This window comes from Tachypleus tridentatus, unplaced genomic scaffold (genome assembly GCF_004210375.1).
Source record: "Tachypleus tridentatus isolate NWPU-2018 unplaced genomic scaffold, ASM421037v1 Hic_cluster_2, whole genome shotgun sequence".
NCBI classification, from domain to species: domain Eukaryota; kingdom Metazoa; phylum Arthropoda; class Merostomata; order Xiphosura; family Limulidae; genus Tachypleus; species Tachypleus tridentatus.
The window spans coordinates 2865597-2937685 of record NW_027467782.1 but is presented as its reverse complement, the minus strand read 5'-3'; the positions used below and the strand labels follow the sequence as shown (position 1 = coordinate 2937685).

General features: G+C 34.4%; 1 long non-coding RNA gene across 1 annotated transcript; it reads left to right on the top strand.

The window, feature by feature from the left end:
* Nucleotides 1-41733: 41733 nt before the first annotated feature.
* Nucleotides 41734-44356, top strand: LOC143242689 (uncharacterized). Its single transcript, XR_013023143.1, has 3 exons — nucleotides 41734-41848; nucleotides 42469-42538; nucleotides 43907-44356. It is a non-coding gene; the product is annotated as an uncharacterized LOC143242689 (long non-coding RNA).
* The last annotated feature ends 27733 nt before the right edge of the window (nucleotides 44357-72089 follow it).

Here is a 72089-nt window from a genome sequence, read left to right as displayed (position 1 = left end):
TACACTAATTTGTTATAAATTAATTACATTATCATTCACAATTTATATGCAAAAAACGGCTCGTTTGGGCTGAGAAAACACTTTACATAGAAGAGCGAACAACGTTTCGACCTTCTTGGGTCATCGTCAGGTTCACAAAAAAAAGTCATCACTGATTATTATCATTCACATATCAACATGTGACGTAACGGTATGTTATTGTTGAGTGGTTCTCAGCAGAACACTTCCTATACAAACATAGTAAACTAAAACCCTTTGACACACTTATTCTAGAGTGTCAAAAAATCTCACAATTTGTTTTTTATCACTGGTAGTAAGTTGTGTATCCTTTAAACTTTATATATTTGTTTCTTAGTAGTACATATTTGTGTATTTTAATCTAATCATAAGACATTTGGGGTTCTTTCTATTTTTATATGTGTATAAAAGGTTAAAATCATATGTACCTAAAAGATCTACAGACGACAAACAAAACTTGTTGCTCTGAAATCTACACCAGCAAAACGTTATAAAAGTGATCGCGAGGAACAATCTTTTATTTATAATCTAAGTACAATTTGTTTACTATCTTTAAAGGAGAAGTTGTTTTTTTTTATAACCCAACTTTGAACACTTCTGTCTTTTCCCACTGCTATCCTTCACTTATCTGTTTTACATTTCTGTCTTCATTTTCCTTTTCTTTCGGTCCCCCGCTGGTACAGAGTTAAGTTTACGGATTTACAACGCTAAAATTAGTCGTTCGATTCTCCTCTGTGGACTCAGCAGACAGTTTGGTGCGGCTTTGCTATAAAGAAAACACACACGTTCTCTTTCGGTTACGTCACATATTTACAACAATTGATTGACGACTATTGTTACGCTTTTCACCAATACAAAGTGTTAAAGACAACAATAAAATGTAGGTATAATGTTATTGAATATTTGCATATAGAAAAAAGCGAGTCTGTTCGAGTGTTTGGACATAAAGCTACAAGAGCAAGGTAGTAGATTACGTAGAACTTAGATTATATGATGATCCAAGATACACTAAAGTCTGAGTATGAGCGAAGGTCGCTTAGCGATAGAGCTCGGAGTGATGTTAATGAATCCAATACCCAACGAGCAACCTTATTAGATTTAATCGAGGAAACAAGAGAGCAACAGATATACAGGCACAAGCAGTCTGTAATAAGTATGACAAGTAAGAGTAAATATGAAACAGTAAACTGGCGAAACGGACAAAATAAGTGCGAGGACTTGCAGTGTTTTAAGTGTGGTAAGGTTGACCACATAGCAAAAAAATGTTTTATAAAACAAAATAAAAATGAGCCTGTAAGGTGTTTTAACTGTTGTATTTTATGTTCAGTGAGGATTTTACAGCAAGGGTTAATTCAGAAGTATAAGATCTTAGTTAGACGATACCTTGTTGAGATAGAAGATTTGTTATTAGGATTTAAAGGATATTAAAGATAACGTTTAGATTTCAGATTTGACTCAACAGAAACGTGGTTTAATACAGGCAGGTGGAAATGTTCTGAAAGTTTTGTTCTGAACCACAACCACAGATGATTTACGTTAATTAAACAAGAAAGTAGAACATCAGAGACAAGTATCCAGAGAAATGATTCATTTAATAGGTGGACAGATGACTATAATGAATTAATTAAACCAGACACTTGAATTACATGAACAGGAAATTAAAAGCGTGTCTAGATAGAGCAGTAGTAAACATTACTAACAGTTTGATACATACTAGAATAAGACAGACTGAGCTTCATAAGGCAGGTATTGTAATGTTAGTTTTGAATTCTAGAATTCATAATTTCAGTTGAAAATAGTGGGACTGAGTTAGCTAAGTCAGTACAAGCATTGTGTGTAACTGCATACAGAAAGTTGAGTTCATACTTTGTAGCTCCAAGTAGATTATAAAAAGTATTAGACGATATTGAAAGTGAGTTACCTCCGTACTTACAATCTGTAATTCCTACACATAATAAAGAGATTTACATGTATTATAGATAGGACTGATGTAAAACAGCCGCAGTAAAGTATACGTAAAGAATGTTCACAGAGATACCTTTAAAAGCAAACGATAGAATGTTTAAATTATATAAAATTATACCCTAACCATTAGCATTAAGCCATTCATTAGCTCTAACTGTAGAAAATAACAACCAATATCTTGCAGTGTCAAGTGATCAACGTACTTATATAAAAATAACAGAAGAAGATATGCTAAACTGTGTAGAAGGACCCATAAGAATATGTGACCCAACTTCAGTAATTTTTCAGTACCCATTATGACTTGAAGTTATACAATATTAACAAGACTTTCCAAGGGTGGAGGTCCATTTTGGGCTGTGCTTTAGCCAGTTTACCTGAACTGAGTCATTGTGTGCGGCTCTTAACATTTTATAATATATCCATTTTTCATCTCCAGTCACTAACCTGTCCAAAAAATGTGAGTTACGTTCACAAGAATGCAGAGAAGTGCAAATGTCCATTCATGTTCTAAGGTTGGCTTCAAGTTGTTGCAGATGACAGTGAACTGTTGAAATAATCTTCTGTGCTAGTTCTTCAAATGCTACAGCACAGTCTTTATCAAGTGCAGCCAGCAGCAAGTCATCATTAAACTTAAACTGTAGTCACCTGATATAAACTTCTGAAACTACGTTCAATGTTTACTTTCATTGAGAGACTCCGCACCATAAACACTTTGAATGTTTTTTGTGGTTTCTGCTGCACTATTGCCTTTTTTTTTAAACTCATAAAGCATTATATGCCTGATGTGCTCCTCAGACACATCCATCTTCATAAGGATTTATTTGATTAATTATCTGAAAAAGTGGAATTGTGATAGTTTCTTTTATTTGTCTCAACATTTTTATACACGTCCAACGACGTGTTTTAGTGATTAAAACCTTCTACAAAGACAGAAATGATGATGCATTTTGTGTATTGAAATTTCGGACATCACTTATGAGATGACCTGATAAATTATGAAAAATTTTATTTAGTTCATAATGAATAATATAAAATATTTAAATCATGTAGGATTACTTTAAAACAAACATTAAGCTGACTGTGTACAAGATAAAGAATTCTTCCGTTAGATAAAAAGAGTCCACTGTGAACAAAATCAAACAAATAATTATTAAAACGATACAAAACACTGTTGTTCTGTATAGTGAAACAATCATTAAGAAACTCTTACTTTACTTGACTTAACATATATAAATATATGGACACATAACTTGTCAGTTGATTTGTTATCACGAAATACTGATATATATATGGATTTGGTATTTAGTTGAAACTTCAAAGTATGAACAAGTGTGATGTAGTGTGTGGTTCAGTTCTTTGTTTATTCAATAAAATGTATTCCTGAAGTTCATATGTATATCATTATATATAATTTCATACAAAATTTTTGTTGTTGCTATAAATTTATGTATTAGTGCACAGTTGGTACAATGTGTACAAGGAGGTTGACATAGATATTTGTAATCTTTTCTATAAAATGTGTCTACTCTGAGTGCATGCTTACATAATCTCTGACATTTTGTGTCAGTTCAAACATCTGAGAACCAGTTTGAATCAAGTGACAAAGAAACATAATAAGATTTTTCATCTTATTTGCATCATGGCACATTTCAGGCAAAATTTGTTTCAAAAGTTGTTACATTTTCATCCTTAGACTCTTTTGCTCTGCCAGAGCCTCCATTACTTGGGAAATGTGTAGCTCATAGTAAAGGTTTTCCAAAATTATAATCAAGAGTGGCAATCGCTCTATTGTCCTGATCTGTTTCAGTTTGTTTGCTTGTTTTGTTTGTGTATTTTTTTAATTTCACGTAAAGCTACTCGAGGGCTATCTGCGCTAGCCTTCCCTAATTTAGCAGTGTAAGACTAGAGAAAAGGCAGCTGGTCATCACCACTCACCACCAACTATTGGGCTACTCTTTTACCATCCAATAGCGGAATTGAACGTACCATTATAAAACACTGCGGCTGAAAGAGCGAACATGTTTGGTGCAACGGGGATTCGAACCCTAGACCCTCAGATTGCGAGTCGAACGCCTTATCTCACCTGGTCATACCGGGCCTCCGACCTGTTTCAGATAAAGCGATGTTCCAACAAACTGTCATGACCTGATCTGTGACATCATAATATTCAAGCAAACTGTAAAGGTTAACTGGTTACTCATGACCTTTTGAAGAAAGTATTATTTCGAGAAGTAAATCAACTAGATCTAAGAATGAAGTAGTAACACTGACTACAAACACAAACTATAAGTTTTCTATCCTCTTCCAATTCACTCACTATATTTGTGACAAAGTGAAGGTCAATATTTGACATGTCTTATCTGATGTCTGTAGCTTCAGATTATTAACATGTCTTATCTGATGTCTGTAGCTTCAGATTATCAACATGTCTTATCTGATGACTGTAACTTCAGGTTATTAACATGTCTTATCTGATGTCTGTAGCTTCAGGTTATTAACATGTCTTATCTGATGTCTGTAGCTTCAGGTTATTAACATGTCTTATCTGATGACTGTAGCTTCAGGTTATTAACATGTCTTATCTGATGTCTGTAGCTTCAGATTATTAACATGTCTTATCTGATGTCTGTAGCTTCAGATTATTAACATGTCTTCACTGATGTCTGTAGCTTCAGATTATTAACATGTCTTCACTGATGTCTGTAGCTTCAGATTATTAACATGTCTTATCTGATGTCTGTAGCTTCAGGTTATTAACATGTCTTATCTGATGACTGTAACTTCAGGTTATTAACATGTCTTATCTGATGTCTGTAGCTTCAGATTATTAACATGTCTTATCTGATGACTGTAGCTTCAGATTATCAACATGCCTTATCTGATGCCTGTAGCTTCAGATTATACAATTTTCCATTTCATTCTTCAAACATTTGACCGAGAAAGACTGACATTATTAATGTCACCTCCAATGAATTCCAAGGTAGTAACTATGAGTTCTAAAGAAAGTCGCCCCTCGATTCCAGCCTTAATGGTAATCTGGATAACATGTTCCATGAGCTGATCGATAGAAGTCTCCAAAATAATTTTATCAGTTCTTTTCTCTATGAATATCTAGGTTTGGATTCTCCATTTGTTATATTTTTATGTTGCATATTTATCTTATAATAAAGTTAAAATATAGAAGTTAGCTTGCTCATAATAGAAAATAAAAATATTATCAATAATAATATTTTATATGGTCTAGATAGTACAAGTAAAATCAATAAAATTATTTGTAATATTTTATGAAATACTACACTCACTTATAATCATCATAGAGGGACAAATTTTGACTTTTAACATAATTGTGTGAATATAAATGGCAATCTACACCGCTTCCAAAGTCGGGTTCCATTTGGGACACCCCAGTGGTTATTTTTGTGTGTAAAATAATTAAATTTTGTGTTATCTACAGATAAGATGATAATTTTGAAAACATACCCTCTTAGCAGCATGTTCGTTTATTAATCTGTTTTCGAGAACAACTGGATGGATTTGAGAATTCGTTTGACATCAATCCTCATGTTATGATATAAAAGGCTGTTAAGTGCATATGTTGTTAATTTATTTCGAGAGTCAATATTTTATTATTGTTTAGTTTTGTTCGTAACAAGATATTTACAAGCAATTAATTTAACGGTCAAGCCCACTATTCGTTGTTAAATGAGTAATTCAAGAGGTCGGGGGGTGATAACTAGCTCCCTTCCCTGTAGTCTTACATTGCTAAATTTGGAACGACTGGCGCAGATAATCCTCTTGTATGTTTGTATGAAAAACTAAATAAATCATTTATACCTTCCCAGTGTATGCTAACCTCTCGAAGAATATGCAACATGTGATGATATTCTAAATTTATATATATTATTGTTAAAGTTTCCGATAAAAAGTAGAATTGTTATTAATTAATCGTAATTATGAGTGACAGAAAAACCAAAAGTACTCTATGATTTCTTTATCTCACGTTACCATTTCATCAATTTCGCTGTTTTTTGGTAAGAATATCTGACCTGAGCGCCTCTAATTATGTTCAGGGTTTCTCAAGTTCTGTTATATATGTTGTCGAAACGCTTAGTGTAAAAGACCCTGTATTAGCATTCATATTTTCATTTACTATCTAACTGTCCTTGCGTTAATTTTATTTTTACTGAATATATGTATGAATGTTGTAAATTTATCGAATTTAATGAATTAATTAATCAAATGTTTAATCCGTGAATTCTAAAACATATATTTTAAAGTGTTGTCATGTAGCAACAAAATGATCCACAATAATAAAAGTCCGAGACTTTTGGTTTGTGTGTGACCCCATAACTACAAGAGAAAAAACCTAAACACCGAGAAGTTAGTGAGAAGTTGTGCACCTAGGTATTACTTATCTTCGTGCGTGTGCAAATATCTGACAAAATATTTTTATTATGCAAATTAGCGAAAACCACATAGAAAGAAATGTCAGCGTCATAGTTAATCAACAGTATTATAAAACTGTTTATAGTAAATGGCATCATTTAGTATTGAACTTTGGCTTAACGTTGATCTAAAATTACAAGAATTTGTTTTCAAGACTAAAATATGTTTTATAATAAAAGTCATATATAGAATAATTGTAAGCAAGAGATGGCGCTAACGTAGCAGTTCGGATGAAAATACACAAACTGTTTTAGATCATTCATGATCGAGATTTAAATACGTAAGAGAGTGTAAACCAAAGTCTATAGGTTCAACCTTAAGGACAACTATACACCGATATTCCTTTTGTAACTTTGTGAGAATTTCCAAACAAAGAAACAAAACAATATTTAGAGATAAAACGTCAAACTTTTCCAGCAGTAACAACTGGAGAGAACTTTTTTACACACACAGTTTTGTGTTTCTGGTACAAGTCATGGTTTTGTACTAAAATTAACAAAAAATTAATATATCTTTAGAAAGTTCTCTTGCCTCCTAGTGACACAAAGATATGACTGCGAATTTCCAATGCTAGAATCCGGGTTTAGATACATGTGGTGGGCATAATAGAGATAATCCATAATGTAGATTTGTGCTTAACTACAAATAAGAACTAGAATTGTTTATATATGGAACATAAATATATTTCCCGAAAAACATAATAAAATCGCGTGATCCTTTTCTAGCCTTTCTGTTAGTCAAACACCATCAAATGTTACAAAATATTTGAAAAGAAAGTTGTCAGATGTGGTTGAAGTACCCGCTGTTCACCTACACACAAGTAATTAACATATTTAAAATATGACATCTTGCTTGATGTTTATTTGTTGAATTTCTCAAAAAGCTATATCGGTGCTATTTGCGCTAAATCTGAAAAGACAAACTAGAGTGGAGGCAGGTAGTTCACATTACCACCCTATTACATTTCTTTTCAGACTAAATAGTAGGATTTCACCTTCACTGTTGTAATAAAAACATGTGTCCAGTGTGTGGAGCACAGCTGGTCTGGACGATGACGAAATGAATACCACAAAACATTCGTTCCAGACATCGTCATCATAACCACCATGGGTCACTTTGTTACTTATAGCAAGGTTAATTCATTATTTTGTTCCTTATGGAAGTAAGGTAATATTCAAACGACTGTCATATGAGCTTTAGGCTCTGCAATATATAAATACATACATATACATAAGTATTACTTTAAAGCAAACTGTATGATAAAGTACATTATCAGAATACATAAAAGTAAGAAAGAAATATACGAAGAGAAGAAAGCAACCAATACAACGTTCAATCAGTCAGATCATAATGTTGAAATACAAATTTTTGTTCACATTGGTTCAATAGGTTGCTCTGAGAAGTTTGAGTGTAAATAAACATGAACTTCATCGTTATAAATATATATATATATAGAGATTAGAAACGTACATTAATATACATTTACTGTGTTAAGCCAAAACAACAACAACTCAAAACACCGTAGATATAATTAATTAGGACATATTAAACCTTCATTTGTCAACTGTCGATGTTTTAAGACACGTTATTCAACAGATTTATCCTATCATTTTCAACACTGCCTTATGTTGAACATCATTTTAATCACTTTCTATAAAAAACAAACAAACAAGAAACATCTTTCACTCTAACCACTGGTGGCTCAGGAGTAAGTATTCAGTCTCATGACATTAAAAACCAGATTTCGATGATCATGGGATGTAAAACACAACTAGCCATTCTGTAACTTTAGTAACAATCAAATAAATCCAATTATCACATATATTAGTCATATTATATCTTTTAATAATGCACTTTATTGATGAGCTCTGGACTGAGTGAAACGAGTCGTGTCCAATAGATACGACCGAATTAGTGTGATTTGAATACTGTTATTATGTATCCTTCTAATTGTTGAAACTTTCCACAGGACTGGCTATAAAATATAGTATTATAAGTGTGGTAAATTTAACGTTCATGTCTGATGACAAGTACATTAATTATAATCATGCTTTGCCAACATGATCCATAAATTAATTCACTCGTGATTTATGATTGACCTTTACAATCAACAAGAAATTGAATAAACTGTCACCACACGTAAAACCATCGCTTACATTCAGATTAATACAATTTTAACTCCTTGATATTTTCACTGTAAAGTTTCACCGTGGATTATTTTTATACCAAGCAACGCTTTCTGTTTAAATTTTACAGAGGACAATTTAAAGTTACTCATTCTAGTTTGTATGGTGGATTTAGTATGTGGAAACATTACAGGAGCTCACCTGCTACATAGAGATGGTAATTTCAGAATTGTGGTTGCTATCAGGAGAAACGGTATATGTGTTATAATTAAACTGGCTATATTAATGACAATATCCGGGGAAAATCCAGGTAATATCGCCACACAATACCTCAAGTTCCTGTTCGTCAATGTTTTGTAGTCACATAACTCGTGTTTGTGTTCACTCATTAAATAAATAAAAAGGAATTTAACTGACTAAGTTAGTGATCACCCAGCACTTGTTATTCATGTCATGTTTTCTTTCTGGATAAAAGTGTAAGTGTTGTTGTTAAGGATAAACTGTAACCATTTCAGATATTCTGGTTCTGGAATACACCAGAAAACAGTGAAAGTGTGTGTTAGAAATAGAATTCAGGAAATTGAATATTGTATCTTTGTTGTCACACGTGTAAAGACACACACACTATAACCATAAATTTAGTAAACTAACACGTCACGTGGTTAGTATTGGTTTTAGCTTAGGAAAAAACAACAGATTGGGCTATCTGTGTTGTGCCCACCATCTGTGGGCAAACACAGGCTTTCAGCGTTTTAAGCCTTTAGACTTTCGACTGAACCAGTGGAGGATACATGGTTTATTAATTTTCTGTATGCAAATGATGAAGGGCTTTACAAAACGTGTATGAATAAATAAACACCCATTAACACTCAACGCATGTTTATATATGAATCAAAATTATTATTTTGGGTTTACATACATAATAAGATATAAACTATGTCAATTTTCATTCTATACAATTTTGTATGAAATATACGATATATCTTTTCAATGTGTTACATGTTTGCTTATTCTTGAAATATAAACAAAGGTAAACTTATTTTTTGGGTAAATATTTGAAAATAATGAAGATGTGTTTTTTGTACAATAGCTGATTCTCTGTATATATTTTGTTTTGTATTTTGGTTTTCCGTATTTACAAATCTAGTTTCAGGACGAGAATACTTAATAGAGATATTTAACACTGTTTACTGAAATTTACTTTTCGTTGTTCCTTTTGACGATGTTTGATTCACAGAATATACTTGTTTTATTTATCATTTATAAACGTTGTTGATGTCTGTACTCGTCACGATCATAAGTTAAGTAGAACATCAACACTTCATCTTCTGATGAAACATAATTATACAATCTCATGACGGTTCATGAAGATGTGTTTTTGTTTCTAATTTTATGTAAAGCTGCTCTCGTGAGCTGTCTATGGTATCCGTCCCTAATTTAACAGCTACAGACTGGAGTAAACAAAACTAGTTAACATCACCATCAGGGGGTTACGATGTTCTGTAGAAAGTAGTGTTACTCTCTGTTTGAAGTGCAGTAGTAAATTATACAGTCTTTCTAAATTAGAATAAAGTTTATTTCTTATTCACAGAATCTCTGGAATAAGAAACCTTACAGCTCCATGCCATTGGTTGAATATTATTCATCGTATAAATATTTATCTTCATCTCTTGTCCGATTTGATGTAAATCTTCAGCTTACTCAACACAGTATTCGTTTCTTTATACGTTCAGAAAACTGCAGCCTCAAGTTATGGATCTGGATGTTTCTTTGTACATCTAGTAGAACATCAGATGTTGTCAGTTTAACTTTGTTCAAGAAAAGAAATCCAGTTAGGACTGCGATAAATAATAGATCTTTTTTCTCCGGAACGGATCAATATTATACTTTCAACTTTACTTGTGTCTAATGTTTATCTGGGATGAAGTCTGGCAGCAATACCTTGTCATCCAAAATGCTTTACTCAACGTTCAGGACATCATAGAGTAGACACCACAAAAAAATATCATGTTTACAAAACCAGGTGTTGTCACGGACAACTACTCAATGTCCCTGTATATCTTCGCTTAATATCTCATCTCAATAACAGTAATATGAACAGATTATCACCGGAAGGATAAAAAACAACACAGAAAAATACATTAGTCGATCTAATTCTGATTTTTACCTAAGAACAGCATCGGTAATATACCAAACAACAAAGGGAACTTAAACATTCTCACTGGTTGGAACTAATAAAGATATTCACGAACCTTCTAATAGCAGCACACATCAAAGTTTCAGAATCTAGTCACATTTATAATATCTTAACACGTATAAAACCTGAGCGAGATTCAAGAGCTTTCCAAAGTCTTTTATTTAAAAGCTAGAGTTGTACAACTATAAAAAGTGAAACCAGTTTAACCATGGTGGTTTCTTCTTTGATACTGACCTTTATCTGTAATCACGAGATTTTCAACATAAGTTCATCTCATCAATTTGTCATTAACATGAACATCGAGAGATGAAACAAGGCGCGTCTTCACAAATATTCTGACTGCGTGTTCTACATGAACAAAGTGTATTTTCGATTAACTTCTATGGTCTCAGTATAAATACAAGAACAAACGACGCTTTCAATTACAAGTCGACTGAGCCTCCTCTGTGACACAACGGTATGTTTGTAGACTCACACCGAGAGAAACCGGGTTTCGATACCATAGGTGACCAGAACAAAAATAGCCCATTGTTTAGTTTGTGCACAATTCCGAAAACAAAGCACAAACAAGTCGACTGAAAATGTTTAACAATATGCACTCAAGTAAGCTGTTCGTAAATATCGAAGTACACAGATTGTAACAAGTGTTAAGAACTCTGGGATTATCGAACATTCGATGTCGACCATCAGATCAAAGAATCTCAATTTACCAGGTTCTAACTGATCCTTACCTGTTGTTTATCATGTACTACATATCTCAATCTACCAGGTTCTAACTGATTCTTAGCTGTTGTTCATCCTGTACTACATATCTCAGTCTGTCAGGTTCTAACTGATCCTTACTTGTTGTTCATCATGTACTACATATCTCAATCTACCAGGTTCAAGCTGATTCTTAGCTGTTGTTCATCCTGTACTACATATCTCAATCTACCAGGTTCTAACTAATTCTTAGCTGTTGTTTATTCTGTACTACATATCTCAATCTATCAGATTCTAACTGATCCTTATCTGTTGTTCATCCTGTACTACATATCTCAATCTATCAGGTTCTAACTGATCCTTAGTTGTTGTTCATCCTGTACTACATATCTCAATCTACCTGGTTCTAACTGATCCTTGGTTGTGTTTCATCATGTACTACATATCTCAATCTACCAGGTTCTAACTGATTCTTAGTTGTTGTTCATTCTGTGCTACATATCTCAATCTACCAGGTTCTAACTGATTCTTAGTTGTTGTTCATTCTGTACTACATATCTCAATCTACAAGAATATAGATGATACTTAGCTGTTGATCATTCTGTACGTTATATCTCAATCTACCAGGTTCAAACTGATTTTTAGCTGTTGTTCATCTTGTACTACATATCTCAATCTACCAGGTTCAAGCTGATTCTTAGCTGTTGTTCATCCTGTACTACATATCTCAATCTACCAGGTTCTAACTGATCCTTAGCTGTTGTTCATCCTGTACTACATATCTCAATCAACCAGGTTCTAACTGATTCTTAGTTGTTGTTCATTTTGTGCTACACATCTCAATCTACCAGGTTCAAACAGATCCTTAGTTGTTGTTCATTCTGTGCTACATATCTCAATCTACCAGGTTCTAACTGATTCTTAGTTGTTGTTCATTCTGTGCTACATATCTCAATCTACCAGGTTCTAACTGATCCTTAGTTGTTGTTCACCCTGTACTACATATCTCAATCTACCAGGTTCTAACTGATTCTTACCTGTTGTTCATCCTGTACTACATATCTCAATCTATCAGGTTCTAACTGATTCTTAGCTGTTGTTCATTCTGTACGTTATATCTCAATCTACCAGGTTCTAACTGATCCTTAGCTGTTGTTCATCCTGTACTACATATCTCAATCTACCAGGTTCTAACTGATCCTTAGCTGTTGTTCATCCTGTACTACATATCTCAATCAACCAGGTTCTAACTGATCCTTAGTTGTTGTTCATCCTGTACTACATATCTCAATCTACCAGGTTCTAACTCATCCTTAGCTGTTGTTCAACCTGTACTACATATCTCAATCTACCAGGTTCTAACTGATTCTTACCTGTTGTTTATCATGTACTACATATCTCAATCTACCAAGTTCTAACTGATTCTTAGTTGTTGTTCATTCTGTGCTACATATCTCAATCTACCAGGTTCTAACTGATTCTTAGTTGTTGTTCATTCTGTGCTACATATCTCAATCTACCAGATTCTAACTGATCCTTAGCTGTTGTTCATCCTGTACTACATATCTCAATCTACCAGGTTCTAACTGATCCTTAGTTGTTGTTCATTTTGTACTACATATCTCAATCTACCAGGTTCTAACTGATCCTTAGTTGTTGTTCATCCTGTACTACATATCTCAATCTACCAGGTTCTAACTGATCCTTAGTTGTTGTTCATTCTGTACTACATATCTCAATCTATCAGGTTCTAACTGATCCTTAGTTGTTGTTCATCCTGTACTGCATATCTCAATCTACCAGGTTCTAACTGATCCTTAGCTGTTGTTCATCCTGTACTACATATCTCAATCTATCAGGTCCTAACTGATCCTTAGTTGTTGTTCATCATGTACTACATATCTCAATCTACCAGGTTCTGACTGATTCTTAGCTGTTGTTCATCCTGTACTACATATCTCAATCTACCAGGTTCTAACAGATCATTAGCTGTTGTTCATTCTGTACTACATATTTCAATCTAAGAGGTTCTAACTGATCCTTAGTTGTTTTTCATCCTGTACTACATATCTCATCTATCAGGTTCTAGATGATCCTTAGCTGTTGTTCATTCTGTAAGTTATATCTCAATCTACCAGGTTCAAGCTGATTTTTAGCTGTTGTTCATCCTGTACTACATATCTCAATCTACCAGGTTCTAACTGATTCTTAGGTGTTGTTTATTCTGTACTACATATCTCAATCTATCAGATTCTACCTGATTCTTAGCTGTTGTTCATCCTGTACTACATATCTCAGTCTGTCAGGTTCTAACTGATCCTTACTTGTTGTTCATAATGTACTACATATCTCCATCTACCAGGTTCTGACTGATTCTTAACTGTTGTTCATCCTGTAATACATATCTCAATCTACCAGGTTCTAACAGATCCTTAGCTGTTGTTCATTCTGTACTACATATCTCAATCTAAGAGGTTCTAGATGATCCTTAGCTGTAGTTCATTATATCTCAATCTATCAGGTTCTAACTGATCCTTAGTTGTTGTTCATCCTGTACTACATATCTCAATGTACCTGGTTCTAACTGATCCTTGATTGTGTTTCATCCTGTACTACATATCTGAATCTACCAGGTTCTAACTGATCCTTAGTTGTTGTTCATCCTTTACGTCATATCTCATTCTACCAGGTTCTAACTGATCCTTAGTTTTTCATTCATGACAGCAACACTTTATTTTGTTTACATATTCCACGCAATGCATAACAAAATATCAGTGTTTGTAGTACTGACTCTAATAAGTAAAAACATGTGAATTTATAGATGGCACGTGACTGATCATTTTTATGAATTTAGTTAAAACGTACATGTCCATCCATGTTATTAAATATTTAATGAAACGAAGAGTTTCTAAGTACTTATGTTGGAGAGGTAAAACGATCAACATGTAGTTATGGAAACCAATACTGATTGTGAAGTTAACAGGATTTTATCTGATATGTCATGAAAGTAATGTATGCAGACAGAGGCATCAAATGGGGAGGTGGGGGTAGGTGGGGCCGCGCCTTCTGTATTTCAAATGAAACTCATTTGGTATTAACATTTTTATAAATAGATGAAAACATCCAACTCTATCCAATAAAAATTACCCATTAACAGAAAAGTTCGGTGTAGTAGAAAAACTGCATAATATAATTGATGAATTACCTTTCCCCTCCACTTAGCAGTAAAATTAGATACTAAAATGAACTATATTTTTATAAAACCAAGACTAACACCTCTAATGATAGTCAAGGGCCTCTATGCGCTATTAGTATGCCCTGACAATCATCAGAAGGACTTCCAAGTTTTTGTTTGATTAATTGTTTGTAGTTAAACACAAAACTGCACAATGAACTATCTGTGCTCTGCCCACAACGAGTATCGTAATCCGGTTTCAAGTTCCGCAGACATAGCACCATGTTACCGAGAGACGGATCTCTGAGTGTCGACAGAAATGCCCCTATACTCTGAAAACAGAATACAAGTAAATAGAAGAAGGAAGCAAATTCTCTGGATTTTACATCGAATTAGATCAAATGTATTTGAGATATTGTGACATTTACAAACCCTTATTGGCTGCTGTAACGCAGCTAAATAATAGGTGTAATTAAATGTTAACACGTGAGGCAGTAAAGTAAAGGTTGATCAAAAGGACTGCAGCACCATACATGATCAGAATATTGGAACAAGCTGTATGTAGATTTTGTCATTCGGAGTAAAGAAGACAACCATCATCTGTTCAGCAACAAACTGTGTGATTAAACCACGTCTCATTAAATTGGTTAATCAATTTTCAAAATTTAAATGGGACGATGATTCAATGTGATATGTTACAAAGAACGTTATCATGTTTATATAAAAATCAAGTCCACATATGAAGTTTGAAAGAAAAATGTTAAAGTACTTTTGTTGTAAGGTTATGTCTTAGTATGTAGTTAATAAGTAAATACATGTGTACTTTTGAGGGGTTAAACATCAATTTATGGTTAAGTTAAGAAGTGGTAATAAAAGTACTTATGTAAGTATTTGGTTTTTCAATCCTGATGACATCTTATGCAATACATGGGTGAAAGAACTGGGACAGATCCCCAAAACTTTAGTCATAGCTATCACTGGCTTGTAAATGATTACTAGATGAAGGACAGCCAGACAGTAGTAACCGCTGTCTGTACAGTTACTCTTAACCGAATATTGGGATTGTATGTTTCTATCAAAACGTATCACAGTTGGAGTTTTCAGCATTCAGTAGTATATCGTGACATGAATCTTGGATCTTCCAATGCACAAGCTAATCTCTAGGTCGCACCCGGCCCGACCTTATGCAGGACTAAGTACGACTGTACGAGTAACATGTGAATATTCAGATATTTAGAGCTAAAAGATTAATAGTGGTCTAAAAGTATCTGTAATTTCGATCTGAACATTATATTAAAAGTTTTATCTAGTTAGACAATTTATCATTTTATAAACAAAAATCAAAGAATTAATTTTCGTGTGTCTGTTTCGATGTGATCATAGTTTCATTTGATATGCAACTTATAATATAAAACAAAAAATGAAATATCATATGCATATAGATGAACAAACTACTGATAATATGAAATACTTTAGGTTTAACATCACACAATACACATGCTGTTTCGAGAAACATATCTTCAACAGAAAGAACAAAGTCACATGTATATTTTGAAACGTATTTTTAAACAAAGTTAATACAGAAACTTTTAATAGTAACATTATAAAATTAGGTTATTATAATTATTTTATACCTTCTGTGCTCCATGATTCAACTTTATTGTCTCTTTCTCGACGCGAACAGAAAGGTCTAAGTCCGACTCAGTCTATAAAATTTCGGCTTTCTAAAAAGATGTGTTGTAAACATCTTAAATGATTCTCACCTGAATTATATAATTTAGCTTAGGTATACTCACAAAAGCACCGACTGCAGAAGGTACAGGAATAAACACACTAGAAATTGTTCTAAATTACTTCAGTACACTTAAAGAACTATGAAATAAATGTATTTAATTTCTGTAGTACATTTCTATCTACAGAAAGCATTAATACTAGAAATAAATGACCTTATAAGACCAAAATATTGTTCATATTTAATTAAACAATCAACGTTTCGCTTCACAACTTCTTCAGAAGCGTTTACCAAAACACAAACCTGAGGTAAAAAAAATAATAATTTATTGTATTGATAAACAAAGTTAACTTATTTTTTAACAATGAATATAAACGGTTATTATTGTTGTGTACAAACTCTCAACATTTATGTAAAAACATCATTGGAGCAACAATCAGCACTGTAAAAACAACTTTTTAAATTAAAATTGTTTTAGAGAAAAAAAATGGGTTAGTAAAAGTGGACAATTTTAATAATGTACAGTTCACAAAAATCTGATTGTGAATTAAGCAATATTATAACTTAATATATGTGTGTATATATATATATTATTTAAGTGCAAGTTAGTTTTCATACAAGTAGAAGAACATGTGATAAACCAAGCAGCCTGTTCATACTTAAAACTTTATTTAGTGTTTACTTTATCTTGTTTTAACTTACTGAGAACAAAACTCTTTACATTACCAATTACTATTATGTGAACTTCGTTTCAAAGCACAATTATAATTAATTACACTTGTTATAAGACGTTAGTATTAGATCTATTGTATTTTGTAACACTACATTTTTTTCGGTCTTTGGGGGTTGAAGAAGGAAAACAGTGTATAACAGTATTTCAACTTTATTAAATCTAAGTAACATTTCTGTGTGTGTGTTCTTATAGCAAAGCCACCTCGGGCTATCTGCTGTGTCTACCGAGGAGAACCGAAACCCTGATTTTAGTTTTGTAAATCCGAAAACCAACGAGGGAAAGTAACATTTCTGATGGATTAAAATACACTAACTATTGAACAACATTGAAGGTAATATTTCTGACAGATTATTATTATAAATCTGTCAAACAGTAACTACCTTTCTTAATGTGTATCATTTAATATGGAAATGATAACTAGTATTCTCACCGAAATATCATGTCGTTTTACTTATTATGTATATAAAATATGTAGTATAAATATCATGTCGTTTTACTTATTATGTATATAAAATATGTAGTATAAATATCATGTCGTTTTACTTATTATGTATATAAAATATGTAGTATAAATATCATGTCGTTTTAATTTATTATGTATATAAAATATGTAGTATAAATATCATGTCGTTTTATTTATTATGTACATAAAATATGTAGTATAAATATCATGTCGTTTTAACTTATTATGTATATAAAATATGTAGTATAAATATTATGTCGTTTTAATTTATTATGTATATAAAATATGTAGTATAAATATCATGTCGTTTTACTTTTATTACTATATAAAATATGTAGTATAAATATCATGTCGTTTTAATTTATTATGTACATAAAATATGTAGTATAAATATCATGTCGTTTTACATAAAATTTATTATGTACATAAAATATGTAGTATAAATATCATGTCGTTTTAATTTATTATGTACATAAAATATGTAGTATAAATATCATGTCGTTTTAATTTATTATGTATATAAAATATGTAGTATAAATATCATGTCGTTTTAATTTATTATGTATATAAAATATGTAGTATAAATATCATGTCGTTTTACTTATTATGTATATAAAATATGTAGTATAAATATCATGTCGTTTTACTTATTATGTATATAAAATATGTAGTATAAATATCATGTCGTTTTACTTATTATGTATATAAAATATGTAGTATAAATGATTTTCTCTATTCACTGTTCCACCTTCTAAGTTAACAAAAGTGTCATAGAACTACCCTGACGTATTTGTCCGAGCATCGGTGTCAAGTATTTGTCACCGAACAGCTGCTTTGACCCCATTCCTGCACAGTTGACCAAAACATCAAATTGCCCAGCTAGCTGTAATTAAAAGTAATTAATTCCGTCAACTTATCCTAACTAGTAAAACATTTTACATCCATAAATGTACAGAGTTTAAAATAGCTAAGAATGATAATACAGTTAATCCTAGGATTAATAAATAACTCATGGAGTTATCATGATGACATTTAGCAGCTGAATATTGAGTAACTTATCAATGGTCGGTTGGTTTAATCCAACATTTGCCACTTAGAAGGTGTCTTAATTGTCTGCTATTTCATCTCTACTCAGAGTAAGTTTCACAGCTCCCTAGGCAGCATGAACAAGAAGGACTTTGTCTGATTTTTCTCTGCGGCTTCAAACTTGGATGAAAAGTTACCGAAACTACAGGGAACATCAATTAGACATTCGACCATAGATCTGTTACTGAACGTACAGTTCAGTGTTGGTTCCAAAGGCTTCGACATGGAGATGAAAGTCTTGAATACCACTAAGGTTGTGGAAGGAAGCCATCCTTAGATAAAACACATTAATGGAAGTAGCTGAGGTCCTGCCTCATCCACCTTATTCCCCTACATAATTTATCTTTCTCAAGACACCTTTTGAACAATAAATGCTTTCAAAACCAAGCAGCTGCAGAAGAAGCTTTCAGGGAATTTATTGACCATAGAAACTCTTAATTGTACAGCAGGGACATAAACAACATCGTTACACGTTGGCATAAGTGTGTTGAGGCAAATAGCTGTTACTTTGATTAAAGCATGTTTTACAACAATGGTTTGGCCTGGCATGGCTAAGCGTGTTAAGGCGTGCGACTCGTAATCTAAGGGTCGCGGGTTCGCATCCCAGTCGCGCCAAACATGCTCGCCCTTTCAGCCGTAGGAGTGTTATAATGTGACGGTCAATCGTTGGTAAAAGAGTAGTTCAAGAGTTGGCGGTGGGTGGTGATGACTAGCTACCTTCCCTCTTGTCTTACACTGCTAAATTAGGGATGGCTAGCACAGATAGCCTTCGAGTAGCTTTGTGCGAAATTCAAAACAAACAAACAACAATGGTTTATACTTTTCCAAACTCCGCAACCCAAAACGACATTTATTTCTGGACAACCTGATATAATAAGTTTATTCGTAGGATATAAAAGTAACTGATAGGATGAAAAATACTAACAGTTATAACACAATTATTCCTTGGCTATAAAATAATTAATAGTTATAATAGGGTTCTCGTAAGATGATAATGACTATAATCATGATGTACTAAAACACGTAGGTCCAAGAAGTCTTGATAAAACTGAAATAGAAACCCTTGTAACCCTAGCCCTTTTGAAAGGTGGACCTTTCTTCTTCTGGGGCAATCTGGAAATGCCCAGTATAATTGATGGAGTGATATATAAAGATTTAGTTTAGTAACATCATAGAAACATATTGGATTACCAAGCTAAACACTGTTCAAGTTTCTGAATTAATGTAGATCCAGGAATCAGTGATCTCCGGTCATTAGTTTCATCTGTCAGAATAATAACTTTATTCTTCACTTACTTTTAATGAAATAATTATTGTTTTAAATTGATTTATATAAACATATCTTTATAAATCACTCTCCAGGTGTTATCTATACTTGATTTGTATAAACATGTCTTTATTAATCACTCTCCAGGTGTTATCTATACTTGATTTATATAAACATATCTTTATTAATCACTCTCCAGGTGTTATTTATACTTGATTTATATAAACATATCTTTATAAATCACTCTCCAGGTGTTATCTATACTTGATTTATATAAACATATCTTTATAAATCACTCTCCAGGTGTTATCTATACTTGATTTGTATAAACATGTCTTTATTAATCACTCTCCAGGTGTTATCTATACTTGATTTATATAAACATATCTTTATTAATCACTCTCTAGGTGTTATTTATACTTGATTTATATAAACATATCTTTATAAATCACTCTCCAGGTGTTATCTATACTTGATTTATATAAACATATCTTTATTAATCACTCTCCAGGTGTTATCTATACTTGATTTATATAAACATATCTTTATAAATCACTCTCCAGGTGTTATCTATACTTGATTTACATAAACATATCTTTATTAATCACTCTCCAGGTGTTATCTATACTTGATTTATATAAACATATCTTTATTAATCACTCTCCAGGTGTTATCTGTACTTGATTTATATAAACATATCTTTATTAATCACTCTCCAGGTGTTATCTGTACTTGATTTATATAAAGATATCTTTGTTAATCGGGCCCGGCATGGCCTAGCGCGTTAAGGCGTGCACTTCGTAATCTGAGGGTCGCGGGTTGGCGCCCGACTCGCGCCAATCATGCTCGCCCTCACAGCCGTGGGAATGTTATAATATTATGGTCAATCCCACTATTCGTTGGTAAAAGAGTAGCCCAAGAGTTGGCGGTGGGTGGTGATGACTAGCTGCCTTCCCTCTAGTCTTACACTACTAAATTAGGGACGGCTAGCACAGATAGCCTTCGAGTAGCTTTGTGCGAAATTCCAAAACAAACAAACAAACAAACTTTATTAATCAATCTTCAGGTGTTATCCATACTTGATTTATATACTGAGATGTCATCGTTATGGTTCAGAATATTTTGAAAACAATTTATGTTTGATACTATAATATAGAGTCAGTACTTTACAACGGATAATTATAATAATTGACAAAAATAATGAAAAATGAGTCTCACACTCACTTATAAACGAAACTAAATCAGAACGAAAGAATGTGAAAATACTTTAAAACACCTAGTGTAATAATGTTGTGGAGCATTTCTATACAGTATACAGAAGACACAATAAGAATGACGTTGAAATCCCACTATTCGGTTAATAAGAGTTGTTCAAGAGGTGGTGGAAGACGATGTTGACTAGTGTGTCATATCAAAACTAGAAACAGTTAATTCTAGTTTAAAATTATGTGTAGTTTTATTTTTATACGAGATAACAAAAGTTACCGAACTTTCTCAACAAGAAACTAAAATGTAAAAGTGTAATTCCTACACTCGTGAACACATGGTGTTCATGTCTCACCTGATGGTTAACTGTAATTATAATTTATTTTGTCAGTACAAATACTCTATCTATCTATCTTTAAAATGTGTCAGCTGTTTGTTTGTTTCCTTCAATACGTTATACAGGAGACATTTTGTTTAGTTCGGAAGATGTTATACAAGACATTTAAACATTCTTACATGTATACTTGTTTACATTTAGTTAAATATTAAATATGAGCATTCTCGTTTGTGTTGCTTCAAGTTGGTTCTAATGATAAAACAATAACTCACTAAACACTCAAGCAGCAATATATTATTATGATACCTGAACGATAATTTAAGTTTCTAGCTACTCTGATGTCAGAAGGGTTGTTGTAAAACAATCACCAATAGTGGCATTATTTCAACAATATCTTCTTGTTCCTGTTCACAATGTCAAACAATTGTATCTTGTTCATATTCTGAACTGTTTGTTTTTTGTAATAATAATGAATTTTAAATGGCAGACTGTGATATTTTTTGACGTAAAGAAACGACATAAATATTTGAAGACCTTTGGCTTCCTTTTTAAAAAATTAGCTAGATCTGTTTAAATCATACTGTAAGGACTCTGAATAGGAACATGAAGAAAGCTAACAACGTAAATCTCCAATTATATAATACCAAGTCCAAGGTCAATAAACAGTTAAATTTATTGGTATTACCTTCACTAGTAGACTCACATGGAATGTTTACTTTCAAGAAATATGTACCTACTCCAAATGTAAACTATCTTCACAAAATCGGCAGTTAACTGAACAGTGCAATAAATTATGTTAATATATGAAATGTGTGTAAGGTTGATATATGAATTTTGTAACCTGCAATATGTCAAACTATCTTTTGAAAATGTTCAAAGTCCTCTTAAATTATATTCAGATTATTCTATATTATCTGGGGCTGAGCGGTTTGTTTCGTTAATGAAACCTAACCACTCTGAACCAACCAATCAAGAAATATTATGTATATAAAAACGGCTGGTATGGGTAGAGAAAGCACTTCATAATTTTCTCTACAAGTTGGTTTTATCGTCATTACAGATAATCAAGAAACATTACAATCATAGTTGTTATCTTTATAACCGTTACAGTTGAAATGTTTGTGATTTCCTTGAACATTTTCCACCTTTCTATATACGTAAATAATCATTGATGACGAAAACCCACTTGTAGAGAAAAATATATATGTAAAACAGCTGGTTTGGGTTGAGAACATTTTTACGTAGAGGAACGAACAACGTTTCGACCTTCTTCGGTCATCGTCATGTTCTCAAAGAAAGAAAGACGTAACTGACCGATAGATGACCACATGTTTGAATGGAGTTGTGTAACTGAGTGTAGTAATATAGAGGGCGTGCTTAGATATTTGATTATATTTATTAATATAGGTGTAAAAATGTTTCATTCTGTTGGTTTATTTTGGGCTTGAGTTCTTGTATAAGTAAGGCTACTTTAATTTTGCGTTTGTTTATGTTGTGTTTATTGGATTTGCAGTATTCGAAAACGTGTGAAGGTGACTTTTTGTGTTATTAGAATCTGGTTTCCATTTTTCTATTTGTTTCTCCAATATAAAAATCTTGACAGTTATCACAGGAATTCTAAAACCATTATAATAACCAAACGACATCTAGTGCATAATTTTTCAACGATACAAATTTCACTTTCTAAATACCGTTTAAAAATAAAATTAATTTTATATTAAGAATTTTCTAATCCTTGATGTTTTCATTCTTAAAGAACTTTACATCTGACAACCAAGACCAATACCCGAGATATCAACCAAAACACACAGAAAGAAAGTTTAACAGTAGATAGAAAAACGTTAGTTACCATGTATGTCCCGAAATATCGACTTGTAAAATGAAAACAAAATATCACTTTCTGACAGCATGATAATAAGAGTTATTCAATCAAGTACTTAAGATATGTACTTAGTATAATATTCATTAAAATTATATTATAAAGAAAAACTTTCTAATAAGATATAAATATTATATTACCCAAGACTGTTTAATTATTAGGTACTTCTGCTACATTTTATTGGAATGTAAACATGAAATGAGATTACTGTACTGAATCTTAACTATTATAGTTTTAATGGGATACACAGTTCTTAGAACATCGCAGCCAATCAGAATGACTCCATTAACAGCTGACGTCAAGAATCAAATTACAGTATTATAGAGACATGCAGAGAGATAAACATTGAGCCAGTAGGAAACTGTGAGTGAATATTTGTTATTTACATGTAAAACATTTCTGTTAACGTGGCTCATGTAGTGGTGGAATAACAATAAAACTGTAAATGGAAGTTGTGTGATTAGGGTGGAATGGATGTAAGTAGTCAAAACTGTTTGAAAACCCTCACACACAGTTTACATATAACGGATATACACATATAGTTTATATACAAATAAATTGTCTGGAACACACCCAGCTATTGTAACATTAGAATAAACGAACCTCAATGAACGCTATTATAGCTACTACTTAGATATTTTAACATAAAAACACTTACCACGTGTCTATATAGATATTTCATTTATTTCACTAAGGTATACAGGCTGCATAGATGATTTTTCTACCCTAAATCATGTAGACGGGCTGTTTGTTACTTTGTTATACTATTAAAATTCTCACAAAGTTACACGAGAATTATCTGCACTAGTCGTCCCTAATTTAGCTTTGTGAGATCAGAAAGAAGGAAGATAATCATCACCATTCGCCGCCAACCGTTGGTTACATCTTAACTTACAAATTGTGGGATTGCCCATCTGGCCATACCGAGATTAACCGTCACTTGTAAAGCCTCTATAGATGAGAGGGCTTGCAAGATTTATTAGAGGAGGATTCGAACTCGCGACCCTTATAATTCGAGCTAAGATCGCTATCCATGTGGCCATAACGGGACGGTATACATACACTTAGTTCAATGTGACCACATACTCCTGTTTGTCACATGACAGGAGTCATTTGTACCGTTTTGCAAAGCTCTACAGTTTCAAACATCTGAAACTCTTACCTGAGTATTTGCTATGATTAACCTATCGTCTTCTTTACATGTACATATTTAGAAAACTTAGAAATTAAGAAATTATCTTCTTCAGAGGTTGTCAGAGAAATTAATTTCTCATTGTTTCGGTCGTGTTTTGTCCAAACAGAAAACAAAAATATTTTACTGTGACTTGTAACATCGTGGTTTATGTGAAGATTTATGAAAACAACCATGAATGCAACGTTCACAGGTTTGTTGGTTTTGAATGGGGAAGCTTCAAGGTAACACAGCTACAGCGGGTGTGGAAAAACACCACGATCCAGTAGATTCTATTTTCACCAGTTCATCAGGGAACCAAACTCTCCGCTCCAGAAAAAGACACTCACGACAAAGACCGATTTATTTAACGTTATACATGAAAATACATAGATTGATAACAATGTAACGTGATATTTAACTTTGACAATAGACATGAAGCGTAATACTTGAATAATAAAAACAATTGACAATAGACATGAAGCGTAATACTTTAACAGTAAATATTATGACTCTCTAACAGAGGGCGTTATTTTTAAGAATAAGATAATGTGTTTTACAACAAAACGTAATTAACACTCTAGTAAACCTACTGGACCCTAATGTGTATTATTTTTTTAATCTTTCATAAAGGTTTTTTTTTTACAATCAAACTCACATCTAAATATTAAGAACAATCTATAATAATTTAAGATAAATAAACAAAACTAGTTTATATGTGACTAACTAAAACTTATTATCAGACTTTTTTACCAGGTAACACATTCAATACAATCAAAAAACATTTTCCATTATTTACCAATAATTTAAGTTCAAGGTCCGGTTTTATTGATAGTTCAACTGTATATGTTTCAAAATAGTCTCCATACGGGAAAGTTTGTTTAAGTTAATAAAGTAGATGTGTTGTATGTGGTTACTATAACCTTGCTATTCATTTTTCATCATCAGATACCTAAAAATAAAATACTAAACGACTTCCTATACATTACAATTTATATTTTGTTCACAGTTCCAACTTTTAGGATTCTGAATATAATTACAATAAAAAAACATATCGTTACATCACAGTGTAAGAATATGTTTCGTATATAATAACTGGTCCGTAATAATTCTGAAGATACTTCTGTATGAGAGACGTTTAATAAAATACCAAATGACTTCCTGTACTTGTTTGTTTGGTTTGTTTTGGAATAAAGCACAAATCTATTCAATGGGCTACAATAGGAAACAAAACCCAGTTTTTAGCGGTACTTTCTGCACTTTAACAGGTTGGTTCTGTTTCAAGTTTCGGAGTTAAGACAATTACATATAACATGCTATATAATCAAACTAAGAAACTAATTAACCGTATAATAATGATACAGTACACAGGCTGCCAGCTATCAGACATAACACTATCTTTGGATCAGTAAATAAAAACTTACTAGTCTTTTAAAATGTACTATTTTACTCTTTTGTATGTGTCATGTAATTTATAAGAGAATTATATACAGGTCTCCAAGTTACTGTAGAAAACAACGGGTAAGTGTCGAATCCACACAAAATTGGAATCGCCTGTTTATGGAAAAAAAAGTTTAATAAGAATGTGCAGATGACCTCGTAACCCCCATAAGTGGAGGTCTCTCTAAATTCTATACGTCCATGTAGTATCATAAGTTTTCTGAAGGTCAAATAATGTTGACACAACATGTTATCAGTTGAGAAAAGTTTCTCAAGTCGAATCAGGTGGCCGAAAATAGAGGATCAGGATCTATACTGTAAGAAGAGGTGTTTGATTCATAGAATCAACATTAACTACATATGTGAACAGGAAGAAAGTAATCAAATATCATTTATTAACCTCAAAATTACAAGAACCGACACACAATTCAAAATAGAAATCCACCGAAAAATCACCCACACTGGACTATACATTCCTTGGGACTCAGCACATGAAACAAAATAAAAACTCAACATACTAAAAAACCAAATAAACACAGCTATAAAACTATGCTCACCAGATAAAATTAACGATGAATTAGATAAAATAAAACAATACTTTATCAATATCAATAAGTTTCCTTCACAAACCGTAGAAAACATTATACGTACACAACTAGTCAGAAAGCAAAATCAACCAACAAAAGTAAATACATCTCACGAATCAAAAAATCACGAACCCATATACTGCTGTATACCATATATTCCCGACATCAGCAGAAAAATAACCAACATTTGGCAAAAACAAGTAACAAAATATGACATTCCAGTTAATACCAAATTTATTCAAAAACCAGACACAAAATTATGTAAAATCTACACTAACAAACACCACACCAATATTATTTATAAAATACAATGTGATAACTGCCACGACTTCTATATTGGAGAAACAAGTAGAAAAATGAAAACCAGATTCAAAGAACATAAAAAGTCACCTTCACACGTTTTCGAACACTGTAAGTCAAATAAACACAACATAACCATAGAAAACACTCAAATACTAAATAAAGAAACAAGCATAAACAAACGCAAAATTAAAGAAGCCTTACTTATACAACAACTTAAACCCAAAATAAACCAATACAAAGGAATACCTTTCTACTTATATTAAAAATAATAAAATAAATAATATAAATTTATATATTCAAACATCTAACACCGCCCTCTAGATTCCGACACTCAGTTACACAACTCCTTTCAAACATGTGGTCAGCTTCCGGTCAGTAACCTCTTTCCTTCTTTGTGAACTTGACGATGACCGAAGAAGGTCGAAACGTTGTTCGCTTCTCCACGTAAAATATTTTCTCAACCCAAACGAACCGTTTTAACATATATATTTCTCTGTATAAATATTATTCATCTGTTTTGTTCAACACATTGTTTTACTTCCTGATACATCATTTAGAACACTCGTAACCCTTGACCTTTCATTTACACTCCTCCATTTTCTTTTCTTGGCAGTTTGCCAGTACTGTTTTCAAACTATCGAAAGTCTTCTATATTATTCATGATACAAATATCATTATATATTAAGTTAGTGCCCGGCTTGTACAGCGGAAAGTCTGCGGGTTTACAACGCTAAAATGAGGTGTTTGATTCCCTCTGTGGATTCAGGAGATAGCCCGATTTGGTTTTGCTATAAGAAAACACACACACATATTTTAAATTATAAATATTTTTTCTGTCATAAATCACAAATTTGAAACTCTTCATATCCAGCACTTTAAATATATAAATTTGTTTTATATTTCTAATAAAATTTCATCAGTCGCTTCACCATTTATCGTAAAAGAAACATCTTGAAATAAATGTTTTTTATATTATTTAAACAGCAAAGAGGACTGGAGAAAGTTCACTTGGTCTGAAAAACATTTTTTAAAAAGCTATAGAATTGTTGTTGTTGTTTTGGAATTTCGTATACAGCTACTCGAGGGCTATCTGTGCTAGCCATCCCTAATTTTGCAGTGTAAGACTAGAGGGAAGGCAGCTAGTCATCACCACCCACCGCCAACTCTTGGGCTACTCTTTTACCAACGAATAGTGGGATTAACCGTCACATTATACACCCTCACGGCTGGGAGGGCGAGCATGTTTAGCGCGACGCGGGCAAAAAGCTATAGAAACTCACCGCTGTTGGAGAACAAATAATAATTGTATATTCTAGTTCCTCGTCTCTATAAATTATTAATGCCATACAAGATGGACAGTCAATCATTTTTACTTAAAGGTGATTGGAAGGCGCTACTGACTGGTTTAATTCCCTGTGGTCAATAACTAAATATTAGGGACGGTGGAAAACAGTTTTATTGTTTCTTCCCTTACACAACACGTCTCAAGTTTATTTTGTCTTCAAAGCCTTATGATTTCTAAGACGTTACGTTTTGCTATTGTCGTTAAGTGCTAAGGTAAGGTTGTAAACGTTTTACCTTCACTATTTTTTAAATTCTTGAAGCTAAATTCTAAAACCTCTGATTCAATGCCTTCACATCGTCCCCTATGACACAGCGGTAAGTTTAAGTTGTTAGAACAATTAAAATGTGTGTATTATTCCCAAGACAGACAGACCAGTGTGGCTTTGTTCTTACAACAAACAAATAAAGTCTTCAGATATTTATACAGTTCCGTCATGTCAGAGAAATAAAACATTCTGTTGTTCATCTTTATTCTTATGAAACTCTTCAGAACCAGTGAATATTAGAAACATCACGACATGATTTAAACATATTGGTTATAATTATAGAAAACTAGATGTCCTTAATTTTATGTAACATATATTGTTATACTTTGGTTTTATTTGTAAAAAAAAAGATTCCAATTAATCAACACTACCTAAATATGCTAGTAAAAAGATTTAATAACTATTTGATAAATGAGAGAGGAAATATTAATAATGACAGCAAATAGAAAAAAATACTTGATAACAAAAAAGAAATAATTTTCTATTTACTAAATTATTACACTAGGTGACGCTCTTTTATCGTTTGTAGCTCGTAATGAAAGTTTTCATTCAACACTAAATACATCTCTAAACTCTATTTTCTAAAATTGGTTGTCAAGTAATTATGGTAACCTATTTGACACAAACGTAAGGTAGGAGTCCAAGGTACGAGAGTAGCATACATCTCATAGTTAGAATAGAGAAAGACAGTTATACATGTCAAAGTCATGTTTCTCCGGAAAACAGATACAATTTATATCACATTCACGAAATAATGTTGTATACTATCTACTATCAGAAGTAAAACATAAATACAGTTGAAGAAATGATGAAGGAGAGACTGCCTGTAGAAGAGACCACAATGAACAGCCACGTATTGAAACAGTACGTAGAGAGAAATGGCTACTTTTGTGTAACATACCTGGTTTGACTGGTCGATATTTGATTCATTATCATAATCTATTGTTATAGTTGACATTGCAACAGGGAATGTGTTTTATGTTTAATTTTAATAAAATAAAGACAAGTATAAATGTTTTCTCCAAACTGTGTGTTATCTGTGGACCTGATTCGACTTGAAACGTCAATCAAAGAAGCCTTTCTCAAATGACAACATCTTGTATCAACATTCTTTGACCTTCAGAATGCTTATGACAGGACATGGAGGAATGGCATTTTGCAAGACCTCCACATACATGGGTTATGTGGTCATTTGCCAATTTTATCAAACATTTTAATAAAGAGACAATTCCACGTTGGTGTAGGTTCGACACTTTCCTGTTTCTTTCTACAGTAACTTGGAGTCCCTCAAAGCTGCGTTTTGAGTGTCTCACTTCTCAGTATCAACATTGAGGCCATCACTGATAAACTCCCTCATACTGTTGCAAGTGAGATCTGTGTCAACGAATTTCATATCTTATGTCTGTCGTCAAGCATTAGCGACACTGAGCGTCAGGTACAGACTGCCCTCAAGCGTTTACTGAAGTGAACCAGATAAAACGGTTTTAACTTCTCTTCTCTAAACTCGTTTACATTCATTTTTGCTGCCAATGAGATATTCTCTCCGATTCTGAACATCTTATCGCTGAATTTGTACTACCCGTGATTGGTGAGACAATGTTCTTTAGTACCCGTGATTTGTGAGACAATGTTCTTTAGTACCCGTGATTTGTGAGATAATGTTCTTTAGTACCCGTGATTTGTGAGACAATGTTGTTTAGTACCCGTGATTTGTGAGATAATGTTCTTTAGTACCCGTGATTTGTGAGACAATGTTCTTTAGTACCCGTGATTTGTGGAAACAATGTTCTTTAGTACCCGTGATTTGTGAGACAATGTTCTTAGTACCCGTGATTTGTGAGACAATGTTCTTTAGTACCCGTGATTTGTGAGACAATGTTCTTTAGGCTTAATTTTACCGTAAGCTGACCTTTATACAACACATCAAGCAGCTACGAAACGAATGTACCAGAGCACCGAACATCATCCTTCATGTCCTCTCTTCCTCCACTTGTGATGCAGGTCGATGTTCTATGCTAAAGATATATCGTGATCTTATTTGATCAAAGCTAGACTATAGGTCACTGGTCTATGGCTCTGCCAAGACCTCGGCCTTGAAGATGATGAACCCTGTTCATCATCAGGGACTTCAGCTCTGCTCCGGACCTTTCCGCACTTCTCCAGTGTAGAGCATGTACCTAGGGTTGTGATTTTCTACCTTGGTGGGCCATGCTTTTTCAGATCTGCAATAGCTCCTTTTGGCCTTTTTATACAAACGCAGTTGTATGAATTGAGTCTATCGTCGGATAACATTGCTGTATGCACTGGTCAACCCATCCCACCATGATTTATTACGGATTTACAACGCTGAAATAATGGGTCCAGTTCCTCTTGGTGAACTCAGCAGATAGCCCGATTTGGCTTTGCTATTAGAAAATCACACACTTTTCCGTAAAGCTTATGCAATTGTACTGCCATCTACGCTTTAAAACAATACTGCTATCCAATAAGTGACAAAATGGTAAAATCAGAAACTGAGTTTTATTAAGTTTTATCGAAAAAAAATTAAATTATGAGGAATAAAATTATTATACACCGAATGATGTATCATTATGTATAAACACAAAGAGCAAGAAACAATCTCTACGTATTGTATAAAGTATTATGTGGATGAAGGAACAGATGTTGGACAGTAAGTAGGAGATTTTAAATGTGTTTACATGTACACATATTTTTTTATTTTATTAAAATTAATCGCAAATTACTATATTATAGTGAATAATATGTCCACAAGAATCTAAACCAGGTATTTTACAGAAATAGCTATTTCTTTCTAGATATTGTTCAATGTGTTCACTAACTTATATTGTTTCATCATCAATGTGTACTCACTATGGTCACTTATTAGCAGTGTCCCAGTATTTACTTCATCTAAACATATAACCTTTACTCACTATGGTAACTTATTAGCAGTCTCCCAGTATTTACTTCATCTAAACATATAACCTTTTCGTCTTATTGGAACAGCTGGTGAACATATCAAGACATGTAAATATTTTTTGTACAAACACGGACAACCTCGACTAAGATAATTAAGAAGTGGGAGGAACATGGTAAATGAAACAGTACTCAATAAACGGTTGAAAGTAAGAGATTTATAGCTGAAAAATTAGGAAGTTTTAATTTACTGTAACAAAGATAGTGTTACGTCTGATAGTTGTTAGCCTGTATTACTAGACGGATAATTAGTTTATTAGTTTGATTATATATCATGTTACATGTAATTGCCTAAACGTCGGAACCTGAAATAGAACCAACGTATTAAAGTTCAGGAAGCACCACTAAAACCGGGTTTCGATACCCATGGGGGCAGAGCGCAGCTAATCCAATGTATAGATTTGTGCTCATTGTGCACAGGTTGGTCCTCTGTCCAACGTCGGCGGAGATCTAGGAGAGGGTTGTTCGCCTTTTCCGGGTCCCGCCACTTTCGGTGGAGATCATACTGCACCATGTACCAGTCTCTGTTCCCGGCCACATGGCCTTTTCCTTCCAGTATGCCTTAACCATCTTTAAGTTCGTCATTTGGCGTCCTCGAAACAAATTGGTTTTTGACCAGACGCCAGTGTCGTACGTTTTGATGCTGGGAAGAGCCAAATTTTGGCTGTTACTTTGCTTGAGGCGGACTATCAGCGACTGGGTTCCGGGACATTTTACCATCTCTGGCGGCTGGACGTCTTGCCTCCTTGTGCGTTGGTCGGGTTTCGGGTGGATATCGGATTCTGAGCCGCCCTGTCTCCACTCCCATTTGTCTTTCTATATTTTAGTATAAAATTCGTATTTATTGTTTTGTATATATTTAATATTTTCATACATTTCATGTTTTGTATATATTTCATGTTTTGTATATATTTCATGTTTGTATATATTTCATGTTTTCATACATTTCATGTTTTGTATATATTTAATGTTTTGTATATATTTAACGTTTGTTTATATTTCGAGTTTTCTATTTCCTTGTATTTTGTAGATCATTACTGTTTTGTTTCCATTTAACTCTTGTTTTGTTTATATTTAGAGTTCTGTTTTGTATCTCTTTACGGTTTTGTTCTGTATGCCTTTAAAGTTTGTTATCCAGTTATGATTTGTATGTCTTTAATGTCTTGTTTTGCATTTCTTTAAAACTTTGTATATATTTAAAGTTTTGTTTTGTATACATTTCTAGTTTTGTTTTGTATTTGATTAGTGTATTTTTACTTATATATATTTCATGACACTTTGTACAGTTTATTGTTGTTATTTCATGACACTTTGTACGGTTTATTGTTGTTATTTCATGACACTTTGTACAGTTTATTGTTGTTATTTCATGACACTTTGTACAGTTTATTGTTGTAAATAAATTCAATATCTCCTCCTCGTCGTATTTCATGTGAAGGCACTTCGGGTCCGACTCGATGATCCAGCAGAGGGCGTGCCAGTGGTTCGTTGTTTTCTTGCCGTCATTCCCTGTGCCCAATACTGGTGTTTGTGTGTTGTTTGTTCACTGTAGTGTTCAATTTGTGTATGTGTGTGCCACAACACTGTAGGTCGGTGTGGCTACGGCCATCCGGCCTTACTTTGCTCGGCCGCGGTCCATCCATTTAGTGTGCCCGCGGCCTCGCTATCCTCGGCGATAATTGACACTTTAAACACTGCCGTGTGGAGTAGCCATGTCTACAACACATATGTCCGGATCCTGCTGGACAAAGACTTTTTCTCTGGGGACCAGTGAGTGTCTGTGGAGCCTGCTGCACAAAACATGAAATGGGTAACTCTCCAGTCGACCTCTTTTGAACTGTCCCACGATGTCATCAAGCACGTATTGTCGGCGTGTGGGTCAGTTCGAAAATCAAACATGAGGCGCACCAGACGCGCCCAAATATGTGTACCTGAGAACTGGCGTGTCTGTCTGGACATGAAGAAGCTGGTTCCCAACTTCATTTCAGTGAACGGCTGTGTCAACGTTGTGGTCTCGAAAGCTACATGTTTCATACTTGTCAGATGCCGCGGTGAGGGATTTGTCTGGCCTTTGGACACGACGGCAGTGCCTGTGATGTTCAGTGTGATGTGTGTTGTGATGGTCACACGCCTTCGCGTTGCCCGAGGCGTGTGGCGACGTATGCTGCAGTGGCTGCAGGGCCGCCGCGCGTAGAGAAGGACAAACTGGTTGGGGCGTCACCTATTCATCCCCGGTCATCGACAGCTGCTGAGGGTGGAGTCTCTGAGGGTGCGCCTGCTCCTGCAGCTGGCGCATTCTGGGAAGGAGGGTCTCGGTCCACTGCAGAGGGCCGGGTTTCACCCGCCGAAGTTGAGGAAGTTTCAGCTCCTGGGGAGGTGGGAGCACTTCTAGAGCTGTTCGGGTGGAGGGGCCTCTGAGAGACTCCAGTCCATCCTACTGGCCCCAGTTTGGATAGGCCCCTGAGGGGATCTGGACAAACCGGGTGATGCTGGGGCGTCCCTTGTCTTCATGGAGGTTCGGGCCTCTGTATCGGGTGGTGAGAGGGTTGAGGGCTGTAATGAGTTTTCACGCCCAAACCACCCCAGTACGTGTTGGATCCTACAAGGATTGTCCTCCCTCCTTTGTTAAGGGTTGGTCGGCTGAGGGAGAGGTGTCCCAGGCTTCCCCTGCCGGCGGGGATGTGGGTCTGTGGGACCCCAGTCAGACCTCGGCCATAGTGGGTATTATGGTCTTCTCCCATGATGCCGTGTTAGCTCCGACCCCGAGTTCCCATCACCTGACTCTTTCGACTGTTTGGTCGGTTTCTCGGGACTGGGAGAGGAGAATCAGGGAGAGCAGGAGCCCTGCAGACCCCGAGTCTTTTCCAGACTTCAGTCTGGATGTTCCTGTTGTGCAGCGGCGGTGGTTGGATGCCAGTGGCTGCAGCTGCAAGAGTGGGTGGGGTCGGGTGGCCTCAAGAGCCACTCGCTCCCCTGCCTCAATCTGTCCAGTAAAAGCAACAACGTCACTGATTCCTTTCCTCTGATTGGTTGATGGGTTTTCCTGCATTACTTTAAACATCCAGAAATATTTGAGATTGTTAAACATCTTTACATATTATCCCTCTTTAACCGCTTTGTGGTTGATACAATATTTTGCAGGAGCTCCTTTTGCTTCTCGGAGGGTCCACTTTTCGTTTTACTCTCGCTATCCTGTCCGTTCCTTCTGGGCGTTTGGCACGACGCTTGCACGGGGTGTGGAGAATCCTCTTTCACCAACATTTTAATGGCACCATTCTTACGTTACATAGTGATGCTGTGGGCGGGTTTTGTGCGTTGATGTTTTCGCTGGGGTCGTAAGATTTGTTTTGCAATGTCTAGGCGCTTGCACAGTCTGGGGAGCGGGAAGTTTTCTTCTCGGGCTTGAAGGTTCATGGTTACACAGGCCGATATCGTCCTTGGTGGCGACTTCAACTGCGTCTTGGATCCTCATCTCGACAAGATTAAGGGTGATCCTCTTTCTGGTGTTCGGTGTACGTGGTCTCTGTGTGCAGTGCTGTCGGATTTCGACTTTCCCAATATCTGGCGTGTGCTGTGTGGGGTCTGCTTTTGTGACAACTTAGATTGGTTAGGGCGTTTCTTGTCGCCTTGACAGGTTATATGTAACACCTGGCCATCGGCAGAGCCTCAGTGGAGCTGCAGTTCACCAGGTTGGGATGTCTCGTTTAACGTGTCCGACCATCGGGCACTTCTCACCTCATTCTGGGATTTTGTCCCCGTTTTACGGGCCCTGATGTGTGGAAGCTCAACGTCTGCCTCCTTGCTGAGGATGAGGTTAGATACGAATTGATTGTCCTTGTTTGGGGCTCTGCATTGTCAAGTCTGTCACTGGGTCCTGGGATCAGGTCTGAAGGAAGCCTGTCCCTCCTTGTTGAGGCAAGCTGGCATGCGCCGTCTGGTCTTGCGAGAAACTCAGGACGTCTTGGCTGCCTTGCTCCGTGGCAGGCCGATGGAACGCTAGGTCCTCTCGGACATCTAGAACCTACGCATGGTTTTTTGTAAGATCTGTACTTATAAATTTTAAAGTATAGAATATTAAAAATAGCGGAATGTCTTGTTATAATGTTATTTTATTCTTGACTGAAACTGTGGGGACTTACCGAAATGTTATCGAATGTACAGAAAATTTTGTTTGTTGTTATGTTCCTCTTACCTATTATTGTTTCACTGGACGTGGAGGAAATGTAGGAAGCTAGTGGTTCAAAATGTTAAATAAAACGATTAACGCTGATGATACTTGAATATTCACTTGTAATGGTATTATCATTAGAAAATATAAACCAAATTTGTATTTTTAATATGTTGGATATGGAGTGTTTCCCATTTGTAAATTATGAAAACAAAGAATTGTAAAACAGTTAATATATAAGGATATTTGTAATACGAAAAGTGTAAAATACGTTCGAAACAATGAAAACAGTTCTGGCAAACTTCCAATGAAACTAAGTACAAGTGTGATAGTGTACAGCCAAGGGCTGAAACACGCGTGTTATAAATATGTATCAGGAAGTACAACAACGTGTTCAGCAAAACAGATATGGGGTAATTATGCTGAATAAGTAACATAAAACAGTTGAATCGTATGAATTATATGAACGTTTATATACATTATTTGGACTAACACGAGAATTCATGAAACTTATTATTGTATTTAAAATTGTATAAAACAAATTAAAATTGAAAAAAAAAGATGGTTAGTTAACACATTGACTGCCAATTCAAGACAACAGTGGATTATGCGATTGTACTGCCCTCTAAGCTTTAACACAATATATTGACCCTGTTGGACAGTGAGAAGGAGATTTTAAAGTGTTTACATTAATACTTACCTTTATTTAATGAATAAAAATTCATTACATTATAGCGAATAATATGTCCACTGGAGTTTACAAACCAGGTATTTTACAGAAGTAGACATGTCTAATTGTTTCATTATCTATTTGTTCACTATGGTCTCTTGCACTTATTATGAGTTTGCCAGTGTTAACTTCACCTGAACATATAACGCTTTTCTCCCCTGGAGCAACTGGTGAACATATTAACTCATGTAAACATGTAAGCATAATTATAACCCTTGGAAAAGGTGAGAATGACCAATGTAAACTTCCTGGACGAATGGTGAAGATATTTTTATTTTTGGTAACAGTCTTTTTTAAATAAGAAAGAGTTTAGAGGTTACAGCCTAAAGTTAAAGACTAATTTTAAATGTTTTTAAAATATTAAGTTGAAGAACAACAACATGATGACAAATGTGTTAAAGACAAGAAAAACAGAGCAGGTCAAAGCACAATAAATGTGAAGCAATGCACGACATATAAGGAATATAAACATTAGATGTTGTTTTATTATATTATGAAGGAATTGAATTTGGAGGAAAGGAACTGATACCAAAAGTGGATTTCAAACCAAAGTTGCTGGTGTTGGAGAAATGTATTCCTTAGATAAAAAATCCCTTTAAATCTCTGAATTTGGGTTGAAGGAAAGAAATGTTTTAAATAAAAACTTTAAAATCAAACATTAAAGAAAAGGAAGGAAGATTATGAGTGAAAACTGTTACACCAGACACTTTAAACTGATGTACAGAAATTAGTGTCTCAACTATTTGTTGTACAAAACGACATCAAATTTTGAGTTTAAATAAGAGAAAAATGTCTGAAGTACTTCTTGTGACTGGTTTAATAATATTAGAATTAGTTAATCTGTTTTCCTGAGACGCCATATTTTCAAAAGGTGTATTCATCTGTGGAGCGCTATACTTTCGCCTTCTTGAAAGCAAGAAAAATGAAACTTGATATCTTTTTTAAATTTATATGTTAAGTTGACACATATAATAATTTATAATTTTATTTTATTCAAAATATGTAATAAAACTCGGATGTAAACGTAAGTTTATTATTGAACCATTAAAATAATCAAATTCCTCAACCTACACGGTACAGTGGTACTGGTAGTTTAGTATAAAATATATCCCAAGATATATCTGATATTCAGTATTCTATTTTTATCTAACAATTAGCTTGGATATATTCTATATTCCATAGTTTTGGCAGATATCAATGTTAGGAATTGATGACGTCATGATATATAGATTGTTGATGTTACTCACAAATATATGAACTATTTGTTCGCTCATGAGCTTAGTTTGCGCATTCGGCTTATAAATAACATTATTTATTCAAATAAAATTAATTACAGACCATTTCCAAGAGCTATTTTTCCAAGAGATTTTTTTGTTTGTGCATGAAAAAGTTTAGCTAAATATAAAAGAAAATGCAAAGCTCAACCCTGTTAAACACCATATAATATAATACCATCAGCTACACACATCTATGTTATCCTATCTGTTAAACACCATATAATATAATACTTTCAGCTACAAACATCTGTGTTATCCTGTCTGTTAAACACCATATAATATAATACCTTCAGCTACAAACATCTGTGTTATCCTGTCTGTTAAACACCATATAATACCTTCAGCTATAAACGTCTGTGTTATCCTGTCTGTTAAACACCATATAATACCTTCAGCTACAAACGTCTGTGTTATCCTGTCTATTAAACACCATATAATATTATCAGCTACAAACGTCTGTGTTATCCTGTCTCTTAAACACCATATAATACCTTAGCTACAAACGTCTGTGTTATCCTGTCTCTTAAACACCATATAATATAAACACCATATAATACCTTCAGCTACAAACGTCTGTGTTATCCTGTCTGTTAAACACCATATTACCTGGCTAGCTACAAACGTCTATGTTATCTGTCTATTAAACCATATAATTACCATCGGCTACAAGGCGTCTGTGTTATCCTGTCTCTTACACCATATAATACCTTCAGCTACAAGGCGTCTGTGTTATCCTGTCTATTAAACACCATATAATACCTTCGGCTACAGGCGTCTGTGTTATCCTGTCTATTAAACACCATATATACCTTCAGCTACAAACGTCTGTGTTATCCTGTCTGTTAAACACCATATAATACCTTCAGCTACAAACGTCTGTGTTATCCTGTCTATTAAACACCATATAATACCTTCAGCTACAAACGTCTGTGTTATCCTGTCTATTAAACACCATATAATACCTTCAGCTACAAACGTCTGTGTTATCCTGTCTGTTAAACACCATATAATACCTTCAGCTACAAACGTCTGTGTTATCCTGTCTGTTAAACACCATATAATACCTTCAGCTACAAACGTCTATGTTGTCCTGTCTGTTAAACACCATATAATACCTTCAGCTACAAACGTCTGTGTTATCCTGTCTGTTAAACACCATATAATACCTTCAGCTACAAACGTCTGTGTTATCCTGTCTGCTATATCGTGATGTAAAAGTTCAAATAGGAATTAATAATATACTCCTCATAGACACTGGATGCAACTTTTCGGACTTCCGTATATTTTGATTTCTCATGATGTCTCTCTGAATTCCTTGTAAACAGACATTAATGGTGTTTGACAAATGTGTAGAGAAACATGAAGGGGGAGGTCTAGAAATTTAACGTACAAAACATTCCTTCAATGGAAATTTCTCCCCGCAGTGTGTGTAGCGCAGATAATATATTGCCCCCTGCTAATATAGCGGTATGTTTACGGATTTACAACGTTAACATCAGGGGTTCGATTCCCCTCGGTGGGCTCAGACGATAGCCCGATCTTAAGAAAACACACACCCACTCACAGACCCCTCAGGTGTAATTTTGTCGGTGGTGGAAGAAAAGTCTACACCCTTGTTCTTGTACCATTACCTCAGGTTATGAATGTTTCACAGTTGGACTAAACCCGGTATATTCCGACAGTTAGGAAGGTAGGTGGATTTTTACAAGCTGTCTAAGATTTCAAAAGTAGAGACAGCTCGCTTCGTACGAAATTAACAAATGAAAAACATATTAGTGCACTAAGACTCTTACAGATGGCGTAATTATCGAAAAAAAACAGTAATTAAAATGTATCGTTTTTTATATTGTTTAAGGTTTTTAAATAATCAAATGACACTTCAATTTTCGTACTGTCCTCTACCTTTAAAAAGAAATTTTTGAAGTTAACCTGAGAATTTTTGACGCTGTTAAGTTTCCAAGATGGTAAATTCTAGAGGCTTATACAATATTTACAACAATTGTTAGATTTCTACAAAACATTTCAAAAGCAATTTGTAGTAAAATATTTTATTCGGAATTTTTATCATTAAGTGTAAACAGAAATAACAAGTGGCATGTGATGTGTGAAGTAAATAATCGCGCTAACAGCTAAGCAAGACAGGATTCAATCAGTTATTAAAACTAAATTATTAGTAGGAAAAAAAGTGTTATGAAAGTTTTATTTTTGGTAAATGTTAAATATAGATGCTCATCATGGTTCATATTATATGTACTATTGTATATTTTTAATATTCACTGCTTGTGAAGATTTTCTTGTTTCATACCAATAAAGATATACGACAAAATGTTTTGTTACTGTGACAGAACAGTATAAATATCTGAACACTTTGTTTGTTATAAGAACAAAGTCACAATGGTGTTTCTGTTGTGTAACTACTTAAACTTATGCTGTACTCTAGGGAGCTGTGTGAAGGTGTTGAGTCAGCCGTTTTAGAATTTAGCTTCATGAATTAAAAAAAGGCCCGGCATGGACAGGTGGTTAAGGCGTTCGGCTCATAATATCAGGGTCGAATCCCCGTCGCACCAAATGTGCTCGCCCTTTTAGCCACAGGGGCGTTATACAGTAACAATCACTCCCACTACTCGTTGTTTAAAGAACAATCTAAGAGTTGGTGGTAGGGGTGATAACTAGCTGTCTTCCCCTTAGTCTTACACTACTAAATTAGGGACGGCTAGCACAGATAACCCTCGTGTAGCTTTGCGCGAAATTCCAAAAGAAACAAGCGACTGCCGACCTATTTTTATTATACACTAGTTTGATCATTACAGAGATATTATGTTCAACAGTTCTATCACGTATTGTTAATGTTAAATATGTTCTTATCACGTTACATTGTTATCAATCTAGGTATTGTTGTGTATAACGTTAAAAAATCAATCTTTGTGATGAGAGTTTTTTTTCTGAAGTGGAGAGTTTGGTTCCCTGATAAGCGCGTGAGAACAGAATGTTCTGGCTCATGGTGTTTTTTCACACGTTCTATACCTGGGTTACTTTGAAATCTTGCCACTTAAAACCAACGTTTCAACGTTACTTTCATAGTTGTTTACAAAATCTTCACCTGAGCCACTAGGTAACTGAAGACATTAAAATATTTTTGTTTTTATTTCCACACAAAAACAACATCAAAATGATGAGAAACTTTGTCCTCTGAGAACCTCAGAAGAAGAAAATTTCGTAATCTCTAAATTTTCTAAATATGTACAAGTAAAGAAGACAACAGATTAACCATAATAAATAATTAGATAAGAGTTTCACATGTTTGGAACTGTAGTGTATCATAAAACTGTACAAATGACTTCTGTCATGTGACAAACAAGAGTATGTCGTCACACTGAACTAAGTGTATGTATACCGTCCTGATACGGCTAGGTGGTGAGTGACTCGAATTCTTTAGGTAACGAGTATGAATCCCCACTCATGAAACTTGTTTGCCCATTCAGCTAAAGAGGCGTTATAAGTAACGGTTGATCCCAGAATTTGTAAATAAAAGTAACTAACAGTTGATGGTGGATGGTGATGGCTATTAGCCTTCCTTCTTATCTCACTCAGGTAACTTAAGGACGGCTAGCGCAGATAATTCTCGTATAAATTTGTGGGAAATTTAAGTCAAACAAAGAAACAAAGAGCGTGTCAACATGATTAGGATATAAAAATCATTTAGTTAGCCTGTATACTTATGGTTAAATAAGAGAAATGTCTCTATAGACACCTGTGTATTCTAAAGTTAAAATAACTACGTTTTACTTATAATATCGCACATCGAGGCTCGTTTGTTCTAATGTTACAATAGCTACGTGTGTTCCACACGATTTATTGATCTATAAACCATTTGTGAATATCCATGAAACACAACTACTTACATGTTACTATCCATTCTACCCTAATCACACAACTTCATTACCACTTACAGTTTTAAAGTCTTTCCACCACTACATGAGCCACTTCAACAGAAATGTATCACATGTAAATAACAAATAATCACTCACAGCTTCCTATTGGTTCAATCTGTCTCTCTACATGTTTCTATAATATTGTAATATATTCTTGACGTCAACTGTTACTGGAATCATTCTGATTGGTTGTGATGTTCTCAGAACTGTGCATCTCATTAAAAATACGACTATATAAGCTGAGTATCAGGACCCTAGTCTAACTGTATATTTACACTCCAATAAAACGTAGTCGAAGTGCCTAATAATTGAACACTCCTTGGTAATATAATTTTTATATCTTGTTTGAGAGTATTTCTTTATAATAGTAATTATAATGAATATTAAACTAAGTACAGATCTTAAGTACTTATTTGAATAATTATTTTTATCATGTTAACACAAACTAATATTTTGTTTTCATTTCATAAATTGATAATTTACCGCAGTCATGGTAACTTCAACGTTTTTCTATTCATTGTTAAACTTTAATTCTGTGTGTTTTCGTTGATCGGTCTGGTATTGTTCTTAGATATAAACTTTTTTTAATAAAGAAGTTTTTACTTTCATGTTTTATTAAGTTCGAGAAACCTCAAAGAAAAGAAAAATTTCAATATAAAATCATTTTTGTTGTTAAACGGTATTTACAAAATGTAATTTTTATCATATAGAAATCTTACATTAGATTTCATTAGTTATTGTAATGGTTTTAGTGTCCCTGTGATAAATCGGGAACTTGTTTCTTCTGTAACTCTCTACTTCCGTTTATAAAACTACCTCTGTTATCATATATCTGAAGCTAGTAAGATATAGAATTCATGGGCTGTACTAAGTGTCGAGCTTTTATTTTAGGCTTTGTTAAAAGTCACATTTCTGTAACTGTATTAATACTGATTTTAACAGATCAGAGAAATGAAGACTACAACAATTATTATACTTTTGATGTTTACAACACTGTTGGAATCAACTCCAGGTGAGAGTATGAATTCTTTGACACCAAATTCATACAAACAGTTTAAATGGTATGATAGAAATATCAATTATAAGTTACGTTTGTCTTTATCGTTTAAGAAACTGCCACAATGTTTATTTCTTCTCATTAACGGAATGTAACATTAATATTATGTAACATAATATTTAATGAAAGTAAATTTATAACAACGACGTGTATCTAAAAATTCGAATATTGTCTATAATGAAAGAATGTAATAAATAATACTTCTCTTGACGACTATATATTTCACAACAATTTAAAGTGGGAAATTAAATTATTTTAAAATGATTACATGTGTGAAACAGCAACACAGGGTGACACAACCATGCATTTTATAAATTTGTTCTTATAACTTTTGAAGTAAACATTTTAATTTAAATTGCATTTATTGCTACAACTGAATATCAAACTGAAAGTAAGTAATATAGACAATAATATAACAGATAATTGTTTCATATACGTTTGTTGTAAATTAACGAGTGTATAAAATACTAATTACATTAATACGACAGCTGTTTATATGATTGGTCTTGTGCTGTGGTCTTTTTTTTTTTTTATGACATACAATCCACAGCCTTGAGAACAATATATCGTATTCTATACAATGTAATACACACATATTTTCTTTAAAAAATCTTAAAATCACCCATGAGTGTCCCAAGATAAGAGTGATGGGTTAAGACAAGAGGTTAACTTGGGATCTACTCAAATTGGCCTCTCATACAGATCGTAATGTCATTACTTACTCATTACAAGTATCTTCAGTAGTATAAAACAATTGAACTAATATTGTCGATATACTGTGGAATATATTATGTCTTTACTCAGTAAATTGAAGAAAATCAAGGATATATTAAAGTGTTAGTTATAAAGTCAATTTTTATTAGAATTCTCTGTCACAAATTAGGGTTCGTCTTCCACGATGTAGCCTCTAACTAATGCGTAAAATACGGTATTTAGTGTGCAAGCTAACCAACGGAGAATCACTTTAATGTGTTTTTATAGAGAAATTTTATGTACTTTTAGTGACGCAACGGAAAGTTGAAATTTGATATAAGATACTGTTCTGGAAACAAGAAAGTAGATTGGTTTATTGATTAATAATAATAGATTTTTACTGACAAACTCGTCAAATTAACGTAACTGTTAAAGATGACTATTTTTTGTGACGTGTTCTGTAACATCAACGGTTGATCTTGGTATTGACGTAATTTTAATAGTTTCATGAATATAATGTTTATTAGCTAGGCTTCACAAGTAGATAAACAGTGACGATTTAAAATCATTATAAAATATTACAGGCGATATATATTCTAATGACGTCACTTTGTTTACTACCTGAACTAGTGGGGAATTTCCGAAATGGCATCGCATGTCCAACAAATTTTGTTCACTGTGATGTTCCTCCTTCATATTGTTGTGATGGAGCTGGAAATGGACTTCTAGGTATGTATGGAGGTGGAGGTGGAGCTATAGGTTTATTTGGAAGTAAAAGTTTTGGAATTTGAATTACAGGAAGCATATGGTTTAAAGTGAAGAAGGAAGCGATATATTCTGAGGATACTTTAGTATCCATATGAAATTTTGTTGTCAATAAAAATATAAAATAAAAATAATTATTGTGTTTGTTTGTTATTAAGTTCAAAACTGACAAATGTGTATTTTAGTTATGACCACACCAAGGATCGAAACTTGAATTTTAACTTTATAAGATTTCGATGTTATCAGTTTCTCAACTGAAGTTAAGTGACTTTTAAGCTTTTAACCAAGTAGTTGCCAATAAAATATTTAAAAACATGTTTCGAAATAAAAATATGTTGTTTTTTTATAAGAACAAAGCCACACTGGTCTATCTGCTTTGTTCACTTGTGAATAATACATCGCATTTGAACGTTGTAACTACATAAACTTACCGCTGTGCCACAGGAGACTATGTGAAGACGATGGGTTAGCTGTTTTAGAATTTACTTTCATGAATTAAACAAATAGTAGAAGTAAAACGTGTGTATTGAACCCATCGTTTATTCTTAACGACAATAGCAACACTTAACGACTTGTGAATGAAAAAGGTTTGAATGAAGACAAAAAATAATTCATATCATGTGAAGAAACACTGAAGCTGATATTGAATTCCTTAACACTGGGAAGAGAGCGATTGAAGAACAATACTTAACGTAACACTGATAACTTTCCACGCTTACATGGTAGATTCTAGAAGTTAATAAAGTATTTACAAAACCAACAGATTTTTAACAAACGTTGTTGTTTGGAGTTTGTCGCTGGAGGACCTAAAGTAGGAACTGAAAATAGTTTACACATGGAAACGTTTCTTCAAACACTGACCATATTTATATAATTCGACATACATAAGTGTGAAATAGTACATTTTAAAGGATTTGTGAGTTTTCATTTACTGAACCAAATACAGTGTAATGTCTTATAATGGGTAGCAAGTTTAATGTGTTATTATTATACGGATAATAAGTTTCTGAGTTTGGTTATACAGCAAGTTACATGTGATTATCTTAATGCCGGAACATGAAATAAAACCAATGTGTTAAAGTACAAAAAGCACCGCTTAAAACCGAGATTCGATACCCATGGTGGGCATAGCACAGATAGCCCATTGTATAACATTGTGCTTATTTCCAAAACAAACCAAAGAAACAAGTACAGGAAGTCATTTGGTATTTAATTAAACATCTCTCATACAGAAGTATCTACAGTATTATTATGCACCAGTTATTACATACAAAACATATTCTTACACTGTGATGTAACGATATGTTTTTCTGGTGTTAGTCTATTTAGAATCCTATACAGTTGAACTGTTGAAAAGTTGATACTATAAACAAAATATAAATTACAAAGAATAGGAAGTCGTTTAGTATCTTATTTTATGTAACTAATGATGAATAATGAATAGCAGTGTTAGTTAGAGTGTAGTGATTAACCACAAACAACATATCTACTTTATTAAGTAACGAGACACTTTAAGGTTAGGAGTCTATTTTAAAACATATATAGTTGAACTGTCAATAAAGATGAACCTTGAACTTCAATTATTGGTAAATAATGGAAAATGTGTTTTTCATTGTATTGAATGTCTTACGCAGTAAAAATGTCTGATACTAAGATGTTTAAAATTAATGTTATTATTTAGTCACATATAAACTAGTGTTGCTTATTTATCTTAAATCATTATAGTTTGTTGTTAATATTCTGATGTATTTTATTGTTAAACTATTAATCAAAAATAAATAATATTTGATACACATTGTAGTGCTGAAGATTTAGTAGATGTTGTTATACACTATCAGTAATTGTCTACACTAGCGCTCTCTGTGAAACACTTATAATATATACCATTAAAATATTACGCTTCATGTGCAAACCAATTTATATTTTACATAATTTTATCAGCAGACACACATTATACTATATGTTCAATAGTTCTATCAAATATTGTCAATGCTAAATATGTTCTTATCACGTTATATTGTTAACAACCTATGTATTGTCGTGTATAACTTCAATTAAATCGATCTTTGTGGTGATCGTCTTTTCTGGGACGGAGAATTCGATTTCCAGGAGAGGGCATTAGAACTAGATCTACTGGCTCGTGGTGTTTTCTCACGTGCGCTGTCGCTGTGTTGTCTGCTAGTTTTACCACTCAGAACCAACAAATCAACAAATATTACAATCTTATTTGTTTTTATAAATCTTCAAATAATCCACACAAACATCGATGTTACTGTACCCATCAAAATATTTTTCTTTTCCATTTTCACAAAACACGAGCAAAACTCGGTTCTCTGACAACCTCAGAACAAGAAAATTTCTTAATATCTAAATAAGTGCATCGGTTCAAACGTCTTCTGCCATGTGAGAAAGAGAAGTATCTTGTTACTGTTGACGAAGTGTATGTCTACCAGCACAGTATGGTCATGAGGTAATCTGAGTGTAATACAGGTCACACCAAGCATTCTGTCATGTAAGAAAGAGAAGTATCTCGTTACTGTTGACGAAGTGTATGTCTACCGGCACAGTATGGTCATGAGGTAATCTGAGTGTAATACAGGTCACACCAAGCATTCTGTCATGTAAGAAAGAGAAGTATCTCGTTACTGTTGACGAAGTGTATGTCTACCGGCACAGTATGGTCATGAGGTAATCTGAGTGTAATACAGGTCACACCAAGCATTCTGCCATGTTAGAAAGAGAAGTATCTCGTTACTGTTGACGAAGTGTATGTCTACCGGCACAGTATGGTCATGAGGTAATCTGAGTGTAATACAGGTCACACCAAGCATTCTGTCATGTAAGAAAGAGAAGTATCTCGTTACTGTTGACGAAGTGTATGTCTACCGGCACAGTATGGTCATGAGGTAATCTGAGTGTAATACAGGTCACACCAAGCATTCTGCCATGTAAGAAAGAGAAGTATCTCGTTACTGTTGACGAAGTGTATGTCTACCGGCACAGTATGGTCATGAGGTAATCTGAGTGTAATACAGGTCACACCAAGCATTCTGCCATGTAAGAAAGAGAAGTATCTCGTTACTGTTGACGAAGTGTATGTCTACCGGCACAGTATGGTCATGAGGTAATCTGAGTGTAATACAGGTCACACCAAGCATTCTGTCATGTAAGAAAGAGAAGTATCTCGTTACTGTTGACGAAGTGTATGTCTACCGGCACAGTATGGTCATGAGGTAATCTGAGTGTAATACAGGTCACACCAAGCATTCTGTCATGTAAGAAAGAGAAGTATCTCGTTACTGTTGACGAAGTGTATGTCTACCGGCACAGTATGGTCATGAGGTAATCTGAGTGTAATACAGGTCACACCAAGCATTCTGCCATGTAAGAAAGAGAAGTATCTCGTTACTGTTGACGAAGTGTATGTCTACCGGCACAGTATGGTCATGAGGTAATCTGAGTGTAATACAGGTCACACCAAGCATTCTGCCATGTAAGAAAGAGAAGTATCTCGTTACTGTTGACGAAGTGTATGTCTACCGGCACAGTATGGTCATGAGGTAATCTGAGTGTAATACAGGTCACACCAAGCATTCTGTCATGTAAGAAAGAGAAGTATCTCGTTACTGTTGACGAAGTGTATGTCTACCGGCACAGTATGGTCATGAGGTAATCTGAGTGTAATACAGGTCACACCAAGCATTCTGCCATGTAAGAAAGAGAAGTATCTTGTTACTGTTGACGAAGTGTATGTCTACCGGTACAGTATGGTCATGAGGTAATCTGAGTGTAATACAGGTCACACCAAGCATTCTGTCATGTAAGAAAGAGAAGTATCTCGTTACTGTTGACGAAGTGTATGTCTACCGGCACAGTATGGTCATGAGGTAATCTGAGTGTAATACAGGTCACACCAAGCATTCTGTCATGTAAGAAAGAGAAGTATCTCGTTACTGTTGACGAAGTGTATGTCTACCGGCACAGTATGGTCATGAGGTAATCTGAGTGTAATACAGGTCACACCAAGCATTCTGCCATGTTAGAAAGAGAAGTATCTCGTTACTGTTGACGAAGTGTATGTCTACCGGTACAGTATAGTCATGAGGTAATCTGAGTGTAATACAGGTCACACCAAGCATTCTGCCATGTAAGAAAGAGAAGTATCTCGTTACTGTTGACGAAGTGTATGTCTACCGGCACAGTATGGTCATGAGGTAATCTGAGTGTAATACAGGTCACACCAAGCATTCTGTCATGTAAGAAAGAGAAGTATCTCGTTACTGTTGACGAAGTGTATGTCTACCGGCACAGTATGGTCATGAGGTAATCTGAGTGTAATACAGGTCACACCAAGCATTCTGCCATGTAAGAAAGAGAAGTATCTCGTTACTGTTGACGAAGTGTATGTCTACCGGTACAGTATGGTCATGAGGTAATCTGAGTGTAATACAGGTCACACCAAGCATTCTGCCATGTGAGAAAGAGAAGTATCTCGTTACTGTTGACGAAGTGTATGTCTACCGGCACAGTATGGTCATGAGGTAATCTGAGTGTAATACAGGTCACACCAAGCATTCTGCCATGTGAGAAAGAGAAGTATCTCGTTACTGTTGACGAAGTGTATGTCTACCGGCACAGTATGGTCATGAGGTAATCTGAGTGTAATACAGGTCACACCAAGCATGCTGCCATGTAAGAAAGAGAAGTATCTCGTTACTGTTGACGAAGTGTATGTCTACCGGCACAGTATGGTCATGAGGTAATCTGAGTGTAATACAGGTCACACCAAGCATTCTGTCATGTAAGAAAGAGAAGTATCTCGTTACTGTTGACGAAGTGTATGTCTACCGGCACAGTATGGTCATGAGGTAATCTGAGTGTAATACAGGTCACACCAAGCATTCTGCCATGTGAGAAAGAGAAGTATCTTGTTACTGTTGACGAAGTGTATGTCTACCGGTACAGTATGGTCATGAGGTAATCTGAGTGTAATACAGGTCACACCAAGCATTCTGTCATGTAAGAAAGAGAAGTATCTCGTTACTGTTGACGAAATGTATGTCTACCGGTACAGTATGGTCATGAGGTAATCTGAGTGTAATACAGGTCACACCAAGCATTCTGCCATGTAAGAAAGAGAAGTATCTCGTTACTGTTGACGAAGTGTATGTCTACCGGCACAGTATGGTCATGAGGTAATCTGAGTGTAATACAGGTCACACCAAGCATTCTGCCATGTGAGAAAGAGAAGTATCTCGTTACTGTTGACGAAGTGTATGTCTACCGGTACAGTATGGTCATGAGGTAATCTGAGTGTAATACAGGTCACACCAAGCATTCTGTCATGTAAGAAAGAGAAGTATCTCGTTACTGTTGACGAAGTGTATGTCTACCGGTACAGTATGGTCATGAGGTAATCTGAGTGTAATACAGGTCACACCAAGCATTCTGCCATGTAAGAAAGAGAAGTATCTCGTTACTGTTGACGAAGTGTATGTCTACCGGCACAGTATGGTCATGAGGTAATCTGAGTGTAATACAGGTCACACCAAGCATTCTGTCATGTAAGAAAGAGAAGTATCTCGTTACTGTTGACGAAGTGTATGTCTACCGGCACAGTATGGTCATGAGGTAATCTGAGTGTAATACAGGTCACACCAAGCATTCTGTCATGTAAGAAAGAGAAGTATCTCGTTACTGTTGACGAAATGTATGTCTACCGGCACAGTATGGTCATGAGGTAATCTGAGTGTAATACAGGTCACACCAAGCATTCTGCCACGTAAGAAAGAGAAGTATCTCGTTACTGTTGACGAAATGTATGTCTACCGGCACAGTATGGTCATGAGGTAATCTGAGTGTAATACAGGTCACACCAAGCATTCTGTCATGTAAGAAAGAGAAGTATCTCGTTACTGTTGACGAAATGTATGTCTACCGGCACAGTATGGTCATGAGGTAATCTGAGTGTAATACAGGTCACACCAAGCATTCTGCCATGTAAGAAAGAGAAGTATCTCGTTACTGTTGACGAAGTGTATGTCTACCGGCACAGTATGGTCATGAGGTAATCTGAGTGTAATACAGGTCACACCAAGCAGGCACGTCGTGGGTACGTTATAATAAGACGGTTAATCCCACTATTCATTTATAAAAGTGTGACCCAAGAATTGGCGCTGGGTAGTGAAGACTACTTGCCTTTCTTCTAGTCTCATACTACTAAATGAGGGAAGGCCAGTGCAGACAGCCCTCTTGTATTTTTCAACGAAATTCAAAAATCAAACAAACAAAATGTCTACCTGCTTCGGGACAGAAAAAAATAAACTATACAGCCTGTACAAAATGTATATTGTAACGAGTTTATGGTTGTTTTGTGTTACATCTATAATAACTGGGGAAAATATTTAGATCAACGTTGTATACTTAAAGTCTGATGTTGTAGGATCGAAACACATCGCCGACTACGTTCACTTTTTTCTCCTCGAGTACATTATGAGGCGACGATCAGCTGAACTGACTGTGGTTAAAAATAAATACAACAAATAAATTCTATTTTAGTTTGTTGTTTGGAGAATGAACACCTTTAACCAAATTCACCTCACATGTCATCACATAAAGACAGTTGAAATATTCATGAATTACTCGATCATGTTTCAAAGTTTCTATACACATACACTGCTGGCCAAAATCTTAAGGCCAATGAAAATAACAAAAATGCATTTTGCGTTGTTAGACTCAACCACTTATATAGGTAGAGTTTCGAAAGATAAAAATAAGAAAAGGGAAAAAAAACCGTTTTAGTATTTAATAGGGAAAATGTGAACACTATGAAATAAGCCTAAATACTAGCTGGACAAAAGTTTAAGACCACACTGAAACGAAGCGTTAAACAGTAAACAGGTAACGAAACTTAAGTCATTTGTGTTCAAGCATTAGCGTTGTCAACATCTCACACTGACATCTCCTGTGTTACATTTGGTAAAACATGGCAAAGCCTAAAAGTTGACAGAGTTTGAACGTGGCAGAATTGTCGAGCTGCAAAAGCAAGTTCTCTCTCAACGTGCCATCGCTGGTGAAATTTGGCGTAGGAAAACTACTGTTGCAAATTTCTTAAAAGACCATGAGGAATACGGAACTATAATTTCAAGTGGTCGGCCCAAGAAAGTTGAGCAAAAGGATTCGACGGGTTGTATGGCAAGACACCAGCCGATCGTTGAATCAGATTAAAGACCTTACGGACGCAGAATGCAGCTCAAAAACAATAAGACGGCATCTACGAGATAAGGGCTTTGAAAACCGTAAACGTATCCAAAGGCCACGCCTCCTTCCACACCATGAAACAGCTCGGTTAAACTTTGCTGAAAAGCACCAAACATGAGACGTAGAAAAGTGGACGAAGGTTTTGTTCTCTGATGATACAAAATTCGTGGCGAATAACGTGATTCTTTTGGACCATCCAACGTGTTCACTCGAACTGAACCCCATTCAAAATGTTTGGGGGTGGATGGCAAAAGAAGTCTTTTGAAATGGACGTCAATTGCAAACAGTGCATGGCCTTCGTGAAGCCATCTTCACTATTTGGAATAACATTCAGCCAGCTTTCTGCAAACGCTTACATCGACCATGCCAAAGCGAATGTTTGCCGTTTTTCGCAATGACAGCCGTGCAACTCACTACTGAGACCTCTTGTTGGGCATTTCCTCTCATGTTTAGGACTTCTTTTTGGTTTGGTCTTAAACATTTGACCAGCTAGTATTAAGACTTATTTCATAGTGTTCACATTTTCCCTAATAAATGCTTAAAATTGTTTTTAGTTTTATTTTCCCTTTACTTATTTTCATCTTTCGAAGCTCTACTCAAATACGTGGTTGAGTCTAACAACGCAAAATGCATATTTTTTCTTTATGTTCATATACTAAACAAGTTCCATATACTAAACACAAATTACCAGCTCATACTAACCCATCAAATTGAATGTGTCTTGTACTCCAGGATTTAAGACACAAACAATCAAACAAGCTGGAATAAAATATTGTGTAATTAGTGAAATTTTCTAATCTAGCCTCTATTGCCAAGTCACAGAAATTGAAATGAGTATCATGATATTCACTCAGTAGACATGTGGTATCTGAAGATGTAATTTCAACACCTTAGTGTTTGTAATTTCCTTTTATAACTACTGTTTTAGTGAATAATATTTAAATTAACACAAGTCACTGATAAGTTAATGTGACAAACCTCATAATATAGTTTAACTTATTATAACTGCCAATTTCCAACTGAGTTAAACATCCAAAGTATAATAATACAATTACAACAATTTTTATTACAAAAATCAGTGTGTCACGTGTAACCACAGTTGATATAAAATATTATAAAACCAGCCTTTCATAAGTGACCTTAAGATTTTGGCCAGCAGTTTAAATAGAAATGTTAGCTTTAATAATCAGTTACAGTTATAATCGTTCAGAAATCAACAATGTTAATATCATGTTATAACACAGTCTTTCTTCTTAATATGCTGTAAATTTAACATTTTCCCCAGGATAACATAAGAATTAAGCTACTTTGTACGTTTAGGTTTGTTTTTTATTAAAATGTGTTGTTGTATAAATACTAGTTAATATAGACATATATAGAGCTCCGTGTAAGTCCAAGATCAGAATACTTTATGTACTGAATCAAATCTCCTGTTTTATATATTTGTATGGTTTAAAATCTCTCTTGGAACTTGAATGTCAAGATACACTTTAATGTGGGTTACGATATTACAGAGTGTCTGTTATATGGGTTTTTATTTCCGTCAAACAAAATGTATACTAAATTATGATATTCCTTAAAATGTGAAGTTTGTTGTACTTTGAACAATAAACCCATCTTCCATTAAAAGGTGTTTCATAAGCTTGTGTTTTGAAAGTGGCCATCTGTTATGGTCAAAGTACCTTGTATAGAAAGTCACCATGATGAAATAACTTAGTTACAAACAAGTAAGAGAAAAGGTTTATCTGATAAAACATTAAGTGGGTAACAATAATCTCAAAATACAACACTTCAAAACTAAATATAGCTACAATAATAATTATCAGATGAACTAATTAAAACCTAGAAACACATGTGGTTTAAAAGGTTAACCAGTTTTCAATAATAAAAAAACATATTCTCTATAACGTGAGTTACATTTTTTGGGACAGTGAGTACTTTCGCGTCTCTTACATCAAATCTAATTAACCGATTAGAGCAGCCCAAGAAACAGCGGTGAATGTTGCTGCCTGTCTCATTTATTTCTAGTCTTGTTTGGGAATTTCGCACAAAGCTACTCGAGGGCTATCTGTGCTAGCCGTCCCTAATTTAATAGTGTAAGACTAGATGGAAGGCAGCTAGTCATCACCACCCACCGCCAACTTTTGGGCTACCCTTTTACCAACGAATAGTGAGATTGACTGTCACATTATAACGCTCCCACGGCTGGGAGGGCGAGCATGTTTGGTGCGACTCGGGCGCGAACCCGCGTTCCTCAGATTACGAAGCGCACGCCTTAACGCGCTAGGCCCTATTTCTAGTCAATCATTGAATTATTAGTAACACTTAAAACATATATAATACTTGAGTAACTTAGTGCAAAATTCAAAAAAACAACAACAAAGAAATAGTTTTGGTAAAACAAGTGAAATATGTATTCTAATGTTAAAATAACTAATCAGTGACTTTAATATCACACATACAGGTTTATTTATGTTAATGTTACAATAGCTACTTGTGTCCCATGCTTTTGATTGATATACTAACTGCTTATCTATTATAATATACATAGTGAGTGCTGACGTTACATTCATGTACATACGTTACACCCTTACCATACAACTTTTGATTGATATACTAACTGCTTATCTATTATAATATACATAGTGAGTAGTGACGTTACATTCATGTACATACGTTACACCCTTACCATACAACTTTTGATTCATATACTAACTACTTATCTATTATAATATACATAGTGTGTGCTGACGTTACATTCATGTACATACGTTACACCCACACCATACAACTTTTGATTGATATACTAACTACTTATCTATTATGATATACATAGTGTGGGCTGACGTTACATTCATGTACATACGTTACACCCTCACTATACAACTTCATTTCCACTAACAGTTTCAAAGTTATTCCACTACTACATCGGACAAGTTGACACATATGTACTACATGCAAATAACGAATAATCTCTCAAGGCTTCCTACTGACTCAGTCCGAATATCACTGCAGGTCTATAGAATACTGTAGTTTAATTCTTGACGTCAACTGTTAGTGGCAGCGCTCTGATTGGTTGTGATGTTGTTAAAACTATAACATCATTTATGTTAACGTTTTACTATATGTTGTTAACCTGTACTTTCCTTGTGTTTTGGTTGATCCGTTGTGCTTTGTTCTTGGTTGTTAGATATAAACCTTCTGAAAGAATAAAGGTTACACTTTATGGATTTATTAAATTAAATCATACTTTGAGTAAAAAAAACAGAAAATCTTGAAGATATAATCAATTTCATTGTTAAACGGTATTTATCAAGATTTTTTATGTTGAAAAATGATAAATGAGATATCTGTGGTTCTTATACTGGTTTTAATGTTCCTGTTATAAACCGTGACTCTGTTTCAACAGTCCTTTTCTATTTCAGTGACTCTCCATCACAAGTACTTCTGTTCTATACCTTGATCTTTTGTCTAGTAAGAAATATCATGTGTTATACTAAGTTTTAACGAGCTCAAACCTTCCGTTACCACAAACATGCTCGCTCTTTCAGCCAAAGGGACGTTATAAAGTGATGGTCAATCGAACTATAAAAGAGTAGTCCAAGATTTGGCGGTGGATGGTGATGACTAGCTGTCTTCTCTCTAGTCTTACACTGCTAAATTAGTGTTGACTAGCGTAGATAGCCCTCATGTATCTTTGCGCAAGATACAAAAACAAACAAACAAACAAACAAACCTATAATGATAAAAAACTTAATTTAATTAAAGTAAGATAATTTATAACAAAATTAAGGAGCTAAAACTTCGGAATTTGTCTGTTTCTAATGAAAATATGAGAAAACAATATACTTTTCTTGACGATTACATATTTCACACCAACTGAAAATGATAATTTTAATTATTTCAACATGATTTCATGTGTGAAAAAACGACTTATGTATTCACAACCATGCTTTTTTATATAGGATCTGGTCTTGTAGTTCTTAAAGAAAGTATTTTTATTTAACTTCCGTTTGTTGCTAAACTTTCTACAACTGAATATAGAAGTGAAAGTAAGCAATATATACAATAAATTAACGTTTCAAATAATTCTGTTGTCAGTGAAGTAATGTATAAATAATGGTTACTTTAATATGACATCTTTTAAAATATTCATCTTGTGTTGTGGTCGTGTATGTTATAACCTACAGTCCACAACTAATAGAACAATATTATTAGTGCGCTAGCTTACTAACAGAGTACTTCTATATCGTTTTTATGTAAATGATTTTGAGGTACTAGCAGCGATGCAGTGGAAAGTAGATTGTTATACATATAATCATAGTTTTATAATTAATCGTGAAGAGAATTGGAGTAAAATATATGGTTTAAATTTCACGCCGGATGCTGTCCTGAAAACAAGAAAGTAGATTTGTTTAGAAATAAACAGTAGGAGGAACATCACAGCAAACAATATATCTTCCAGATACTATGTCATCTCTGTTAGCCATAAACATCACGTTTATAAAATTGTTAACGTTACGTCAACCAATGATGTATCAGAACACATCACAAAATTCAATCATATTTAACAACTTCTTTGATTTGTTTAAAATGTCAATATCGATCACCAAAATAAAATCAAAACCCGAATTTTAGGAAACCGAAGGAAAATGCGTGTCTTTGGTGTGTATACACAATGAATTCAAACCCTCTTATAAACCAAATTGTTGCCTGTATAAAATGGCTTAAACATATTTTTGAAAGATCACATTAAAGTATAATAAGAGATCGGGCATGCAGTTTAAAACAGCACACGAAGCCTAAGATTCTAACAGTAAGTACTAATAAATATAACAGATGGCGCTAAATTTTATGTGTTTTACATTTGTTTTGTTTGTTTTGTAATTTCGCACAAAGCTACTCGAGGGCTATCTGTGCTAGCCGTCCCTAATTTAACAGTGTAAGACAGCTAGTCATCACCACCACCGCCAACTCTTGGGATACTCTTTACCAACGAATAGTGGGATTGACCGTCACATTATACACCCCCACGGATGGGAAGCGAGCATGTTTAGCGCGACGCGGGCACGAACCCGCGACCCTCGGATTAAGTCGCGCCTTACGCGCTAGGCCATGCCGGGCCATGTGTTTTATAAACAAATATCTCCAACAATCTTGTAACTCTTCTTTACATTTTATTACGTTTTTTTATTACTGTTTCTAAACAATAACGATTTAAGCTAAATGATCAATAGTCGTGTATATCTGATAAAATAATACTTGATATGTGCCTTATAAGTAATAAGTAGGAAGTAAAACAATAGATTTCAAACAAAATGGCACATTATATCATAACACTGGGGTATCACCGTTATTGTTCAAAATATCTAGAACATTATTTATGTGTGATATACTAATTTCGAGTCAGTATTTTGGAACAGATAATTATAATAATTGACATTGAATGTTACCCTTATACATAAATTTAAGACTCAGCAGATAGCCCGATGTGAATTTGCTACACGAAAACACACACACACTCATAAACATAATATAAAGCAACGACACCTAGTGTAATAATAAAGTATACAAAATTCAGTTCCTGTTTTTATGATAACAATTCTTTTAATTTCGTTATTTCTTTCTATTGTTATATTTCCTTAGTGAAATAGAAAATAGTTATTAAACTCACTTTTGAAGGTCCATTGGGCAAAAAACAACAAAAAACACACCTTCCTAGGTAATTTTCATTGGTTTCAATGTTTCGTTTTGACCAACGTTAGGGTCTCAGTTGGAACGTAAGAGTCATGAACTGATATAGGCGACATAAAGGTTTGTAACATTATTTCTTTATAATTGAGTAAAATCACTAAAAAGACAAACTATAACAATAAAGGTTACGCACAATCAAGGTTATCTAGGTTTCTAACATTGCAACTAATATGTCTAAATCATGTGGTAATGTTTATATTATCCACTGGTTCTGAAGAGTTTCATAACAATAAAGTTAAACGATAGGGTGTTTTATTTCTCTGATATGACAGAAATAATTTAAATATATTAAGACTATTTGTTTGTTGTGAGAATAAAGCCATATCGGTTTGTCGGCTGTGTTCACTAGGGAAAATACACCGGATTTTAATGTTCTAAGTACTTAAACCTATCTCTGTGCCATATGGGACTATGTGAAAGCGTTGAGTTGGCTGCTTTAGAATTTAGCTCATGAATTAAAAAACAATAGTAAAGATAAAACGTTTGTGTTCTACCTCACCTTAACACTTAACGGCAATAGCAAAACTTAACGACTTGGAAATCAAAAATGTTTGGATGAAGACAAAAATGTTGATATAACGTTTTCTGTTTATCGAAGAAACACTAAAGTTATTTCTCACCCTTCCTAATGTTTAATTACTGACGGGAATAAAGCCAGGCAGAAGCACCTTACATTCACACTGAATGATTGACTGTCATTCTCGTATGGCATTAATAATTTATAGAGACGAGGAATTAGAAATGTACGATCATTATATGTCATCCAACAGTGGAGTGTTTCTTTAATTTAAAAATAAAAGTTTTTAGAGAAAGTCAAACTTTTCCAAGTCTTGGTTGCACTTAAAACTATATAAAAACGTATATTTAAGCATGTTTTTCAGGATGTCTCTCATAAGATAAGTGGTGTAGCAGCTCTTGAAATTTTATTAGAAATGTAAAATAATTTAAATATTTAATGTCCTGGGTATGAATAGTCTCCGATTTGTGATTTATAAAATAAAAGATATGTAAAACTTAAAATCAATGATATTTGTAGTATGAAAAATACAAAAACATTCAATACGTTGAAAACAGTACTGGCAATCTGCCAAGAAACGAAGGGTTGAAACACGCGTGTTGTAAATGATATATGAGAAGGAAAAGCAATGTGTTGAATAAAACAGATGAGGAACAATTGAAAGAATAATTACAATACGTATAAATAAAACAGTCGAATCGTATCAGTTAGATGAGCGTTTACATGTATTATTTTGGCTAACGCAAGAACTGATGAAAGATTTATTTAAAAGTGTGGGTCAAACTGTAGGTTAAAAGTAAAATTAGAAGAACAAGATAGTTAGATTACACGTTGAGTAATACAACAGTGAATCATATAGAGATAGTTAGATTACATGTTGAGTAATACAACAGTGGATCATATAGAGATAGTTAGATTACACGTTGAGTAATACAACAGTAGATCATATAGAGATAGTTAGATTACATGTTGAGTAATACAACAGTGGATCATATAGAGATAGTTAGATTACACATTGAGTTATACAACAGTGGATCATATAGAGATAGTTAGATTACACCTTGAGTAATACAACGGTGGATCATATAGAGATAGTTAGATTACACGTTGAGTAATACAACAGTAGATCATATAGAGATAGTTAGATTACATGTTGAGTAATACAACAGTGGATCATATAGAGATAGTTAGATTACACATTGAGTTATACAACAGTGGATCATATAGAGATAGTTAGATTACACGTTGAGTAATACAACAGTAGATCATATAGAGATAGTTAGATTACACATTGAGTTATACAACAGTGAATCATATAGAGATAGTTAGATTACATGTTGAGTAATACAACAGTGGATCATATAGAGATAGTTAGATTACACGTTGAGTAATACAACAGTAGATCATATAGAGATAGTTAGATTACATGTTGAGTAATACAACAGTGGATCATATAGAGATAGTTAGATTACATGTTGAGTAATACAACAGTGGATCATGTAGAGATAGTTAGATTACCCGTTGAATAATACAACAGTGGATCATATAGACGGTGAACCATCTCCAAGAACGATCATTGATTCCATTTATTAGGACCTGTTTAATACACTCAGAATTAATGAAACCGTAAATGATATGATGAAAAATGTCTGACAACTGTCGCTCTTCCCTAATACATATAACGTTGTGACTGATTGAGAATCTGGTGACAGTCAAGAAGTTTTTTCTGTTCTAAAAAGCTGGATTCAATATCCATAGTTGGTACAGCTACAACAAAAATTAATTTCATAGAGTATGTAATTGTTTGTAATTAATACAGTACAGTTAATTACTTGTATTCTTACTGTATAAGTACAAACTGTACAATTTTAATTTTCGACAACAATAGATTATTATGAGACAATGTTGTGAGAAAATTAATTCTGCTTGAACACTTGCATGAAGCTTTTTGACTGTGCTGCCCTCTACCCCTTAATACAATTTCTACTGTGACCTAAGGGATTTTCAGTAATTCCCAAGACTGTAAAATCTGGAATTGACTATTTATTAATGTGTTACGAACAACTTTTTAAATTATACGATATAAAATATTCTACACGAATTACTATATTATAAAATATAAACACACACGTAATAGGCAAGTAACCATCAGCTCCATGATGATGTCTATCTTCATGTCAGTTCTATGTGGTAGTTCCTTCAGTTGTTTTTGAAGTTGAAACACTTCAGCGACTCCTCGGTGGTGTAGGGACGTCCCAGGGAAAATCCAATTTTCAGTTTACCTCCTCTGGGATCTAAAAAGCCACCCACGTGTTTGCAGCGTGTGTGGTGACACTGAAGTGGAGGAGAGTATCCTGGGGGTTAAGTGGTCCAACATTAACATACCACTTGGTCTTGAATTCCTGTAGCCGGGTGGCCTTGGGTTGCCCTCCCACGGGTCAATCGGTTCATCCACTTGGGCTAGTGTCAAACAACTACCAGTGATGTATGTTCTCAACAGGTGTTGTGGACATTGTACTTGATGCTGATGTTTGGTAGTAGTGCTCACGAAACCTTGGCGTTGCTGCGGTGTCCTTGTTTGGCATTGTACTGCGTCCCCTAGTAGGGCTCCACGGTGGGTGGGGTAAGTGAGCACCGAAAAGTTTTTTTACTATTGATCCTCCAAATAATAATTAAATAAAATAGTGAGAAAACAGTTCAAAGGTAAACGACCATGACTTGTATATTCTGAGAAGTAATCTTCAACATCTTTAACACCTGTACTTCATTTTCTTATATTACATTATATTTCAGATAAATGTTTCGGGCAAATGTCTTCTTTTTTATTTAAAAAGGACTATAGGGACTTGCTGGTCAGTCAAAAAGCGTCGCTATAATGACATATTGGTTGAAACATCCATATGAAAACACAGCAAACTCTTCTTACATTCAAAGGTGATTAGTAATATACCTATTGAGATTACGCCTCATGATACTTTGAATTCGTCATGAGCAGTTATTGTTAAGAGGGTTTGACGAACATTCCCAAGCCGGAGATTCTTGCTGGTTTCTCCCTCCAAGGGGTTTCGTCTCTCCACTCACAAAGACAGAATTATGAATCCAACCAATGTCCTCATTTTAACATTCACATCAAGGCAGGTTATCTTTATTGCAAGGTACGAACATACATTCCAAACCCTCTCAGATGTTTCCAGTGTCAATGGTTCGGTCACTCGAAGACATCATGTCGTGGTTCTTTGATGTGAGTTTGTTGTAGTGACAAGGAAAACGATGCCAATGAGTGTGAAACGGACCCATATTCTGTCATTTGCAATGGCTCTAACTTATCCTACTTCTGCTAAATGGTTGGAAGAAAAAAAAATCTTCCTTCAAAAAAAAAAAAAAAAAAAGAATTGTTCGAAAACAGAAGGACTCTCCAACCAATTTGCCTAAACATAAATAAAAACGGCCACGTTGATACAATGGAACTGTTGAGATTTATGTTCTGATCTGGATGACATCAAGGCATTAATTGCTTCCTACCATTTTGTATGTATTTCCTTACAGAAACAAATTCTGAAACCAGCAGATACATACATTTTTCGGCAGTTTTTCTTGTACAGAAATGACAGTTTGTGTGATGGACGAGTGCATTGAGGGATGGCACAGCTGGTTGATCAGCATGTGCCCACCCTATCTTTGTAATTCGATACACTCTTGAAGACCGTAACCCTCTGTTTTTCCTTTGGTCGTACCATCATTCTCTGTTCTCTTAACCTCTCGCCTGGAGATACCCATGATGAATCAGACCACGATACTTTTATTAAACAGTGGCCATCTCCCTTTTTAATCCTGGGGGAATTCAGTGGATATAGTCCCCTCTGATAAAGTGCTGATATAGATGGAAGGGTTTGCTTTGTAGAGCTTGTGCTCTCATATCACTCCTTTTCTCTTTTCAATTCTGGTTCTTATATTTATTGTCATGCACCTAATCAGTCCTTTAGTGCTACTGATCTTACGATGTTTTCCTTTAACTGTTCCCCCACTTTTCATGGTAGGTTGACAATAATCCACAAGGCAGTAATCATTTTCCAATAATTCTGAGAGAGACTGGTCGTGTTCGATGCCACCCAACCCACGGGCTCCAGTGGAAGCTGGATAAAACCAATTGACTCTCTTTTACTGTTCTAGCAGAATTTGGTCATACCATTGTTTGTACGCCACCAATAGACGACTGTGTGGCAGCAGTGATTGACTGTATCATACAGACAGTTGCTCAATGTAAGCATAAATGGTCGAAACGTTTTTTACGATATCCTAATCAGTGGTGGAATCTTGCCTACCACATGGAATGAAAGCTCAAAAACAGGCCTTGGTTATAACTACATTATATTGATAACTTCTTCATGTATAACATGTAAAGACTACATACTTTATTTTTCTCTAGACTTTCTGCAGATCAAGTAGATGTTTGTTAGGTATGACCTTACCATACATGGATGTAAAGAATAATTTTACAGTTATTGGTTATGAAGAGGTATCATACCAAAACCATGATTTTATTATCCATAGAAAATTATACAAGGCATATTTTTCTTCTTTTTTTATTTTTTGTTGCACTTTACATAATTTATCCTGCTTTTTATATAAACGTTTATTAGCTTATAACTTTTAGATATCTGACCTTTGACCTTATCATATGGTTGTTTCCACTGTTCTAAGGCTTGAATAAAGTTTATCCACAAAATGACAGACCACAGACAGTTTGTTCTTGAGTAAAGAAAGAAATGAAAATGATTCTCAACTGAGTGTCCTACAGACAAACAAGAAAGATAAAATACAAGGACCTACTTACTTTGTATTTCCACACTTATTAAATTCTGAATTAAATTCTTGAATGAGAAACAAAAGTTAGACAAGTTTCTAACTTGAATGTTAGATTCATGTTACTCTACAACCTGAGAGAGGCTTAGCAATTAGGGTTAGCAAATATTGGGCTGTTTTAGATAACGCCGTGCTGGAAAATTTAGAAAAAATGAACATTTTCTACGAAAAAAAAAAGATTATTTTAACGGCAAGTACAGCAAGGGAAAAGTGTTGGGACCGCGTTGATATAAACGGTCATTTTCTATCTATTAAACGTGCTACTGTTTATTGACAAAACGTTTTTTTCCTTTTAAACTCCATTTCTTAAAACTATAAATTTCATCAATAAAGATACAATCAAACCTTTAGGTTCAGTCCTGGTGAAAGCTGGGTTCTTGTTGCAAGAAGAGTACTTAACATTATATATGTAAAAAAAAAGGAATGTTATACGTATCGTATTTATTTTTATAACTGTCTGAATCTAGAATACCAAAAGTGGGAATATTAAAATAGATTTTTGTTTGTGGTGTCATTTGATAGATATGCCCAAATGTATTTATTGTTTCGGTGGATAGATACAGACACAAACGCCATATTATAGTTAGATTAGAAAATATGACGTAATTCTATATATTGGATTTTCCAAAAATATATATCTTCAACAATATATCATGCTACAATCGTTAATATATAGCCTATATTATGTTGTTATATTATTATTTAACTTTGCTTGTAGTTCCTGATTTTAATAAACTTTGATAATTATATAACCCACAATAACTTAATATACTGTGATGGTTCACCTGGTGTTGTATCATCATTACTATTGTTTGTTTTGTTTTTTTCTTATAGCAAAGCAACATCGGGCTATCTGCTCAGCCCACCGAGGGGAATCGAACTTCTGATTTTAGCGTTGTAAATCCGGAGACATACCGCTGTACTAGCGGGGGTTCGTCATTACTCACAACAACTTAATATAGTGATGGTTCACCTGGTGTTGTATCATCATTACTAACAACAACTTAATATACTGTGATGGTTAACCTGGTGTTGTATCATCATTACAAACAACAACTTAATATACTGTGATGGTTCACCTGGTGTCGTATCATCATTACTAACAACAACTTAATATAGTGATGGTTTACCTGGTGTTGTATCATCATTACTAACAACAACTTAATATACTGTGATGGTTCACCTGGTGTTGTATCATCATTACTAACAACAACTTAATATACTGTGATGGTTCACCTGGTGTCGTATCATTGTTGAAACATTCAGTTAAAGTGAAAACCAACACTGCTGAAACATACCATGAAATTGATGACGTACTCTTGAAATAGTCGTTAAAAGTGAACACCAATTGTGTTAAAAGACAGTAAAAGTGAAAACCAACACTCTTCAATCAGACTGTGAAATTGAAGACAGACACTACTGAAACAGTCATTGAAAGTGAAGACCAATACTGCTGAAGCACAGTGAAATTCAACACCAACACTGTTCAAATCGTCAGTGAAACCAAGACCAATAGTTCTGATAATGTCAGTGAAATTGAAGACGTACACACACTATTGAAACATTCAATAAAGTTAAGACATTGAGTGAATGTGAAGACCAACACTGTTGACACAGATCGTAAAATTGAAGACCAATATTGAAACAGTCAATGAAAGTTAAAACCAGTAGTGTTAAAATTTAGAGTGAAAGTGAAGATCAACACTGTTGAAACTGACTGAAAATTAAGACAACAGTGTTGAAACAGTGAAATTGAAGATCATTAGTATTGAAACAAACACTGAAACAGAAAAATAATAATGTTGAGACAGACAGTGAAATTGAAGATCAATAATGTTGAAACAGCGAATGAAAGTGGATACCAACAGTGTGAAAACAATGGCTGAAACTGAGACCAGTAGTATTGAAAGAGAAGTGAAAGAAAATACCAACAACGTGAAAAGAGATTGATACTAAGAACCATTAGTGTTGAAACTCCGTGAAAGTGAAGACAAACACTGTTAAACCAGTCATTAATACTGCAGACCAATAGTTTTAAAACAGTCATTGCAATTGAATATAGAGTGAAACTGAAGACTAATAATGTTGAAACAGAGAGTGAAGTTGAAGAACAACAGTGTCGAAACAGTCAGTGAAAGTGAAGACAAATAGTACTGAAACAGAGAGTAAAATTGAAGACTAACATTTTGGAACAGTCAGTGAAAGTGAAGACCAATAGTGTTAAGGAAGTCTGTGAAACTGAATATAAAGTATTGAACATAGAGTGAAACTGAAGGCCAATAATGTTGAAACAGATGGTGAAATTGAAAATAAACAGTGTTGAAGTAGACAGTGAAAGTGAAGACCAACAGTGTTGGATCAGTCAATGAAAGTGAAGACCAACAGTGTGAAAACAGTGAAGAAAGATGGTGTTGATGCAGACTTTGTTTTGAATTTCGCACAGAGCTACTCGAGGGCTATCTGTGCTAGCCGTCCCTAATTTAGTAGTGTAAGACAAGAGGGAAGGCAGCTAGTCATCACCACCCACCGCCAACTCTTGGGCTACTCTTTTACCAACGAATAGTGGGATTGACCGTCACATATAACGCCCTCACCGCTGAAAGGGAGAGCATGTTTGGCGCGACGGGGATGCGAACCCACGACCATCAGATTACGAGTCGCACGCCTTAACACGCTTAGCCATGCCGGGCCTTGATGCAGACAGTGAAATTGAAGACCTACAGTGTTGAGGCATTCAGTAAAACTGAAGACAAACAGTGTTAAAGAGTCAGTGAACCTGAAGATCAACAGTGTTGAAACAGAAGTAAAAGTGAAGACCACTACTACTGAAACAGTGATATTGAATACAAACTGTTGAAACAGTCAGTGAATGTACAGACCAATAGTGTTGAAAGAGTGAAGTTGTAGACCAAGTGTGTTGAAACAGTCAGTCAGTGTGAAAACCAGAAATGTCGAAACAGTCAGTGATATTGAAAACAAATAGTGTGAAAATAGACAGAGGAAGACAACACCAATAGTATTGAAATGAAACTGAAGGCAAACAGTGTGAAAACAACAGTGGAACTGAAGACCCACAGTCTTGAAACAGTTAGTGAAGGTGAAGATCAACAGTGTTAAAACAGTCAATGAAAATGAAGATCAACAGTGTTTAAACAGTTAGTGAAATTGAATACTAATAGTGTGAAAACAGTTAAAATGAAGGTCAGCACTGAGGAAACAGTCATTGAAACTGAAGACAAGTAGTATTAAATATATTGTGAAAGTGACGGCCAACTCTGTTCATACAGTCAGTAAAATCGAAGACCAATAGCGTTGATACAGATTGCGAAATTGAAGACTTACAATGTTGAAATATTCGTCAAAGTGAAGACCAGCACTGCTGAAACAGACCGAGAAATTTATGACGTATTCTATTGGAACAGTTGTTGAAAGTGAAGACCAGTTGTGTTAAAAGAGGGTAAAAGTAAAGACACTTTATTGAAACAGTCAAATTACAGACCTACACTGTTAAAAAAGAATTGAAACTGAAATCCAACACTGCTGAAATTGACAGTGAAATAAATGATCTCCACTGTTGAAACATTCAGTGAAAGTGAAGACCAACACTGTTGAAACAGACCATGAAATTGACGACTGGCACTAATGAAAGACATTGAAACTGAAGACCACTAGTGTTAAATATGTAGTGAAAGTGAAGACCAACACTGTTGAAACAAAGTGATATTGAATACCAACACTGTTTAAACACTCAGTGTAATCGAAGACCAATATCGTTGATACAGATAGCGAAATTGAAGACTTACAATGTTGAAATATTCGTCAAAGTGAAGACCAGCACTGCTGAAACAGACCGAGAAATTTATGACGTATTCTATTGGAACAGTTGTTGAAAGTGAAGACCAGTTGTGTTAAAAGAGGGTAAAAGTAAAGACACTCACTACTGAAACAGAAGAACACTAATGTTGAAAGAGATAGTGAAATTGAAGATTAACAGTGTTGAAACAGTCAATGAAAGTGAAGACCAGTAGTGTTTAAACAGACAATAATCTTGATGGCCAACAGTGTTGAAACAGCCAATGAAAGTGAAGACAAATAGTGTGAAAAATTCGGTGGAAGTGACGACCAATAGTGTGAAACATTCAGTGGAAGTGAACGCCAATAGTGTTGAAATGGAAGTGAAAGTAAAGACCAATATAGTTAAAACAAAACATACCGTAAAAGCGAAGACGTACAGTGTGAAAACAGTCAGTAAAACTGATGATCAATTGTGTTGAAACAGACAGTGAAATTAAAGACTAATAATATGAAAACAGTTAAAATGAAGGTTAGTTCTGAAGAAACAGTCCTTGAAACTGAAGACAAGTAAAATTAAATATATAGTGAAAGTGAAGGTTAACACTGTTGAAACGTAGTGAAACTGAACAGCAACACTGTTCAAACAATCAGTGAATTCGAAGACCAATAGTGTTGATACAGACCGTGAAATTGTTGAAACATTTAGTTAAAGACCAACACTACTGAAACAAACCGTGAAATTGATGACGTACTCTTCTTAAACAGTCGTTGAATGTGAAGACCAGTTGTGTTAAAAGAGAGTAAAAGCGAAGACACTCACTGTTGAAACAGACAATTAAATTAAAAACCAACACTGTTCAAAAACAGACATTGAAACTGAGAAATAAAAGACCGACACCACTGAAAGTCATTAAAGGTGTAGACCAACACTGTTGAAACACAATGAAATTGAACGCCAACACTGTTCATGCCGTCTGTGAAACCGAAGGCTAATTGTGTTGATACAGTGAGTGAAACTGAAGACATACACTATTCAAACATTCACTGAATATGAAGACCAACACTGTTGACATATATTGTGAATTTCAAGACCAACACTATTGAAACAGTCGTTGAAATTGAAAACCAGTAGTGTTAAAATGTAGAATGAGAGTGAAGATCAACCCTGTTGAAACAGACCAAAATTAAGACTATACTGTTGAAACAGTCAATGAAATTGAAGATCAAGAATGTTAAAACAGCCAGTGAAAGTGAAGACCAACAGTGTTTAAACAGCCAATGAAAGTGAAAACCAACAGTGTTTAAACATTCAATGAAAGTGAAGACCAACACTACTGAAACAAACCGTGAAATTGATGACGTACTCTATTGAAACAGTCATTGAAAGTTAAAACCAGTAGTGTTAAAATGTAGAGTAAAAATTAATATAAGTACTGTTGAGACAGACAGTCAAATTAGAGACCAATGCTGTTCAAACAGACAGTGTGACTGAAAACCAACTCCATTGACACAGTCATTGAAATTGAAGACCAGTGGTGTTACAATGTAGAGTGAAAGTGTAGATCAACACTGTTGTAACAAACTGAAAATCAAGACAACATTGTTAAAAGAGAGTGAAATTTTAAACCATTAGTGTTGAAACAGTGAAACAGAAGAACAGTAATGTTGAAACAGATAGTGAAATTGAAGATCAAAAATGTTAAAACAGCCAGTGAAAGTGAAGACTAACAGTGTGTAAAGAGTGAATGAAACTGAGGACCAGTAGTACTGAAAGAGAAGATCAACAATATGAAAAGAGACAATGATACTCAAGACAGTTTGTGTTGAAACAGTCAGTGAAAATGAAGATCAACACTGTGAAAAGTTAGTTAAAGTAAACAACAAAAGTGATGAAAGAGACTGAAATTGATGTCGAACACTGTTGAAACAGTCATTGAAACTGTAACCAATAGTTTCAAAATAGACATTGAAATGGAATACCAATAGTGTTGAACATACAGTAAAACCAAAGACCAATAATGTTGAAACAGACAGTGAATTTGAAGACCAACAGTGTTGAAACAGTCAGTGAAAGTGAGGACCAACAGTGTGAAAACAGTAAGTGAAAGTGAAGAGGAATAGTGTGGAAATAGAAATGAACGTGAATACCATCAGTGTGGAAACAGACAATGGAAGTCAAGACTAGTAGTATTGAAATGGAAGTGAGTGTGAAAACCAAGATAATGAAAACAGGCAGTGAAATTGAAAACCACTAGTGTTGAAAGAGACAGTGAAATTGAAAACCAAGTGTTGGAGCATACAGTAAAAGTGAAGACCAAAAGTGTTGGAACAGTCAGTCAAAGTGAAGACCAACAGTGTTGGAACAGAAGCTAAAGTGAATACCAGAAGTGTTGAAACAGACAGTGAAATTGAAGATCAACAATGTGACTGTACAGTATCATGTGTGCTGATTAAGTTGTGTAGGCTCATACATTGGAAAATAATGTGTGTGTTTTTAGTTTCTCTTTTAATGCTCAGCTAAGAAAATTTGTAATTCAATAACATAACTTTATCTTTACGATATAATATTTATTTTGCATGTAAAGTATATTTATTATAAAGAACAACACGAGCTACAAAATATATAAAACCGAAACTCATACTTCAGATAATACAGATCATAATGTTATGAAACCAAGCATACATAAAATATTACTGTACATTTCTCTGTAGATCACTAATAAACATGAGGCTCAGGAATCTGACTGTGTTATTTATTAGTAGCAGTTATTTTGATTGTTATTAGTTTTATATTTCTGTGGGTCTTATGATAGGCTTGTTCCCATTCCAAAATATTAGCTTGACCAATTGTTGGAAGAGTAAGTTACATCCATGTCACGTGAGATCTTATCAATGCAATAGAGATAGTACTGTACATAGGCTCCACCTTTAACTGGATCATTCGACTGATCGCAATATAGCATATTAATGCTTTATTCCCATCTATTGGTGTGAATTAGTAATAATTGAAAGAAAACTTTAAGGAAAATATGAATTTTAGTTTGCTTTATGATTTTAAACATTCAGTTAAGCTATACCTATGGATAATTTCATTAAATTTTTCTTGATTTCATCTTTTATATTGTTATTGTTAGTGTATTTCTATTCGTTATGCTCGTTCAAGTTGTTTTCAGAAGACACCAATGAAAGTGACTTAGGCGTATTGCCAATCATCGCCATTCGACTTATAGTTCATAATAGAAAATTGAAATAGATTGTATTTTAGAAAGTTGCAGACACCTACAAAACCTAACCTAACCTAAACCTAAACCTAACCTAAACCTAACCTAACTAAACCTAACCTAACCTAACCTAACCTAACCTAACCTAAACCTCACCTAACCTAACCTAACCTAACCTAACCTAACCTAACCTAACCTAAACCTAACCTAACCTAAACCTAACCTAACATAACCTTACCCTAACCTAAACTAAACTAACCTAACCTAACATAACCTTACCCTAACCTGACCTAATCTTAACCTAACCTAAACCTGACCTGACCTGACCTAACCTAAACCTAACCTAACCTAAACCTAATCCTAACCTAACCTAAACCTGACTTGAAAGTTCTCAACAGGTGTTGTGGACTTTGTGTCTGATGCAGGTGTTTGGGTGTAGTGCTCACGAAACCCTGTCGTTGCTTGACATTGTAGTCCGTCTCCTCATAGGGCTCTATAGTGGGTGGGGTCAGAGGGCACCAACAAGTGGAAGGATGTAAATTTCATCACCCTATTCCTCATCAGAAAATAAGTAAAACATTTTGCAGAAGTATAATGTCTCAGTGCTGAAATAAAGTTGTTGAGCTTCGACCTGTAGTTTGTACGATCGATAGAACTGACATTTTAATATATTTAAATACTTTTATCAACTTGTTACGCTGTTAGCCCCCACGTATAAACTAAAGAGTGCATCATTGCCAGTCCTCTCTTGTTCTGGCAGTATGTCTTGCTCCATTGCCCCAGGGTAGCATAACCTAATTCTTGTTTTCCCTATATAACCATAGACTATTCGATGCACTTGTGTCAAGGAATCATCTAAAACTATAACATCTTTAAGTTCATTATTCATTTACTTCTCTATTCCTTTTGCTTTTCTTCCCTCCAATAGCTCCTCTTCAGTACAACTCACAGGGTTGAATTTGCTGATCAATGGAGTCATTACAGTTAATTTCACTACCCTCAACCCTAATACTACAGTTTCTAATTTCCTGAATGTCATTGTTAACCTGAGCTGATTCCGCCGTAGGGGCGTTATAAGTGACGGCTAATCCCACTTTTCGTTGGTAAAAGAGTAGCCCAAGAGTTGGCGGTGGGTGGTGATGACTAGCTGCCTCGAGTTAATACGCTCGAGTTAATTTTGATAAAAGTTTAACAATGCAAATAGAAGGCCTCATTAACTGTTAGAGTGTAGAGTAATTGTGTGAGTAAACTTTTCCAACGCCAATAATAACCCATTATTTATGTTGAGTATTTCATAATATATGTGTAAGGCTTTATTAATTAATTCTTGTGTATTATTTAGAGAGATAATCAGTCCATCGTAGTAATAAAAACATGTAGATCAATCTGTTATCCGTTTTAACATTCTTTCGCTTTTTCAGCCGTGGGGGCGTTATAATGTGTTGGTTAATCCCACTATTCGTTGGTAAAAGAGTAGCCCAAGAGTTGGCTGTGGGTGGTGATGACTAGCTGCCTTCCCTCTAGTCTTCCCTCTAGTGCTAAATTAGAGACGGCTAGCACAGATAGCCCTCGACTAGCTTTGTGCGAAATTCCAAAACAAACAAACAAATAAAAATTCTACTTTGAGGTTTTCGTCCAATAACAAAACGAAAAGAAGTTCGAGTTGCCAACAGAAGGGTAAATTATTATTATAGCGACGTGAAACGTACATAGAAAGACTTTAAACGAAATGCAAGTCTTTTTCTCTTCAGTTTTGGAATAAAAAAACTTGTTTCTAGCCCAAAGGAGTGTAATTACATATATAAATAAACAGGATATGGCCCTATTTATCACGTGACTTGAAGGTAATATTAAGCTCCATCTGTCATTCTATTAAAACTCGAAAATAAAACACAAATTAGTATATACCATTTCATTTAGCTCCGTCATATTTTCTTTATAAGCTTGACATAATTTTTTATGCTGTTGTTTCTGTAAAGTTAACCTGATGATAAGAGCAAACTTTACTCATAAATTGCCGGACCAAAACTGTTGCCAAACGTACTCGTTCTTTTGGCAGTGAGGCGTTATAATATGACAGTCAGTATCGCTATTTGTTGGTAAATTGAGTGACGATTGTTGCATTATCTTCCATATCAAATACCTTGGCTCAAAATTCAACAACCGATCTACCAAAACCATAAATGTTTTATTCATTACAACGTAAAACTTGTTTATGTTAGTTAGAATTCATTAATACATCCAATGCTCTATCATCATAAAATTATTTCACAGACAACTTGTCGAATTAATTAGCAAATATTTTCGTTTGAAAATTATGACATATTTTACTGTAGAACCATAGCCACACTTAAATTTGTGTTTCCAAAATACGTTAGAGAACCATTTTCACCATTCTTTGTAATGTTAAGGTTTATTGTGTTTTAAATGCGAGACACGAAACCGCATTTTTATTCTATGTTTCTCTTTTTTAATTCATGTTATTAATCTTAATGTACAGAACTTGCTTAAAATGATATCCTTAGTTTATGTTTTTGTTAAGTTTTCTAATATCGCTTTGACATTAGTATACTTGAATTACATGACAAGGTAGGAATTATTTGGGTTCACGACATCTGGTGTTAATATTTGTAAACAT